Consider the following 66,202-nt stretch of genomic DNA (forward strand, 5'->3'; position numbering starts at 1 on the left):
TCACAAAGGCATCAACAGCACAGAGCCGCCTTCCCCTCCCTCCCCCTCCTTCCTCCCCCTGGGAGAGCCACTTGTTACTTGGCACTCAAGCTCCTGCCAGGGCCGGGGAGGACTGGCGACCAGCTAGAGGCAGGAGGGACAGCGTAGCATAGTGGGACAGACTTGGATCTGGAGACAGTAAGACGCGGGTTCAAATCCTGTTTCTCATAATAGCTGCGCAACCCTGAGCAAGTCATTTAATAAATAGCAGATAGCATTTATACAGCGCTTTCAGCTACATAATAGCCTGAGATGCGCACAACCACCGCAGGCAGGTATCATATCTCCTTTAGAAAAGTGAGGCCGATGGACAACAACCCCAGGAAGGTGGGTGTTGCATTTATCTCCTTTGAGGAAACTGAGGCTGAAAGAGATTGGGTCGGAGATTTGCCCAAGGTCACACAGCCGCCACCTAGTTGCAGTTAACCTCTCTGGGCCTCAGTTTCGGTCCCTGAGGTCCTTTCCAGTTCTAGCCCTCTGATCCTACAATCTTCCACCCTTTCCAAGCAAACTATCTCCCGGGCTGGGATGCAGCAGTAGCCTCACTTCCGACTCTGGCTCGGGGTTCCCTTGTAGTAAGGGGGTTCCCAAGCAGTAACCAGACCTCCTTCCCTGCTGCGTCCAGACCGGCTGTTGTGGAGGGAGGTAGGGGGAGTAGGTTGGTACCAGCTATCTCTCTGGGTATGTTTTTTGGAGCACTTTGGGAGGAGTCACTGATTCCAGCCCTGGGGGCTGCAGAGACGGGGGCCGCAGCCTAGGCAGCAGCAGCCGGTGGGCTGGCTGACAGCTCCTCCTCCTCCTCCCTCCCGCCTCCCCCAGGAGCAGCCCATTACATCACTCTACATTATATAAGACTCTCAGCCTCCCCGCGGTGTTCTTCCGAAGGGAAATGAAGCCAGACTGACGGTGGGTGACCAGCCGCGTGCGCCAAGCTCAGCTTCGTCCACTCTTCAGACTTCTCCATTTTAGGGAGCCTCTTGATCACTGCAATCCTGAATGGGAAAGCAACCAAGAACTAGCTTATCCCTCCCCCCCCCCCCGCCCCGCCCCGCCCCGCCCCCAACCCCCAACAGGGTCTCTCCAGAAAGTGCTCTTGGTTGGTGCCTGTGACATCCCGATCGTCTTCCATTCCAACGAATACAGTGGGCTCTTCATTCATACAGACAGGCAGGAGCCCGAGGCTGGACTTGGAGTCCGGAAGACCCGAGTTCAAAATCCTGACTCTAAAATTAGTAGCTGTGTAACCTTGGGCAAGTCTTTTCACATGGGAGAACCTCAGTTTCCTCATCTGTAAAATGGGAATAATAAAAACCTGTAGTACCCTGCCTCTATGGATTGTGGTGAGGTTCAAACGACATTATTACATATACACAGCTCTAGGTGAATGTCAATTAAACTTAATTTACTGAATGCCAGATGTGTGCCCATATTGAGGTAGGTGCTAGTGTTTAAGGCAAGGAAGATCATGTATATGGACAATTTACGTGTTGAAATTTGTTTGTACTGAAAATTACTGGCACGAGGTTTTAAAAAATATATACAGATATTTTTATGATAATGTTATTTGGGATGGGGAATTTAGCCTTTGTACTTAATAATAAATCATATGAGTGCAGAGGTTCTCAAACCTGGAGAATTCTTAGACAAAGCCACGGGTTAGTGGATAGATTTCAGAATCTGGTAACTTGGATATGAAAAAAAAAGACCTTTATTTTCAGTAATCTTCAGTTTCCTTGATAATCCTATGTATTATATTTTATGCAATTAAAAACATTATTCTGAAAAGGGATCCAGAATCTTCACCAGCCTGCCAAAGAAGTCTCTGACTTAAACAAAGGTAAGGAATGCTGGTATTAGCAACATGTCCTCCTGGCTTCTCACCCAGACACTGATATGAAAACTGAAATGTTCTCATGGGGATCATTTCAGGTCTACAGAGGCTGGCCAATTAAGTTGACTTAGTAGCTAAGCAGTAAGTAAGATGTTCCTTTCTCTCCAGTAGGCTGCTGATGACTTCAGAATAACCTTTGAAATCTGGGTACAAAGCTGTCCATAAAATGACTGCAAAGTTCAGCTGCATTGCTCACATTCTTGACAGGATGCTACATGAAGTTTGGAGCAACAGACGGCATTTTAAAGAATCTCCTAGCACTTTAGGATTGTCTGCATCTGTCTTATTTTGCCAGGAGAACATGTAGGACTTTCCCAGAGGACCTGTATCTCTGACAGTGTCTACCTTACATAATAATGCCTTGCACAAAATCGACTTTCTTTAGAGTCAGGAATACTGGAGTTCAAATCCAGCCTCAGACACTTACTAAACTATGTGTGACCCTGGGTAAGTCACTTAACCCCTGTTTGTCTCAATTTCCTCATCTGTCAAATGGGGATAATAATAGTACCTACCTCCTGGGGTTGTTGTGACAATCAGAAGAAATAATAATTGTAAAGTGCTTATACAGTGCCTAGCACATAGTAAGTGCTGTATAAAACTTATTATCATGATATTTTTAATGAAATGGAACTGAATTAGAGTGCTAGCCTGAGTTGAATGTGCCTGAAGAAGACTTGGGGAGAGGTCTCTGGACCAATCAATATACACCTGTCACATCCCCCTCCCAGCTTCTCATCCTATAGGTGATCAGTACTCCAAAGGGAAATGAGCCCCTGTGCTGAGACCGTCACTATGCTCATTTAAAATGGGAAGAACACTGAATTTGGAGTATGAACACATGCATTTGGAGTCTGACTTTAACACCTCTTAGTTGGATGGTTGTGGCCAAATCAGCTTCAGTTTCTTTATCAGTCAATGGGGTTAATGTTACATAATGATAGCTAACATTTATATAGTGCTTATTGTGTGCTAATAATTAATTTAAATTAATTAATCAAATAGTTTCAATTAATTATTTAAATAATTAATTATCATCTCATTTGATCCTCACAACAACCCTGGGAGGTAGGTATCATTAGTATTCTTATTTTGCAGATGAGGAGACCGAGGCTAACAGAGGTTAAATGACTTGCCCAGGGTCACAGAGCTTAGTGTCTGAGGCCAGATTTGAATTCAGATCTTCCTTACTCCAGATCTGTGCCACCTAGCTGCTTCCTTACATCTATCTAAGGATCGTTGTCAAGAAAGTATATTTAAACTTTAAAAGGTTGTAAGCTCAGATTATTGGTGACTAAGAACCTGCCCTTGCCCCCAATCCTTCCAGAAAACATAGAATTGCTTTACCTGTGGTTAAATGCAAAATAAACAATCTATGGGCTTCATGGGCATCATTGACAACGAAGACTCAGGGGCAAAGGGGAACAGTCTGGAATAAAGTGTAAAGTGTAAATGTTTTGTGGAGTGCTTGGGAAATTAAAAAACCACCTTTTATTTTATTTCATTTATTTATTTTTTTTTAGCATCATCAGCTCAAGGAACATTTATTGAGCTAAGTAGGGCTCAGCAGTGTTAGACTCTGTGGGAGGGATTAAAAAAGAAGAAGAAGGCAACAGCTAGGTGGGGAAATGAATAGAGCTCTGGGCCTTGGAGTCAGGAGGACCTGAGTTCAAATGGGGCCTCAGACACTTGACACTTACTAGCTGTGTGACCTTGGGCAAGTCACTTAACCCCAATTGCAGGAGGAGGAGGAGGAGGAGGAGGAAGAGGAGAAGAAGAAGGAGGAGAAGGAGAAGAAGAAGAAGGAGAAGAAGAAGAAGAAGAAGAAGAAGAAGAAGAAGAAGAAGAGAAGAAGAAGAAGAAGAAGAAGAAGAAGAAGAAGAAGAAGAAGAAGAAGAAGAGAAGAAGAAGAAGAAGAAGAAGAAGAAGAAGAAGAAGAAACCTATGGTACAGAAGTATATGCCCTCAAGGAGCTATTGTCTCACTGGACAGACTAATCACACATAGCCCTGAAACAATTCCAGAGCTAAATAAGATGGTTTTTGAACAAGTACCAGGTATGAGGTCTGGCTTGTAAGTGCTTGAAGGCGGAATAGATACAAGCCCAAATAATGGTATTTCCTATGGATACAAGAGTGATAAAATATCTGTGTCCCCCTTATTCAAGCAAAAAAGTGGGAAAAATGTTTCTGCTCTAAACAGCTTTGTCATTCTCTGTACCCCAGTGCTTAACACGATGTCTGGCCCACAGTAAGCATGTCATGTTGGGTGGCTGATCAATTGTTGATTCCTGATATCAGTTTTCACCAGATTTAACAGGAACATAGAGGGCCTAAAAAAGAAAAGACTCAGCCTTCTGGTCTTCTTAACAATCGAACACATGATGGGAAAAGATGGTTCCCTTTGGTACCCCACAAATGCTTCATTGACGACGTGGAGCACAGCACAATTTTCTCCTGCAAAGTTGTCATGGCAACACCAGCTGTTTGTGAGATCATTGGAGATGGGGTCATAATGGTAATGCTGTTATATGTTTTACTTAGTATAAGCCCCTTATTCAGTCAGTAAGAGAATTAACCATAAAGCACCAGGCATCATTAGTCCTGGGTATTTAGTACACAAAGGGTGTGTAAAAAAGAGGGAAGGGAGCAAAAAAAGAAAAAAAAGGAGGGGAGAAATAGGGAATGAAATAGAAGGAAAACAGAAGAGAAGAGGAGGAGGAAGAGGAAGGGGCTGTGTGTCTTGCCTTGAATAATTCTCTGGGTATAATGTGCAAATAAATTTACAAGTCTTCCCTAGTGACCGAATAGAGTGGCAGGTCTTTTTGGTGTGGACAGGAAGTGTCAGTGATGGTGTCTGCCAAGCTTGATTCAAGAGATATACGAATTGATTGCTTTCTATTATTGGTACTAATGGAAAAGAGAACAGACACAGATAAGACCAGTGATATACTTTTAAAGTCCATTCACTCACTCACATGCACACACACACAGACACACAGAGTGAGTGACTCATACAGTCAGACAGACACACATGGTCAGGAAATTCCAGTCCGCCAAATGTTTTGGGTTGGGTTGTTTTTTCTAGGCGGCCATTTAAATTTCCCTAATGCCCAGCAGTGAACTTGTAAAATGGCTAACTAAGCTGAAGACTTTTCTGTCCAGTTGCCATCTCTAATCAGGCTAAGAAGGAGAGAAATTAAGTGAGCTAAGAGTCTTCCTTCTGTCTGTGATGCTCCTGCTAACAAATGACCGCATGTCAGGCAACAGAAAAAAAGCAGCTGAGTGGAGTTGGAAGAGCACTAGATGATACCAGAAGACAGAGTCAAGTCCTCTTTGGGCCATGCACCAACTGGACAGCCTTGGACCATTGGAATTAAACTGTGCTGAGACCCTGTTTCCACATCCATTAGATGGGAATAATAATACTTGCTTTGCCTACTTTCCTTGGCCATGAAGACCAAGTACAATCATGGATGTAAAAGTGCTTTATAAAATGTTACAAAAATTACATGTTTTTATTAGTTTATTATTATTATTATTATTATTATTATTATTATTATTATTACTCACTGGTTTCTAGATAGTAGAGCTAAGTGACTCAGTGGAGACCTGGGCCTAGAGTCAGGAAGACTCATCTTCCTGAGTTCAAATCCTTCCTCAGACACCTACTAGTTGTGTGACCTTGGACAAGTTACTTCACCCTATTTGCCTCAGTTTTCTCATCTTGTAAAATAGGAGCTGGAGAAGGAAATGGCAAACTACTCCAGTATCTTTGCCAAGAAAACCTCAAATGAAGTCACAAAGAGTCAGATACATCTACAACAAAATTCTATCATCCCCTCAGGTATAACTGTGAAGATATTTCCAGGATTCTGTGAATAGATGGTCATGAAAGGACCCGGAATTTGTGGGTTATTTGAAACCCCAATTTTATTCTACTTAAGACATTATTTCAAGAATTGTCCTAATTTGGTTTTGTTGATTGTCCCAAGAATGTATACACACAGGGCATCCCCAAAGACTAAGTGCAGTTTTAATATTTTTAAAATTAATTTAATTAATTTTGTTAGTTTATTTAATTTAATGTAGTTTAATTTAGAAATTAAATTAATTTATATTAATTTAAATTAATATATAATTAATTTAAATCTTAATTTATTTTTTATTTATTGAATTATTTTAATCATTTATTTACTTATTTAATTTATTCATTTTATTAATTAATTAATTTTTGCTTTCAATAATCACTTCCCTAAGCTTTTGAGGTTTAGATTTTCTCCCCCTCCTTACTTCCCTCCTCAAGATGGTGTGCAATCTGATATAGGCTTTACCTATACTTTCTTATTAAACATTTTCACATTAGTCATGTTGTATGTTTTAATCTTTAGTAAGCTTGGATAAACTGCATGAAAACTTTCGGCACTCCCTGTATATTAACTGTGCTGTCTCTATAGAAGGCTGTTCAAAGTCTGAGAGGCTTGTTCACAGTCACCTTCTCACAATAAAGGTAGGAGTTCAGACCAAAGGATTGAGGGTCATACTTTGATGCGAGTCTTGCCTTTTTTTGTTCTTACCCTCCCCTCTCCTTTCAGCTTTCGTGAGAGATCCAAAGAATCTTGGGATGGTGAAAAAAACGTGAAGCCCGAGGCCCAAAATGCTCTGGGTATTTTGTTGAAAGACAGCCTCTAAAAATGATTGCTAATGGGGTGCAGGTTGGCAGTCTGAAACCGATGGATATTAAAAAGGATTTTTTTTTTTAACCCTTAGAGGTTGGGGACAGTGCTGTTGCCCATGGTGAGCTAGCAAGGATAAAAGACAGATGAAAATGCCTGTAGTCTCAAATTAGCTAGCTGGCTGTTCTGTGTTCCAAAAATGTCTTGCCCCTGGAATTGAAAATTCTCCTTTCAGAGGAAATAAACACACACACAAACAAACATCTACAGCTAAAATACTGGGAACTGACAGATACCTCTCTCTTATGGAGACAAAGCAGCTGAGAGTTTGGGGTTTTTTCCCCCTAATCCTATAGGGATTATGTGTGTGAAGGATCTGCCTCCCTCACTAAAAGAGCTAGAATGTATACCTGTGGGCTCAAAGCTAAAAGAAAATTGGCAGAACCCACTCTTGCTTTTATGGGAAAGAAGCAGCATTTCAGCTGAAGCCTCCACCTGGGCCGGGAGCTCAGAGCAGACCAGTTCCACAACTATGTGCCCAGCAGAGCGATGCTTATTAGCAACAAGGAGACAGACAGGCTGAGAACTGCCCAGAAGAAACTCTATGCCACACAGGACATGCACGGGGAGCGGTGTGATGACACAGAGCTGCTCTGCAACGTTAGATGTGAGCTGCCCTCTCTCGTATGTGCTCTGGCCACAGAGCATCCCTACACATATTCTCCTCCACATGTGTGCCCCCTGCACACATATATTCACTATGTGTGCTCCTTCACGATATTCCCTTAGGAAGCCAACCCTTCCCACTCATGGTGCGTGTATTTGTGGGAGGTTGTGCCCCAGGTCTAGGGTGAGAAATGCGTCTTTGCTACTTTTCTTACTAGGCTGTCAATTACATGCTTAAAAGCCTTGTTTTGAGCTAATTGTATTCTTTGATCGGTTGCTGCTCAACTGTTTCAGTGCTTCCAACTCTTTGTGACCACATTTGGGGTTTGCATGACAAAGAAACCAGAGTGGTTTGCCATTTCCTTCTCCAGATCATTTTACAGACGAAGAAACTGAGGCAAATGGGGTGAAGTGATTTGCCCAGGGTCACACAGCTAGTAAGCGTCTGAGGCCAGATTTGAATTCAGGAAGATGAGTCTTCCTGACTTTAGGCCCAGCATCCTATCCACTGCACCACCTAGCTGCCCCTTGCTAGTTATGGAACCACGAGCAAGTCATGGGATACTAATAGACCCTTTCTCTGAGGGTTATTGTAAGGATCAAATAAGATGATAATTGAAAAGTGACACATAGTAGGAGCTATATAAATGTTAGCTAACTATTAGGGTTATTGTGAGGATAAAGTGAGAAAATATTTGTAAAATGCTTTGCAAACCTTAAAGCAGTACACAAATGCCAGCTATTGTCATCATAGACACACAAAACTAAAATACAAAATGATATGAGTTCATTAGAGCAGTTCAAAGCAAAGCATTATGTGAAGTCCTGGAAAGGAAAGGCCAAGAAGGGTGGGTAGGCTCAGGAAAGGCTTCTGACAGGAGATAGCCTTTGAAGCAGGCTTCAGAGGAACCCAAGAGGTGAAGAGAGAAAGGAGCCCTTGTATAGAACACCTTCAACCCTTAAAATCCCTACCTTCTTTGCAAGGCTTGGCCTCAGCTGCCATCTCCTTTTACAGATGAGAAAACTAAGGCAAACCAGAGCTAGTAAGTGTCTGAGCCTAGAATTGGAAATCAGGTCTTCCAGCAGTCCACCTAGCTCCCCCAGAAGACAGCTCCTAATCTCAAGTAACTCACATTCTAATTGGAGAGACAACACAGGGAAGGTTTCAGTCACAAGTCAGATAGGAAAGTTCCATGGTCCTCAAGGTGCAGTTTGATTGAAAGAGAAAGGAAAACCAGCCAACACATTACAATGTCAGACAACATATCTAGTAATCTACCCTCGCAGTCCCCCATATCTGCACAGAGACAGAAACATTTTTCCAACTATTCTTCTAAGTAAACTTGGTTGTTATAATTATATAGCATCTGACTTTAAACACTAGCTGTGTGACCTTAGGCAAGTCATTTAACCTCTGTTTTGCCTTGGTTTCCTTAAATGTAAACTGGAGATAATAACAGCATCTACCTCTCAGGGTTATTGTGAGGATCAAATGATAGAATATTTATAAAGTGCTTAGTACAGTATATGGCACATAGTAGGTGTTGTATAAATACTACTACTACTACTACTACTTCTTATTATTATTATTATTACACAGCCATTCAGTTTAGTTTTATTGCTTTTTCTATTTACGTTTTAGTAATCATTATGTATAGGACAGCTAGGTGGCACAGTGGATAGAGTGCTGACCCTGCAGGAGGACCTCAGTTCAAATCTGGCCTCAGATACTTACTAAGTGTGTGACCCTGGGCAAGTCACTTAACCCTGTTTGCCTTAGTTCCTCATCTGTAAAATAAGGATCACGATAGCACCTACCATCCAGGGTTGATATGAGAATCAAATGAAATAATATTTGTAAAGTTCTTAGCGTGGTGCCTGACATACAGCAGTCACTTAATAAATGCTTTTTCCCAGTCTATAATCTAGTTTCTCCCAGGCAGCTTTGTTTTCATCCTTTGTATCCACCTTTCAGCTTTCCTACTCCAGTATCTTTGCCAAGAAACCCCAACCAGGGTCACAAAGAGTCAGACACAACTGGTGGACTAAACAATAACAAATCATTGTGCGTATTATTTTCCCCAGTTCTGGTTAATTCAGTTAATCATCAGTTCATATAAGTTTTATCTTCTGAATGCTTGGTATATGTTGTCCCTTATAGCACAGTAACATTCTGCTATATCTCCCTTTTATTGTTAATAAACTTTCCATTAACCTCAAAACTCTCCTTTGTCTTCATACCAGATTACAGAGTCTGAGGAGACAAGTAAGGTCTAAGAAGACTGGAAAGTTTGGAAGGCCCAGAGGACTTTTTAATTTTAATTATAAAATATAAAATGTTATTCTCCCTATAATTATGAAAACTCTAAATATAAAATGGCAAAGCTCTAATAATGTCATGGAGGACTTTGAAATCCAAACAGAAGATTTTATATTTGATCCTGGAAGTAATAGGGAGCGATTTCTATATTTGCATGACTAAATCTTATAATACCCCATCTTTCCTGTTCATCAGCCTCAGCTCCCATGAACTCTAGCTCAACCCTACCTTAGCCATAGAGGCGGTCACACTTTACGCTTCACCTGAAACTAAGAAATCCCACCTCTAAGATCCTGACCACAGTCTCCTGCCCTTCTTGCTTTCACACTGACTTCTGAACCTGCTCTTCACCCTCACTTCAACCAATATCTTGATCCTCCCAGTTTCTCCTGATCCCTCACCCTGGTGATGACCTCAATCCACCATTAATCAATCAACAGTTGTCTATTGTGTTCACATCCTGGTTCAGAGCTAGGCTTTGAAGTACATACAAAGTTTAGATAACATGCAGTCCCTCCCCTCATTTGTTTCAGTCACATCTGACTCTTCATGACCCAATTTGGGGTTTTCTTGGCAAAGATACTGGAGGGATTTGCCTTTTCCTTCTCTAGCTCATTTGATAAATGAGGAAACTGAGGCAAACAGGGTGAAGTGACTTGCCCAGAGTCACACAGCTAGTAAATGTCTGAGGCTGGATTTGAACTCAGGAAGATAGAGGTGTCTTCTTGACTCCAAGTTGGTACTATATAACCTAGCTGTCCCTCAAGAGGTCAGTTTGCTAGAAGGATCAAACTGAAGTTTTCAAAGATGATGTTAGAGGATGAGGTGAGAGGGAAGACCACAATCTAGGTCCTGATCTTATTTAAAAAGCTGGGAAAATCAGTTGGGGAATGGCTGAACAAATTGTGGCATATGAATATAATAGAATACTATTGTGCTATGAGAAACAGTGAGCAGACCAATTTCAGAGAAACCTGGAAAGACTTACATGAACTGATGCTGAGTGAAGTGAGCAGAACCAGGAGAACATTGTACACAGTAACAGCCATATTGTGCGATGATCAACTGTGAATGACAGTTCTACTCAGTAATACAATGATCCAGTACAATTCCAAAAGACTCATGATGGAAAATGCTGTCCACATCCAGAGAAAGAGCTGTGGAGTCTGAATGCAGATCGAAGCATACTGCTTTCACTTTTTTTTGTTTTTTTTTCACAGCTTTTCCCTTTTGTTCTGTTTCTTCTTTCACATGATTAATGTGGAAATATTTTTACGTGATTGTGCATGTATAACCTATATCAGATTGCTTGCTGTCTTGGGGAGGGGAGATGGGGTGGAGAGAGAGAGAAAAATTTTGAAACTCAAAATCTCATAAAAAATGAATGTTGAAAACTATTTTTACATGTAATTGGAAACAAATAGAATACTATTTAGAAAAAAAAAGTTGGGAGAATGACCTGGAAGTTGATAGGTGACAGCAATAAGAATGGAAAAGAGTACTCTAAATAATTGAATAGAACTCAAAGGAGAAATTAAGATTCATTGAAAGTGATGATATTAAATCGCATTTTTTTCAGCTTCCTTCTTTTTATAGGGTTGGGTGCTTTTTTTTTTTGGCAATATGGCTAATATGGAAATGTATTTTGCATCACTTTATCTGTGTAATTGATATCACACTGCTTGTCTTCTCAATGGGTGGAGGGAGAGGACAGAGGAAGGAAAAGAATTTGGAACTCAAAATTTTTTTTAAATTAATGTTAAAAATAAATGGATGAATGAGTAATAATAAAAGGGAAAAAAAGAAAGATGATGGTAGAGGAATAGTTTGAAATAGACAGTCACAAACTGACTCATGATTGTATGGCAATCCTGTTATTGATTTGCTATCGCAACACCCATGGTAATTGTTCTAACCCCCCCCCCATTACCCAACCCTTCAACATGATCTCATCTCTTCTCTCTCAGAAGATGGCCTCTCCATCGGTCATGAATTCCTTATCTCCTCTCCTTCATACCTCAAAGCCTCTCTACATCTTTGCCCATTCTCTTATTTTGAGAATTAGTTTCTTCCCGTTGAGAAGGCTAACTAGTCCCACTGTTTTCTTTGTTCCATCTCTTCCTGTCCTTGCTCCATCAATCATTCCCCTCCCTCTCTCATCTTTCACCTCTCCATTCTTTTTGGCTCCTTCCCCAATCTCTACAAACATGTCCCCAGCCTTAGAAAACCTTCACTTGACTCTATCCGTCCTTTGAGCTATCATCCTACATCTCCCTTTTACTGCCAAGCTTCTAGAAAAAATCGTAACGTACCCTCATGGCCTCTAATTCCTTACTGCCCTCACTCTTCACTCCCCTGTCATCTGGCTCTAATCCTACCACTCTACTGAAACAGCTCTGTTGAAGTTTAATGATAATAATAATAGCATTTACAAATTGCCTTAAGGTTTGCAAAACACTTTACAAATATTGTCTCATTTGATCCTCACTCAACCCTGGGAGGCAAGTGCTATTATGATGCCCATTTTACAGATGAGGAAACTGAGGCAGACAGCACTTAAATGACTTGCTGAGGGTCACATAGCTGGGAGAAGTCTGAGGCTGGGTTTGATCTCCGGTCTTCCTGACTCCAAGTCTTGCATCCTATCCACTGTTCCCTGCTTATCACCTAGCTAGCTCCTCAATGACCATCTAAACAACCAAATCCAATGGCCTTTTCTCTGTCTTCATGCTCCTTGACTTTTTTCTACATCAACCACTTTCAACCATTTCACCCTTCTGAAAGGTCTCTCCTCTCTCGGTTTCTGTAACCCTTCTTTCTCTTGGTTCATCTACTACACGTCTAAATGCTCCTTCTCAGGTTCCTTTGCTGGATCATCATTTGTTTCTTTCCTCCTAAGTGTGGGTTTCCCACATTGTTCTGTCCGCAGCTTTCTTTTCTTTTCCTTCTACACTCTTTCCGTTGGACATCTTGTCTCATCTACTCAGGTAAGTTCAATTATCCTGTCTGTGCAGATGACTCCCAAATCTATGTATCCTGACCCAATATTTCTCCTGACCTCCAGTACTATGTCTCCAGCTGTCCACAGACACCTTAAGCTCAAAACGTCCCCAAACAAATTCATCTTTGCTGCTTCCTTACGTCTGCTGAAGTTGAGTTTCATTGTGGTAGGGGATGATAAATAAGGACAGCATTATTTTCTGCTGGCATCCTTCATGTGCTCTGGGTTCCAATCACACTGGGCTGATTATCTCAAGTGATCAAGTGATCTCCCTTTCCTCACAATTTCCTAGAGAATTTGTTTGGATCTCCCCTTGGCCTCTATCATACACTGATTTTTTGTTGTTTTCACACAGATACATGGCACATCTCTTTATTACATGGTCACATCCTGGCTTTTACCTCTTGCAATCCTGAACCTCCTTCAGAGCTTAACTCAAGTGTGACCTCCTACCTGTGACCTCTCCTGATTCCCCCCAGGTGCTCACCTACCAAATGAAATTTGTATTTTTCAATCAATCAACAAGCATTTATTAAGTGCCTACTACATACTGTGGATACAAGTACAAAGAATGAAATGATCCCTACTCACAATGAGCTCATATTCTAACAGGTGAGGCAAATACATCTCTCTCTCTCTTTCTCTCTCTCTCTCTCTCTCTCTCTCTCTCTCTCACACACACACACACACACACACACACACACACACACACACCCCAATAGATTGTGAGCTCTTTGACTGTAGGGACTGTTTTGTCTTTCTTTGTATACCCAGCTAAGAGTGCCTGGCATATAATAGGTGCTTAATAAATGCTGGGTAACGCGTGGAGGAACAGAAAGAAAGAGTTTGGTTGGATCACAGAAGGCAAGAAGAGAAACGTCTAATGAAGCTGGAAACATAGGCTGGGGCTATGTTACGTAAATGAGGATTAAACATTTATTAAAAATGCCTGCTGTATGCCAGGCACTTTACAAATAGTATCTCATTTGATCCTCACTACAATGTAGGTGCTTTTAGTATCCTCATTTTTGAAGTGAGGAGACTGAAGCAAATAGAAATTAAGTGACTTGTCAAGATTCACACTGCTAGAAAGTGTCTGAGGCTATATTTGAACTCAGGGATTTCTGGTTCTAGGCTTAGCAATCTTTCTACCATGCCATTTAGTTGCTCCATACAGGTATAGAGCTTTATAAACTAAACAGATGAGTTTGTATTTTAACCTAAATACAATAGGAATTGATTGAGTAAAAGTCACAAGGTCAGATATGTGCTTAAGGAAAATAATTTTGGAATCAATGGAATGGAATGGAGAAAGACAAGGCAGGGACACCAATTAGGAGGCATTTGTAAGAATCTAGGCAAGAAGGGTCAAAAGAAAGAATAGAATAAATGGGAGGGCAGGATAGGATTAAGGGAAATAGAGTTAGTTTTTCACAACATGTCTACTATGGACGTGTTTTGCATAACTGCACATGTACAACCTATATTGAGTTGCCTGCCTTTTCAATGAGGGTGGGTGGGGAGGGAGGAAGAGAGAAAATTTGAAACCTAAAGTTTTAAAAACATATGTTTAAAAAAATGTTTTCACATGCTACTGGGAAATAATATAGGAAATGGGGTGCAGAAGTCTATCCTGCCCTACAGGAAAATAGAAGGGGAAGGGGATAAAAGAAGGGGAGAGAGATAGAAGAGAGGACAGAGTAGGGGAAGGGATAGTCAGAATGCATGACATCTTGGGGTGGGGGGAGGGGGGAGATGGGGTGAAAATATGGAACTCAAAAACTTGTGGAAGTGAATGTTGAAGACTAAAAATAAATAAATTTATATTAAGAAAAAAAAAAGAATCTAGGCAAGAAGTGCTGAAGACCTGAATTAAGGCAGTAACTAAGCTTCTATTTTATTAGTACATATTCTGTATCTACTTATATGTGTATATGTTGTTTCCCTTGATAGACTATAACCTCCTTGAGGGCAGGCAGGGACTGGTTTTCCCTTTGTGTACTTAGTATTTTGCACCACCAAGTCTAGCACAGAGGAGGTACTTAAAAAATGCCAATTGATTGATTAGATTATGAGCCTAGACTTAAGCTGCATTAAAGCAATCATACTGTGTTCCCTAATTTATCTACTGAATGTACCTGATGTCTGGAGATTTCACCTCAAACAACTTACTGAGTCATTATCCAAGGGTTACCAGAGTGGAAAACACTGGTTCTTTGGGAAAGAAATTCTCTTCCTCTTTCTAGTAGCAAAAATCCACTTGTGGCAGAAAATCTAGATCACACAGACAGAATACCTCGTGAACTTGGAAGGTGACACCTTTGAGTTAAAATCCTGGGGGATAGGTTCTTTTTTCCTCTCACTTCTGCACACAGAAGGGTCAGAAAAGCTTTCCTGTTCATTCATTCCTCTAGAGATTCCATTACAGCAGTAGCTGCCCATGGGATTCAGTGTCTGACACATAGTAGGTGCTTAATAAATACGTGTGTGCTGACTGATATGGTCGAACAAAGTATTTTCTTCTTGCAAAGCCTTGTTAAAAATATGTTTTTATAATCCATATGTACAAAAATATTTCTAGCAGCTCTTTGTTGTGGTACCAAAGTGGAAACTGCCCACCTACTGGGGAATGGCTAAACAAAGATGAATGTAATGGAATGTTATTGTGCCATAAGAAATGATAGAATGGTCAGTTTAAGAGGAATCCTTTATGAACTGAGGCAGAGGGAAGTGAGCAGAGATAGAACAATTTATATAATGGCACCATTATGGAGAAAAGCAACTTTTGATAGACTTTAGATCTCTTATTAATGCAATGATAAACCATGAGTCCCAAGTATTAAAGATGAATTAGTTCATTCACCTCCTGCTAGAGGAGGGACGGACTTAAAATTGAGAACAAGGCATGCAATATCTGAACATGGTCATTGTCAGGATTTGTTTTGCTAGACTACATACCTTTATTGTGAGGATTTGGGGTTTTTTTTTTTTTTGCTTTTTTCATTGTTCTGTTGAGGAGATAAATATTAAGTGAGAGAGAGAGAGAGAAAAGGAATACTTTCGTTTAAAAAGTATCCTTTTAATGTGTTGATATTGGGACTGTCCCAGAAAATCTGAGACATATGGTAGTATATACATGTGGATTTTGTGGAGGAATTCTTGAGCAGGCTAAATTCCTGATGGCCTTAGGTCTTTAGCATGAGGACTATGATGCCCCATCTGATCCACTGAAGGAATGACCAAGTAACGGAATCTGTGGATGGTGGTGAAATTGCCATTTGGTGTTCAAGGAAGGGTCTGCCAAACAAATTGCTTATGCAAAGTTTATTTCACCAAAGTTAGAAAAACAAAAGGCCTACAAATAAAGCAAAGGTATTTATAACAGTTGCAAAACACAAAAATCAATTCTCATTCTGCATCATCTCATGCTAAAACATAACCCCAATGTCGCACAGTGTAAGCAATATACAGACGTAACATGAAATCATGGGACTTAATGATAAAATCAGGGGCTGACAGCAAATTGTTCTGCTGGCACAATAAGGTCTGCACTGGCCAAGTATAATGGCTCTGCTTCACCTTGCTCTGTGATGACTGCTATAGAAACAGCGGAAACTGCTCCTTCCAGAACACTCATCATTGACGACCACAATGTAGATCTCCAAGGGTTAACTGGAACCAACAAGTCTTCCAGGGGCTCTGGTTCTACCATGTTGCAAATGTGAACAGCGTTGTTTTGACATGACACCCACTGAACTGAGTTTTCCCAGGAAGGAGATGTGCTTTTTTTGCCCATTGGGCAGAAAAACAACAACTACAAATGGTGGAGAGAAGCTCGCAATCCCATAGCAATCACCGCTACATACTCTAGCAAGCAACATCCCTTCATGCATGGGATGAATCCAAAGAAAGGTGAAGACTTTCTTGCCTCTGCCCAGCCAAGAAAGCATTGCTAAACTCCGGCCCTGAAGCAATGAGAACTCTACTCAGGTCTCAGCAGAGCAGAGATTTATGCAATTTCTCATGCTACCTTGTAGACTAGATGGAGAGAGGAGGGCTAGGTGACATAGCACAATTAAGTGCATTTGGAACTAGATGAAGTGCTGGACCAAAAAAAAAAAGCCACTAATTAATGATCGGACATCAATGGCAATTATTGTTTGTTGTTCAGTTGTTTTTTTCAGTCATGTCTGCCTCCTTGTGACTCTGTTTGGGGTTTTCTTGGCAGAGATGCTGGAATGGTTTGCTATTTCCTTCTCCAGCCCATTTTACAGATGAGTAAACTGAGGCAAACAGAGTGAAATGATTTGACCAGGGTAATACAGTATCTGAGTGTCTGAGGCCAGATTTGAACTCCTGAAGATGAGCCATTAATGAATGATTGGATGTCAATTTGCAAGGCCATCTCCAAATTAGCATTCTAGGGTCTCTCTTCATGGCTTTGTGCTGTTGGACATCTATAGAAATGAAATGTGTAAAGGCATAGATAGCAAGCTTATCACATTTACAGAAGACACAAAACTTATATGGATAGCTTACACACTAGAGGACAGTCAGAATCCAAAATAATCTAGAGAGGCTAGAACAGGGGTCAGGAAATTACTGCTCAAGGCCCAAGTCCAGCCCGCCACTTGTTTCTGTATGTCCATGTTTAATTCATGAGCCATATGACACAAGGAAGTGAGCCAGATTTGGCCCAATCCTTGGGCTTGAGCTTGGGTACACTGTAGCGAGATAAAAGTAGGGACAAATATATACTCTTACACTTGGTTTCAAGAAATCAACTTGGCAAGTACAAGCCAGAGGGGGCATGACTAGAGAGCAATTACCTGAAAAAGACTGGGGAAGTTTTTTGTACTGTAATAAAATCAGCCAACAGTGTGATAAAGTAAAAAAAAAAAAGCTGATGCCATCTTAGACCACATGAGAAGAGGCCCAGAACATTTAGCACAAAGGTGATGGTTCCACTAACTTGTCCTAGTCAGATGACACCTGACATCTGACATACTATTTTCAGTTCTAGGTACTACATATTAGAGAGGATATTGATAAACTGGAGAGCATCTAGCACCTTCCCTCTGCTGATTATTTCCATTTAAACCATAAGTATTTGTTTGCATGTTGTCCTCCCTATTAGACTGTGAGCTTCTTGAGGGCAGGGGCTATCTTTGCCTTTTTTTAAAAAAAAATATCTCCAGAGCTTAGGACAGTGTCTGGCACATAGTAGGAGTTTAATAAATGTTTATTGACTGACACTCAAGTCTATGACTCCGTGAAATGCTCTTACTGTCCATATAGACATGTCCTCATCTCCAAAATGAGGGCTGGATTAAATTACCTCTAAGTTGGACTAAATCATCTCCACCTTTCAATCCCATGAATCTAAAGTACAGTATACACGACAATATTAGAAACACTAAAGCATATGCCTCCATGAGAACCATGGATGCTTTTCAATGAGAAAACTGTGGAAGGGAATCTGCTTTTTGAATAACCCAGATGTTTTTGCTGAAAGGCAGTGCTGCAGATTGGCTGCAACTCTGTTGTTGGTTTTGATTAGAAAGCACCAGAAGGAATGTTTTTCAAGATAGGCACCATGAAAACATGCGTATGTACAGCGCATGCACCTGATTGGGGTAGAAGGGGAAAAGTCCAATTATATACCCATAAATATAATTCTGTGTCCCTTTACCTGTGGAGGACTTATTTCTGTAAATCATGGAATTAGCAACTCCCCCACCTTATTCATTAAGAAAACAAATACCCAAAGAAATCTGCATTCTTTAGCTGCTGTCTTGGGTAGGTTAACCCAACCTTGGATACCACAAAAGAATGAAACTGTACTAAACACAATACTCAGTGCCAGGGAGGCTAAGAAGGTGCTTGCTTCATGGTTGACCTTGGGACAGCAGCCTCAGATACAATCAGACTGTCCAGGAGGCCCATTGACTGTCCACAACAGAAGTGTCAGACACGTGGCCCAGGAGCAGCCAATCAGCCTGAACCAGATGGAAATATAATTGGGAAAATAAAGATGCACTAAAACAGACAATATCAATATGTGGTTTTCTAAGTCAATATGCACCCACAGGGATACTCATATATCCATATCCATATCCATAGATATGGATACATGCATATGCATAAATAAATAAATAAATAAATATATATATTTCTAGTTGAGTTTGACACCATCGTCTACATTTCCATCAAATAAATACTGGACAAGGCCTGGAGGACAGGGAGAAGTATAAACTGAAAGCTGAAACAATAGCTTTGCAATATCACATGGCTACTATACTCCAAAAGGGAACCGTTCTATTGGTAATAACCCGCCTCCATTAGAATGTGAGCTTCTTGAGGGCAGGGACCATATTTTTGTTTTTCTTGGTGTCCCAGTGCTTTAAAAAGTTCTTGATACACACTAAGTGTTTAATAAATGTTTATTGGCCAGTTGGCTTTCATCTGTTAGCACCAAGCTAATGTACCCCACGTACATGACATCATCCTGTCCTGGGCTGGAATATCAATATGCTTCCTTTCTAAAAAGGGACCTTTAACATAGACCCTGGCCAGCTTCCATGGGGTCGGATAGTGTCAGAACAAACCTGATGGCTGCTTTTCTCTTCTTCCAAAGGATGGCTGGATTCATTAAGAGAGCAGCCTTTGTATCCCAAAGCACAGATATCAGGTCCACTAGGCATTTTAAAATAGCCTTTCAGGCCTTGGTTCTTGTAACAGTGAGTGGTTACAGTGACTGACATTGAATAGATTTGGTTGCTAATAAGAGTAATAATAAAATATGAGAATGATATAATAATACTAACAAGCATTTCTATGGAATTTTAAAGACTGCAAAGTGCATTATATACATTTTCTCATTTGAACCTCACAGCCAAAGTAAATACTATTTACGAAAAGTCTTTCCCCATTTCCCCTTCTCTCTATCCCTACCTCAAGAAAAAACTAAACAATTCTTTATGGGTAAAATTCTGAATGTAAAAGGTGGCAGGTGAGAGCAAGAAAGCAGGGTTCCCTACCAAAGTATATGAATATCTAGAACAGAGGTTCTAAATTTTTTTTTTAATCATGGGCCCCTTCCAAAATTTAGTAAAGCTTATGGACACCCTTTTGAATAATATTTTTAAATGCATAAAATAAAAGATGTAGGATTGCAAAAGAAACCAATGATATTGACATAGAGATATCAAAATATTTTTAAAAACAGGTTCACAAACCCCAGGTTAAGATCCCCCACTCTGTTGGAAGGTATCCAGGAGGGCATTTTTGTGGTTTCTTCATTGTTTTTCTGAATGAGTGTGGTTATTGCCTTCCTCTTGAAATGGGGTCTGTTTGATGCTAGTCTTCCTCACCAGTATACCTTTGCCTGGAAACAATATATATGCAACAGCTACAGAAGACAAGCAAGAATAGCACTGAGTGACTTATCCCCAGGACACTCACGGCAAAGAGGTACAGGGTTTTATCGCAATAATCCTGAGGCTGGTGGAAAGGAGGAATAAAATTGGGCAGGTAGATGGAAAAGACCCAATAGTTGCCCAGTATGAACCAGATGAAGAGGAAGAGGCTGAGGATGAGGTGGATATAGTATTTATGAGCATTCTGTCTCCAGGGGTATTCATCATCATCGTCATCACCGATCACAACAGACTTGGAGAGCAGCTGCCTCATCTTGGTGGAGTCATAGAGCAGAAGGGAAACCTGTGACATGGATAGAGGGGCCCAGGCAGGCAGAGAAGGGAATGGGGAGGAGGAGGAGAAAGAGAGGAAGAGAATGCCATAGATCATTAGAGATGGAAGGCGGTGGGGTGGGGGGGAAACTTTAGAGTTCACCTAGTTACGAGATCATGGATGAAGAGCTGGACCCAACTCCCTCGTGTTTTTTAAAAATAAATTTGTATCGGGTGGCGAAGTGGACGGAGCACCGACTCTGGAGTCAGGAGGACTTGAGTTCAAATCTGGTAAGGGTCAACTTCCTTCCTATTCCCTTTAGCAGAATGTAAGGTCCTGGAAGGCAGGCGCTATCTCTTTTATTTGCATCCCCAGTGCCCAGTGCACAATGGGAACTTAATGAATCCTTGTTAATTTATTGATTGACTATAGAAATCATTTCACCTCTTTCTTTAAAACATGGATTATAATATCTATTTCCCAAGCTATCGTCTCATAGGAATACTGTCAGAAAAAAAGGTATTTTGCTGGGCTGAAGTCAGCTCAAACTGGGATTACTAAATTTTCCCACTTCAGAAATTAATAAACAATGCAAATCATGGCTTCATTTGTTGTTTTGTTGATTGTGGAGTTTTAAGAAAGTTGGAGAAAATATTAATAATGCAAATTAAACTTAAAAGTGTGCTGAGGCTATTTTTTTTTCCTGGAGGGCTGGTTGTTAAACATTTACCAGCACACCCATGGTATTATGCAAAATGAGAGGCTTTAGCTTATCTTTTGGGCCATCCTTCCTCTTCTCACTCCCTCCTCCATTTGTAGGGCCAGAAGAAGGACGGAGGAGTGGGTTCATTCCCACCCTCACCTTCCCACTCTCCTTGTTACTCTAAACATGCAGCAATCTCCAGTAAGATTCCAAACAGGTAGAAAGCATTCCAGCTGCTCTTAGTGAGGACATCTGAGCGTATCACACCAGGGTTAAGTGTGACAGAAATAGGAGGTCCTGTAATTCCAGCCTGTCATGAAACAGCTACTTTGTTTTCCCTGTAAAGGCTTCCCTTCACAAATATGTGTGTGTGTGTGTGTGTGTGTGTGTGTGTGTGTTACTCAAGTACAGAGCATTCAGAGCAGTTTTAATGAGTCCAGTGTTTCTCCTGCCCCTGCCACACTATTCACACTATAAATAACTAACATTTCTATGGTGCTTTAAGGTTTGCAAAACACTTTATACATGTATTATCTCATCTGCACAGCCTTACCACAACCCTATGAGGTGAGAGCCATTATTATTCCCATTTTACAGATGAGGAAATGAAGGGACTGAGAGAAAAGTAAAGTGATTTGTCCATGGTTACCCTGCCAGGATTAAAACTCGGGTCTTCTTGATTCCAAGTTCAATGTTCTTGCTGTTGTGTTTGTCCTTCATTCTCAAAGAGGACCCTGACATCGGGGAGATAATGACATGAGTTGCAATTGACCTTATTTTGAGTGAGGGAGGGATGAATAAGTAGGGTTAAAAGGCTCGTCTCGGATTTGAAGCTGGGACCTTTCGGATCTTAAGCCGGGATCATATCCCAGATCATACCCCATATCTCTACACCCAAGGGTGTAGAGCCCCTAGCAGCCTATATTATTCCACTGTCCTATCCCACTAATGGAAGCTTTGCTTATCCCTAACAGGAGAATAAGGCTGCTCAGCGGAGAGGGTAGAAAGGGTGAGATTAGGCTAGCAGAGAAGAGGGGAGCAGTAGGGAAGGGAACTGAAAACAGCCAGTTCTAGTTGGGGTACCACCTTGAGGAAAGGTCTGGGAGGGCCATCTCACCCCTTTAAGTGTCTGACATTTTTTGCTTCCATCAAAAATGACCCATCCTCGGTCCATTCCCTTGGGCAGGGGCAGGGATTCTGCAGCAGCCTTGAGGCCACATGTGGCCCTCAGGGTCCTCAAGTGTGGCACTTGAGAACTTAGAGGGCCACATGTGGCCTTGAGGTCACAGATTCCCTACCCCTGCCCTTGGAGTTCTGTTCTCTGCTAATCTGATAAATTAATTCAAGCCAAGGTGCTAATGATAGCCTTCTTTTCCCATAGTAACAAGGGTCCTTGATGCCTTAACTCTCTTCTATTGACAAATAACTAAAATTTCAGATTCAACAAAAGGCAGAAATAAACACTGGGGAGGGGGGCATAAACAGCCTTTTGCGGACATCTCAAATCACATAAAGCCGGCCCTGATGGAAACCATCATTGGCATCTGACTTTCCTCCTGCCTATCATTGTCTTGGTAATTTCCCCTGCTGATGATTTGTACCAAATTGGGAATTGGCTGTTGGAAAGCATATGCCCAGCTTTGCTCCACCTTATACTCAGCAACTAAAGTACGTTTCTTATGAGCCCTTAGGGGCCAGAATTCAGTGCTGCTACTTTCTCCTGAACAAGTGGTTAAAACTAAACTTAGAAGGGAGAGCCAGAAGAATAATGAAAACTACAATGACATGGAACCACCATGCTAGGGCTGGTGGCTTTCCTGAGCTCAGGAGTTCTGAACTTCAGTAGGGCTAATGTTGATCCGGTGTCTGAACTGAGTACAGGACCAATATCAGGACTGCAGAGGCTACCTGGTTGCCTAAGGAGTTTTGGACTGACTCAGCTTCAGATCCAAGCTGTCATGCCAGTGGACAGTGGAATTGCACCTGTGAGGTGCTTATACTTACAGCCTGGGGAAGATAGGGAAACCTAGTCTTAAAAAAAAATAAGTAAATATAAATTGAAAGACATAACTCTTATCAGCACAGTGATCAAAATTCCAGGGGATCTTTAATGAAGAAGAATGTTATCCTCATTCTGACGGACAGATAATGGACTAAATATGCAGAATGAGACTATAGCCCACATGTGAATTCATTTTGTTTAACTGTGCATTGTTGTTGCAAGGGTCAGGAGGTTGGAGGGAGAAAAAAAAAGAATGCTTGGTAACTGGAAAAAATAAAGTATAATTAAAAAAAAAACTAAACCAAACTAAACCCCCCTGATATGGATCCCTTTGGGTGAAGAATTTAGGCCTACCTTCATCTCTGCTCCCACCCTGCCCTAATTTGTCAGACCATCTGCATTCCAGAAGTAGGATGTGTGTGTTTTTAAATATTAAGAACAGGTCATTACACTGTTTAAAGACCTAAATTTGAATGAAGAATCTCCCTCCTAAAATGGCATAGAAAAGATGTTGTACTGGTTGGAATCCAAGAGACTGGAGCACAGCAAACCTTAAGCAGAAGAGAGAGGAATGTCAGAATTCAGGGCTCGTCTCTTCCCAGATGAGTGAGGTGCTGTTCAGTCATGCCAGATGGAACCACAGAGTTTGATGGCTAGCTGTTGTTTAGTTTTTAAATGAGGAATGTCCCTGAGGGTAGGGAGAGGAGAGGGGATGAGGGACAAAGAGGATAATTTAATATGGAATGATGGCTGAGGAATGTGTAGCATTTCACTAAGAAATGTGCAGCATTTCCATTGTGAATGAGTCAGAGTACGGACAGTACTCTATTAACTGGCCCTTATCCAACCAGAAAGCTTTGGAAGCTAGCACTTCCATATCCTCAATACAAATCCTCCTTCTAAGAAGTTAGCCAGAATAGGATCATAGGCCAGAGATGGAAGGAATCCTAGAGGTCATCTACTCCTACTCTTTTATTTTACAAAATAGGAAATTGAGGCCAAGAAAAGTGACCTGATTTGAATTCATCTTTCCTTTGGCTATAATCCAGCATTCTTCCTGCAACCAAGCAGACTATAAAAATGGATTTATATAATTGGGATGGCAGGGGCCAACGGTGTGCTGTCTCAGACGTTTTGGTAAAGAAACTTAGCACCTACTGTGTGCTAAGTGCTTTGTACAAATATCATCTCATTTGATTCCTAAAACAACCCTGGGTGGTACATCTTATTATTATCCCCATATTACAGTTGAAGAGACTGAGATTAAGTGATCTACCCAGAGTCAGATTAGCAAGTGTCCAAGTCACATTTGAACTCAGGTCTTCCCAACTCTAGGCCCAGTGCTCTATTTACTGTGCCACCAGCTGATAATGGTGGTTTACCTCTTGACTTTCCTAAGAGGAGTCCCTGTGCCTTACTGCTGACACTTTCCTAGGCTGTTTTTAAAAGTATTAGAAAAAAAATTATGGGAACTAATGCTCTGCAGGCTGCCAGCTGTAGGAAAATCCAGGAAGGGAGGGGACAGGAGGAGAGGGAGAAGGAGAGAAGGGAGATGGGAGGGTTTTCTTTCCTCTGCAATTCAAGGAGGCAGCTTGCTGTTTGGCTCAGAGCTGGAAAATTCAGGATGAATATGGGATTAAGTAGAAAAAATAGGATAAACCTGGACTTCTAAGCATGACTCTAACCTAGAGGATGTCCTTGCTAGAGATTTCTCTTAAAACCAGGTTTTGTTCCTTAGTTTCCTTATTTGTACATTTCTCACATTTCACAGGTCCTGCTCTTGGGAGAGTTTGCTAAAAATGTACCGTAAGGGTCAGAGCAGGAAGGGATTAATGTGCTCATGTGCTACTTGTGACATCAGCTGTCTTCTCCAAGGCAGAATCCTGTTGCCCCCCAGTGGCTGCACCATGTCCTGGCTATTGGCTGAGCCCCGCAGCTGGAGTGGCCGGAGAAAACATGGCTGGTCAGAGAAAGCACTGCCCGCCATCCTGAATACGCCTGGATTTCCTTTCAGGGCTGTCAGATAACAAGCCAAGGCTCTAAGTGCTTCTCTCTCTTTTCAACACAGAAGCATTTTCTCTGGCTTTGCTAAGCCACCCCAAGGGCAGGCACAAGCAATTTACAAGGTCCTGCCATTTTTCCATTCAGAATATTCAAGGAGTGATGCCTATCAAGGAGACAGTCACTGCCATGATAGAACAGCCGGGATCCCTTTGAGATGTTTTCTTATCCTTAGCATTTCACAGTCTGCCTCTTTGTGAATGCCTCAACTTATTTTTTTACTTACTAACCTTGGGGTTTTTTGGGGGTTTTGGGTTTTTGGGGTTTTTTTTTGCAATTGGGGTTAAGTGACTAGCCCAGAGTCACACAGCTAGTAAGTATCAAGTGTTTGGTCTGAGGCTGGATTTGAACTCAGGTCCTCCTGACTTCAGGGCCAGTGCTCTATCCACGGTGCCACCTAGCCGCCCCCTAACCTTTGATTTCTTACCAAGTAATTTTCTTTCTCTAAAAAATCATTTAAGCAATATTGTGTCTCATGGATATAGAATGTATTGATTTTGAGGATATGAGCTAATCAATTTATCAATCTATTGGGAAGAGGAGTTAGGAGACTCAGGTTCCTGATCCAGGCCGGCTACAAATGGGCTATTTCCCCACCTGTAAGGTAACAATAATAATAAAAAATAACAATAAAAATAATAATGTTAGCTATAATACTAATAATAGTTAACTTTACATAGCAGCCCCAAGAGATTGGGGTTATTTTTAACATTATCACTCTCAAGCCCTTATCTGATATGCCCTGATATCAATTAACCAGCTGATATCTCCCATTATCAATTAGCCAGTTGATATTGACTTCATAATTGAGAGCTAGGTGGCTCAGTGAATAGTGTTCAACTTAAAGTCAAGAAGATTTGAATTCAAATTCTGTTCCAAATACTTATTAGTTGTGTGATCCTGGGCAGTTCACTTGACCTCTCAATCTCAGTTTCTTCATCTACAAAACAGGAATAATAGCATTTACTTCACAGGGTCATTGGGAGGATCAAAAGAGATAACTCCTGAAAAGCACTTTTTCATACCTTAAAAGCACTATATATAAATGCTGGTGTTGCCTAAAATGGAAATGTCCTTGAGGGGCCTTGGGACCATGTCTAGGATGCTGAATATGGAGGCGTCTGTGTCCACCTTACCCACCCTCTCCAAAGAGTGGGAGTGGCCTCCTTTGAGTGGCTGCCTAAATCTTCCCAAATACTGAATAGGTGAGAAGAGAAGACATTCTTTGCCCTGATCTCTCTCTTTTACTCTCTCTCTTTTACCCCCTCTCTGAGAAATGGGTTTGTTTCTGTTTCTGGTCTGTGTTGTTTGTCCTCCTCAGTTTCAGGTACTGGAGGTTAGGGCCTTCGTGACCTTAGAGCCAGGCTTGTAGGTAGGTTGGCACAGACAGCCAGCCTGGCACGGAAGCCCTGAGAAGCCCGGGTGCTGGGACTTAAGTCCCGGGCTGGTTTTGAACTTTGAACTAGGACTGTGCTCTATGGGAACTGAGCTAGACTGTGAAGAGTGACGGAAAAAAAGAGATCCCCTCAATCAATAGTTCTAAAGATGCGGGCAGCCAATAAAACGCGAATCCCATCTGTGTGGCGGGGGATGCAGAGACTTCCAGCTTAGGTAATTTGGACATACTCCAAAGGCCCCTCAAGGGCATGCCCCGGTTACACTATATCGTTGCTGTTGTTATCATTTTATAAAAGGACATTTACCAAGAAGGTATGGCAAGGAACAAAGGACAAAAACATGACCCCAGACTAGGGGCATATTCTCTCCTCTGCAATGAACCATCCCTGAGAAGAGTGGGCATATTCTTAAAGTCATGGGTACAAAACATCCTCCCCACCCCCCAAATTCTGGGATGTAGTCTCCCACAAGGAGATACAGAATCCAGGGCTCAAACTTGCAGGTCATATGTGGCAAAGGCTCACAGCTCTCAATTGAAGAAAAAAGTCGACAGATAAGAGTGTTGGGCCTGGAGTCAGGAAGATCTAAATTCAAATTCAGCCTTAGACATTTATTAGCTGTGTGGCTCTGGGTAAGCCACTTAACCTCTGTCTGCCTTCTTCAACTGTAAAATGAGGATAATAATAGCACCTACCACCCAGGATTGTTGTGAGGATCAAATGGGATAATATTTCTACAGCACTTAGCACAGAGCGTGGTGTATAGTAGGCACTTAATAAATGCTTGCTGCTTTCACTTCCTTGCCCCACCTTCCAGGAGTCCTCCTGAAGCCCTCCAAGGTATGGGTAGCTCTCCACCAGGCCCTGAGGGTAGGGGTAGGGGCCCTTGGAAAATCCTGAAGCTGCCTTTTCTTGGTGTGTCTAATTTATCCTTAAACCTCTGCCATGATGTTTGTTGTTACAGGACATTGCTACAACCACCCATAGCTTTTTGAGGGTTATAAGGTTTTCTCTAGTTGAGGAGGCATGGATTTTCCACCTATTTTCCCCATTCCCAAACAATTCTCTTTCTAGGACTGAGGAAATTCCCTCCACCCATGCAGGTCGGTCCATTCTCTGCAATTTAAACTTGGAACCCTCTGAAGTTACACAGCTTGGCTCTGGGTCACACGGCCAGTATGTATCAGGGCCAGGACTCAAATCCAAGTCTTGGACGGCTTTGCCAGCCAATTCTCTAGCCACTTTACCTCTTAAAAACCCTGCAAAACTCCATTAAGCCACCATGTCAAAGAAGAAGCCAATTGAGGCCTTAGTTTTAGTCCTTTCTCTAAAACACCCCTAAAATGTTAAATGGAGCATACCTTCTTCCACCTTTTGCAACCACTAGGAAAAAAACAAAACAAAACTTTGTTTACCTTTCACATTTTTTTGTACCAATCTTACATCTCTAAGTCCTCTAAGAGGCGAACTCTAAGAGGAGGTAGAACAGAGTCCATGAGAGCATATCTTTTATTACCAGTGCCTAATGCAGTGCCTGGCACAATAGTAGGCCCCTGATAGATGCTCACTGATGATTTATTGCTTGATATGCTGATATGATATGATATGCTGATAATAACAAGGTCCAAGCAATATTTTATTCCGTGACTCTAGACTAAGCAAATTCATCCTTCCTCCATTTTCCCATCAATAAAATGGCATGATGGGATTAATACCCCACTTCACAGAGATACTGGGAATACAAATGCATTCTTTTGATGGTACTTAATATTAAATGTTATTATTGCTAATAGAATTCTATATTTGGTGCATCTTAAAATTTTACTCCTTATTGGAGCTAATGATTATTGGCTTCTTCTGAATTACCTTGTGGTGATGAGGATCAAAATTTAATTTGCTATTGCATGGTTTTAGCTAGGCAGGAAAACATCACTATTGTTTATTAGGGTCCCAGGCTGTTCATTAAAGGAAATGACTCCAGTTTCTCTGGTTTCTTTCCTAGAGGAAAAGTTTTCTGTTATTAAAAAAGAATAGACTGCCCAGATTCTAACATCTCTGAAGGAAAAAGTTCAACTCAGCAGTCAGGTGGCTTAGCACCAAAGTTAATGACTTCCTCTGTGCTCATTATCCTCTTTATGGAATGCTTTTCAGGACTTCTGGCCATAGGACTCTGTTTTAGGTAAGGCTGCATTCTAATAAGGGCCTTAGGGGCACCTGGGCACCACCAGCATTCAAGATAGAACTGGAGAATAATAAATATTTTGATAATAAATTGTGTCTCATAGTGGGCAGTGAAGCAACAGGGTCTTTGTAATATAATATTAACATGGAGGCCTCTGGACCCTGCAGAAGCCTATCTACAGACAAAAGGGATAGCTTCTGAAGGGCCCCCCTCAGCCTTAAGCAAAGGTAATGAAGAACTAGACTTCGGGCATTTCCAACACAAGCAAAAGCTATGTATCCATGTTTCTGTCTATCTAGATCTCTCGATACACACACATAGAGAAAGAGATGTGTGTATATATAAAGATATGTAGGTATCGATATAAAGATGTAACATAGCCATAGATGAAGAATTCAGAGAACATGCAAAAACTTCTATGAAGTGATAGAAGGAAAAAAGTATAACCGAAGGGATAATATGCATGTTGACTATTAATGATATAAATGGAGACAGCTTCAAATGGTGTAATGTGTGGTTATTTCATATATATGTATATACATATGTCTTCTAAATAAATGTTTTCCTAACTAAAATCATAACACAGTAAAGAACAGAAGCATACAAGACTTTAAGTGAAATAGAGAAAACAGAATCAATGCATCAAATATAAAGGGTAACTCAACTGGGGGGGAAATCTTTGGCATCTCATATTTCTAATGAAGGTCTGATGTCTAAATAAATGGGAAATCACACAAATATGTGACTGAGATCCACTCCTTACTAGATAAGTGGTCAAAGAATATGGAGAAACAGAACTCAAAACTCAAAAGAACTGCAAACTATTATAAAGCATGTAAAAATTGTTCCATATCACTAATAATAAGAGAAATACAAGTCAAAACAAATCTGAGGTTTCACCTTACACTCAGCAAATTGGCAAAGATGACTAAAGATCGAAGTCAGTGTTGGAGAGACTGAAAAGACAGGCACAATAATACGTTTGTGGAGTTATGGTTCCAACTATTCTGTAAAACAATTTTGAATTATGTAAAAAGCTGACTTTTAAATGTTCATACCCTTTTACCAAGAGATGTTACTGTTAGGCTTATGCTAAAGAGATCAAGGATAGAAAGAAAGAATCATATATACCAAGATATTCATAGCACTACTCTTCGTGGGTAGCAAAGAAGTAGATAAAAAGTACATGTCCGTTGAATGAGGATGGCTAAGTAATTGTGGCACATAAATGTAATGGAATATTATTGCCTTGTAAAAATGATGATTAGGAATGCAAAGAAACATTGGAATATTTGTCTGAACAAATGCAGAATGGGGTAAGTAGAACCAAGAAAACAGAACAACAACAATGACAAAAACAATTGAAAATTTAATGCTTTGTGTAATTACAACAACCAATCTTTTCCCCTGGAGAAGAGATGAGGAGATAAATATTCCTCCTTTCATTGGGGAGATGGATAATGGGCATGGGATATTGAATATGCTATTAGATGTAGTCAATGTATTGAGAGGTTTTGTTAAATGGGTAGAGGAGGAGAAAGGTGAATTATTAAGAAATGACTTGTGATACAAAAACAAAAGGCATCAATGACATTTTCTTTAAAAGTAGAACAAAAAACAAACAAACAAAAAAACATGGAGGCCTCTGCAACCATCCCCCCCCCAAGTATGGGTGGGAGTGGCCTCTTTCAATTGGCTGCCTGAGTCTTCTCAAGAACTGAACGAGTGAGCAGGAAAATTATCACTCATCAGGGAAAGTGTCATTCAATCAAGAAGTACTTATTAAAGACCTGCTATGTTCTAGGCACTGGGGATACCAAGCAAAAAAAGACACAATCCCTACTCTCAAGGAGTTTACATTCTATCTAAGGAGATGATATGGATAGATAGATTGACAGACAGACAGATAGATAGAGATAGATGGATAGATAGGTATGATAGATAGATATAGTTGTATAGATAGAAAGATGGATAGATAGATATCGATAGATATGGCCATATAAGTATAGCTATAGACATGGAAACATATATATCATGTATATAGACATAACTATAGAAACATAGAATAAGTGTAAACAAGATAAATACAAGATGGTGTGCGGGAAGGGTACCAGCAATTTGTGGGGAACAGAAAGACTATGTGTAGAAGGTAGCGCCTGAGCTGCATCTTGATGGAAATGAAGCATTCTGTGGGGGTAGAGGTAAGGAGGCAGTGCATTCCTGGCATGGAGGCTATCAAGGCAAAGACATTGAGACAGGAGAGCTCTATGGGTAAGGAACAGAGATCAGGCCTGTTTGGCTGAACCATGGAGTGTGGGAAGGGGAGTGATATATAAATGAGGCTGGAAGGATATGTTGGGACAAGATTGTGAAGGGCTTAAGAGTAGAGGGGAAGGGAATAAGCATTTATATAGAACCTGTTACGTGCCAGGCACTGTGCTAAGCACTTTACAAATATGATCTCATTTGACCGCTGCAACAACCTTGAGAGGTAGGTGCTGTTATTATCCCCATTTTACAGTTGAGAAAACTGAGACAAATAAAGGTAAGTGACTTGCCCAGGGTCACACAGCTCATAAGTGTCTGAAACTGGATTTGAACTCAAGTCTTCCTGACTCCAGGCCCAGGGCTCTCTATCCACTGGGGTACCTAAATGTCTTTAAAAATTAAGCAGAGGAGTTTATATTTAGTCCTAGAGGCAATAAAACACCACTAGAATTTCTTGAGTAGGGGAGTGACATGGTGGCATCTTCACTGAAGGAAAATCACTTTGGCAGCAGTGGGGAGAATGAATTGAAGCAGGGAGGGGCTTGAGGTAGTGAGATCAACTATACCTTTGATGTTTTTGTTGTTGAGTCATTTCAGTTGTGTTCAACTCTTCATGACCCCATGTGAGGTTTTCTTGGCAGAGATAATGGAGTAGTTTGGCATTTCTTTCTCCACATCATTTTACAGATGAGGAAACTGAGGCAAACAGGATTGAGTGACTGGCCCAGAGTCACATAGCTAATAAGTGTCTGAGGCCAGATTTGAACTCAGGAACATGAGTCTTCCTGACTACAGGCCCAGCACTCTATGCGTCTATGCACTCTATCCTCTGAGCCACCTAGCTGTCCAGCAGCAGTGACAGCAGCAGCAGCAGGAACAACAAAGTAGAGGGACATTGCGATAGTCTAGATGAGAGGCAATTAGAGCCTGAACTAAGATGGCAGCTATATGAGTAAAGAGGTCAGAAGAAAGGTTGCAGAGCTGGAAACAGTGAGATTTGACAACTCAACCAGACAAGTATGGTGAGGTAGAATGAGGCATCAAGGATAGTATAGGAGGTGATGAGATGGTATAGTAGAGAGACTATTGGACCTGGAGGCAGCAAGCACCTGAGTTCAAATCCTGCCTCGAGTGCTTACTTGCTGTGCTATATTGTCTACATCTGTAAAATGTGGGGGTTGAATTTGAACCTGTAAATCCCCTTTCACCTCTAAATGTATCCTCCTGCGATCTTACAATAACACCAAGGGTACAAAATTGGAAGACTGGAAGATAGGGGCACCTTTGACAGAAATCTGGAAATCTGGCAGAAGAGTGGGTTTGGAAAGAAAGATAATGAATTATGTTTTCCTTATGGTAGGCTTGACCTGTGTCCTTGGTATATACAACCTGAAATGTTGAATAGACAATGGGGTGGAACTGAAGCACATGAGAGAAACTGAGGCTGGATATATAGCTCTGTGAGTAATCTGCATAGATGACAGTTACACTCCTGAGAATTGATGAAGTTACTGAGGAAGCATGCAACTTGGGCTGAAGCATGCTACCCATCTGAAAGAGAGGTGATTGATGTAGAGTCATACTGAAACAGAGAAACAGACACACAGAGAGACACAGAGAGACAAAAAGACAGAGAAACAGAGAGAGACATTGACACAGAAACAGGGAGACAGAGATAGAAAGATAGAGGCAGAAAGAGATGCACAGAGACAGAAAGACAGAGAGAGACAGAGAAACAGAGAGAAACCACAGAGACAATGATAGTCACTTTCTCCTTGTCTGTAAAATGAAGGGGTTGGACTGTATCAGGGATTCTTAATCTGGGGTCCATGGACTTTTAAAAAATATTCTGATAACTGTATTTCAATATAATTGATTTCCTGACTTTTTAATATATTCTGTATTTCAACATAATTGGTTTCCTAACTTTTTAAACATTCTGATAGCTACGTTTCCATTTTTAAAAACTTTCTTAATATTCTGATGACTATTACAATGTAATTGGTTTCCTAACTTTTTAAAAATTCTGATAACTATATTTCAATATAATTGGATTCCTTTGTAACTGTATTTCAATATAATTGGATTCCTTTGTAATCCTATGTATATTGCTTTATGCACTCAAATAAATTATTCTTAAGAAAAGAAGGTCCATGGGCATAGAAAGAGTCAGAGAACTAGACACAGAGAGAAAAGAACAAGTCGCCATCTGCTAGAGAGGATGCCAAGGGATGGGTTCAAGCATGCACATAGCAGGGTCACCCTTGGCAAGGAGAAGCGCTGCCTTTTTGTTATAGACTTGGAAAAAAGAGAGAAAAAGGAATTCTGAGATGAAGATATGGAGATGAGAAAGTTCATGTTAAATGGCCTCCATTTTCTCAGTAAAGAATGCACGTTTTTCAATGGAGAAAAAGTGGGTAGGGGGTACCCTCAATGTACCAGATGGTCAAAGGGTTCGATGACACAAAAAGGGTAAGACCCCCTAATCTCTAAGTTCTCTATAGCTCTAAATTTGTGTTCTTGTATTTCACTGCAAACAATCAGAGCTTCCTTCCCTGTACATTTATAACTGGAGCATCTGAATGAGTTTCTAAAATTTCTTACAATTTTATGTTTTTGACATTATCATTTTCAACTTCTTTCTGTTTCTCTGTAATAATTAAAAGTAAAACATCATCTTTTTGAAAAAATCCCTAAAAATAAAACAAAAGCCCCCAAAACAGAAGGTTTCTGTGCTGATTTTAGAGGAAGCAGGGAAGGGCAAAACTGGAAGCTGAGAGGGGTGGTAACAGTGATGACCAGCAGGGGGAACCAGAGAGCCAAACCCTGGCATGGAAGTAAATGGAAGTAAAAACTCAAGAGTACCCTTTGGTACCCAAAGACTGAATCCTCCTATACTTTGCTGGGTTCCTCGAGCACATAAAATGTGCAGTCAGGCAGAATTTAGGATTTAGCTGATAGCTACAGCTTGTGAGACCTGTGCTGGTCCATGAGATAGAGTAGACCCAGCTAGAGTAAACTGTAAACTCTCTCATCCACAAAAATGAAGATTATTTTCCCTTAAGAAGAGGGGGGGAAAAGATCAGCTCTAGATATATGTGAATAACATGTACCTCTATTGGCTGCCTTCCATCCTCTCAAGGCCTAATCAGCTCTCAGTATCTCTAGCAGCCATCAGACCAAGAGGGTGACATCATCTGCTGCGTGGGAGAATCGGTTTAGCGAAGCCCTGATAGCAGATTCCAGCTCCTGCCTGGAAAAATCAGTATCTCCACTCCATCCTGGTATTCAGACCGCAGTGATTACAACTGCTGTTTTAATGACATTTCTCTGCTAACCGAAGGCTTTCCAGTAAAAAAAAAAAAGTTGTTCACACTCCTCTGTGAGCAGCAAACACTTAAAAGAGATTTTAGGGGGTCTCCTCAGTTTAGGTTTTTTTCAAGCAAAGGTTAATATACAAAAATAGACGTTACCTTCAGACTGCCGATGATTCCGCCCACTAACAAGTATAAGGGAATGAGTGGCTCGATGGGGCAGTCCTCCAAAAACTTCATTCCTAGACATGGGAAAGGATACAGAAAATGTGCAAGGATAGAGAGTAGCATCATAAAGCAGGAAGCCTTGTTACAAGAAGAATTAGGGATGTGTATACCAGTCAGGTGCCAGGCAAGGGTCACATCCTTCACCAAACAGACCATCTGCTTTATACCTTCAATGTATAAACTGAATGGGATAGGGAGTGGGGGGGGTAGGGGGATGGGGGGAAAGATGCTGCTAGTAGAGCCTCTCCCACAAAAAATACACCTTATATATTTTGTACAATGTGTATATATGTGTATATGTATGGAAGAGTGGAAGCTCCTTGAGGGCAGGCAGTTTCATTTTTGTCTTTGAATGTCTAGCACCTAGCACAATGACTAGCTCATATAATGCTTAATAAATGCTTCATAGTAGGTGCTTAATAAAAGCACATAGTAGGTGCTTAAGAAATGCTAATTGCTTGATTGAATGTGGATCTTTTCTTCTTCAACTAGTCATTCTACAACAAGCCATGGGTGCCAAGGATAGTGCTGTAGCCCGAGTGTGAATCGTCCATAGATTGAGGGGACAGTTCACTTGGACAGAACAGCTTAATTAGTCCTGCAGAGTGTTTTACCTGGCTGTTAGTTAAAAAGGATGAAGAACTGCTTTAAGCAAATCCAACGTATGGAGGTCATCATTAGAACTATTGACTTTATGAAAGGATTCGCCGTAGGATTTCTTTAAATAGCCCAAGGAAACTGAAAGATATGGAGGTAACACAGTATGATGTAGTGAGAACTGACCTTGAGACTAGAAGTCCTGAGTTCAAGTCAAACCTCTGAGACAGAACTGCCTTGGGACGCCTGTAGATTACCCCTTAGTATTCCAGGCAACTCTCCTAAGCTTCTGAGTCACAAAGAAGGTGCAGACCGGTACTGGTAGAAGGAATCCTTCACCAGACACCCCCTATGCCAATGAAATAACAAGCCTGGTTCCTCTTAACATTTGACAATACTAAATAAGGTAACCTGGAGTAGTGGATAGAGTGAGAATGGTCTTGGGGTCAAGAATACTTGATTTTAATCCTACTTTTGATGCTTAAGTGACCCTAAACAAGTCATCTATCCTCTGTCTGCTTCAGGTAACTTCCCTAGGACTCATCTTCAAGGTCCTAGGACGGTCCAAACCTGCATGGGTGGAGGAGATTAAATTCCTGAGAACTAACACTGACAAAATCAAAGATCCTGCAGGTATTACCATCACATGGTTTCCTTAGGATGGGATTTCATTGATAAAATATGTACTTACGTATCATTTGTCCAGAATACACACATAGCATAAAACCATCGTGTTATGAAAAGTAAATTGTTAGCATGTGAGCACCCTGAGGACAGGGACTGTTTTTGCTTTTTCTGAGTGTCCCCAGGGCTAAGCACAGCAACAGTGTTTGTCGTATAGTGTTTTATAAATGATTATTGATTGATTGTTGATTGATTTTTGCTTCTTGGCACATCATTAATGGGGGGAGGGAATAAAAGGGAGTATGGATGATGAACAGCTAATCCCCACCTGCAATGACAATGGTGCCAGCATTTCATCTATGACCATCTACCCAGGTCATGCTGCTGGTGAGCAGGAGGTCTCATGGTACAATGAAAGGAGCCCTGACTCTAGAATTGGAGGACTCAGGTTCAAAACACACCTCTGGCGCTTATGATCTGTGTGACCCTGGACAAATTACTTATCTTCCTGGAGCCTCAGTTTCCCCATCTGTAGATGGCCTCCAAATTTCCTTGCAATTCTAGATCCTTGATCCCATGGATCCTAATTCATTCTGACCATAAACCAAAGTGTACCCAAAGGCTTTCACCCCTTTCCTTAGGGTAACCTGTCTTGTCATTATTTTTAAATTTCCTTCAGCTTAATACAAGGGATGGGGACTAGACCTTTGATATCATTGATATAAGGCAGAGGTGTCAAACTGGTAGGCTCCATGTGGCCCACAATACTTCCATTACAACCCAAACCAGATTAAAATGTAATTGGAAAATAGTTAACAAAATAAACAAAAATACAATAAAACATAGTTAATATTTATTTTTTGTGTCAATGTGAGGCCCACAGGGATCATGGTTTGGTGGCCTTGCAAGTGGTATTGGAAACACTAGGATGAGGAAACTCTTACCAATGCACATTGGCACCTTCTCTGCCACTAACAGTCTTAGATAATTGTCGAGGTAAGTGGTTCATCCAGGGTCACACATGGAGGTAGTTTCAGACTTGGGTCTTGTGCCCACCCGGCTTTGAGGCCAGGTCTTTATCTACAACACACTTATAAGGCCCAATGACAGGACCCAGAAAGAAGAATTACTGAAGGCTCAAAGTCTCCAGCTTGGGAGCTAATGTTTCAGCATCTCGATGATATTTCATTTCTCATTTATGCCTTGGTGGTTAAGGAGACACAGCAAACCATTATCTAGAGACAACACTATATTCTGCTGACACTCTAGGTGTGATGTGTGCAAAGATTCATAACTCAAATCCAAAGGCACAGGCTCCCAGGGAGAAATCAAACATATGTGGTCTTCAAGGTATCTGATTACTTTAATTTCTGGAAATCTGTGATGGATTCCCCCAGAAGAAGCTATTAAGGAAAATGATACTGAAATTCAGTATGACTTTTTTTTTAAAAAGGCTAAATTCAAGTACCTTAAAGGTCCATGAAATTGACTGTTTATGTCAATTTCACTGTATGTATGAATTTTTTCAAACTCAAAATCCAGCTGTGAGATTACCGCTAAGTGATGTCTCTGATACCTGTTCATTTCTAATGAAGAAAGGCAGGCGTGTTCACTGGAGGTTCAGATCCGTTCTGGAGGGTTTAAAAGGTTCTAATAAATGTATATGTCTGTGAGCCTCATTTACCTGGCAAAATTGGAGGTAATGATCTTGTCCATGTAACTGAATTTTTTGCATAACTGAGAGTTTGTTCTTTTCAGGAACCAAAGTTATCACCATCATCATTATAATCGTTGTCATTGTTATTTCATTTTGGATAAAAACCTTTCAAAAATGCATCATGCATTTCTGGCCACCAAATGCTCTAATGACTCAGTTATCAAGATTGATGAAAATGATGCAGCATCATGATTGGAGCTATCAATTATCATGCTGTGCTGTAAGGAAGCAACAATCTCAGGGGCTGGTGAGGCAAGGTCTATTTGCCCTAAACTAAATGGCCTCAGACTCATGGGGGCTGTTGTTCTAGGTTGGTGTCTGCTTCTTCATTTTCTCTTCTCTCCTCCCCTGTCTCTCATCATCTATCCCTCTTTTCATCTGTTAGAATGCCTGCCCAGTAGCATTCCTTCACATGCCCCCTTTTTTTTTTTTAATTTTTAGGCAATTGGGGTTAAGTGATTTACCCAGGGTCACACAGCTAGTAAGTGTCAAGTGTTTGGTCTGAGGCCGGATTTGAACTCAAGTCCTCCTGACTTCAGGGCTGGTGCTCTATCCACTGAGCCACCTAGCTGCCTCCACATAGGCTTTTTTTTTTTTTGCAAGACAATGGAGTGACTTGCCCAGGGTCACACAGCTAGTTACATACTTTTAAAAATAGATTTTTGTTCATCATTTGTTTTTATGTTGCCTAGATTTCTCCCAGTAACCACCCTCCTCACTCACAGTTACCCATTATAATTTTTTCTTAAAAGAAAAGAAAAAAAGAGAAAGAAAAAAAACTCAGATAAGCCAATTACCAATCACTGAAAAATATCTGCCATTGTAAGGAATGTTCACACCTGCGGACCCACCACCTCTTCGAAGGAACAAGGGGAGACCCTGTACACTTCTACATGTTCCTTCTAATCATGCTGTAAGCTAGAAAATGAGTTGACCAAGCCTGTTGTTAAACTTGTACGTAAATTAAGAGTACATGGCTTCTGAGAGAAAGCCTAAGGGTTTTTCCTGTAAAGAAAGTTTTAGTGCATAGGTGCAGAAGCACATATCTCTTCGTCTATTTTTTCCATTTATTTTTGCTTTGCAGGGGGCAGGTGGTGCCTATTTCCTTGTTGGTTTCGGCTACGTTCTAGATCTGGTGTTCCGAACGTTTCTCAGTCCCTGCACCTCTTGTCCTTTTGTAAGCCTTACCGTTCTTCCTATTAAATAATTTCTGGAGTTTACTATATATATGCAAATAAATAAAATAAAGAGATTAATTAAGGCATTATAATTGGAATCAAAGGCTTATGAGTATACTTTGTAAGAATGGGATATGGAAATCTATTCTTAAAAATATTCCCTGACATCTCTAACAAGCTTCTCATAGCTACCAGGGATATGATTGGGAACTTCTGTTCTAGACAATTGAGTTTGTTAAGTAAATAACTTCTGGATTCAGCTTATCCACTCATTCAAAAACATTTACTGAGTGAGTACTTATGTGTTGGAGCATCAGAGGACTTTTTTTTCCCTTCTATACAGATCAAGTTTCCATATAGAAATATAGGGCTTGGAAAGAACCCTCTGAGGCAAACTCCCCTTATCCCTTAGCATCCTAGTTTTAAAGTTTGGAGGACAAAAAGTTGCCTCAGGCTGCTAAACTAGTGTGCTGCCTCCAGGGGTCGGCCCAGAAATTCAGTTAGCAAGCTTACCTGTGAAAGCCATGGACAAGGGCAGTGCCAGAAAAGCTAGGAGGGCAAAAATGAAGCAGGCTGTTGGAAGAGAAAGCATGATAGGTTAATGAGTTAGTCACAAAACCACTGCATTCTGTTTAAAATCATTAACTTTTCAATGTATTTCATTGAAATTTGGCTTCTTTCCCTTCATGATAGTGATGGCTAGAATGGCACTGTGGCTAAGCTTTGGACTTGAAGTCAAGAAGATCTGAGTTCAAATCCTGCCTCAGATACATACCAACTATATGACTCCGGGCAAGTCACTTTACCTCTGTTTGAGTCAGCTTCATCTGTAAAATGGGGATAATAATGAACCAGCCTCACAGGGTTGTTGTGAGGATCACACGAGATAATATTTGTAAAAATGCTTAACACAATGCCTGGCACCTACTACAGTAGGCGCTATGTAAATGTTATTATTAAAGTATTATTCCTTTCCCCTCCCCCTGTGACCTAGGGATGTATGAGCCAGCTCAGATCAACTGCCTCCTACTTGTGTGAGAGCTAAAATGGTGTTGTGATATTGTGGCTAATTCCATTGGTCCCAATATAAATACTCCTTTCTTCTGCCAAAGAAACCCCATGGGAGCAGATCCTGTACCTCTCACAGTTAAAGGCAGGGTATGTATTCTTAACCAAACAAGGGAAAGAGGCAATTACACGTACACACACACACACACACACACACACACACACACACACACAGAGTTATTATTCAATAGATAAGTGATCATAGGATAGGAACAGTTATCAAAAAGAGAATTGCAGAGTATTCACAGCCACATGGAAGAACGATCCAAATCACTGATAACAATGAGAGTAACAACAAAGATAATGATCAGCTCAGTGGATAGATGCCAGGCCTGGGGTCAGGACGACTCATCTTCCTGAATTCAAATATGGCCTCAGACACTTACCAGCTGTGTGACCCTGGGCAAGTCACTTAACTCTGTTTGCCTCAGTTTCCTCATATATCAAATGAACTGGAGAAGGAAATGGCAAACCAGTCCAGTATCTTTGCCAAGAAAACCCCAAATGGGGTCACAAATAGTCAGACACAAATGAACAACAACAAAAACATTTATATAGTGCTTACTATGTGCCAGGCACTGTACTAAACATTTTATTACCTCATTTGAGATAAGGCTCATCCTCACAACACGCCTAAGAGGTAAGCGCTAGCTTTATCTCCATCTTACAGTTGGGGAAATTGAGGTAAAAAGAAGTTAGGTAACTTGCCCAGGGTCACATAGCTAGTAAGTGTCTGAGGCTGGATTTGAACTCAGGTCTTCCTGACTCCAGGTCTAGCACTCTGGTCACTGTGCCACCCAGCTGCCAAAAGTACTAACAAATCGTACAAGCCATAGAAATAAGTGGGTGGGATTAAGTCCCCAGGGTTGCACGAAGTGGCAGGACTTGGCTTCGAACCCAGGTCCTCTGGGAGGAGAGTAAAGGATGAATTCAAGGGGAGAAAGTCTGGGAACAGGCTGAGTTAGAAGGCTCCTTGCCAAAGTCCAGAAGAAAAGCAATGGGGTATCAGCAGGAGTGGAAAGAAGGGGATGGATTGGGGCAGCTAGGTGGCACAGTGGATAGAGCACTGGCCCTGGATTCAGGAGGACCTGGGTTCAAATCCAGCCTCAGACACATAATACTTACTAGCTGTGTGACCCTGGGCAAGTCACTTAATCCTATTGCCTAGCCCAAAAAAAAAAAAAGGAGGATGAATTTAAGAGACACTACAGAGGATGCATAGACAGGACTTGGGAACCAATTGAATAGGAGAGGCCAAGGCACAGGAAGGTGTCGAAGAACATAGATTGTGGTTTGTCCTTCATTCTCAAAGAGGACCATGATATTAAAGAATGTAGAACTCTTTTCCTGAGGCCCCTCTCAGTCAGTGGTCACCAGTCACTTGAGATGCCAAATTCATAAAGAACCTTGGACATCATCTATTTCCAGATAAGGGAACTGAGGTCCAAAGCGGTTAGTAATTTGCCCAAGGTCACTCTGTGGTTTAAGACTAAGGTAATTGGGAGAATAGCTTTGCCATTAGCAGAAACAGGGAAGTCAAGAGGAGAAAATTGGTTTTTCAGTGGAGGAGCTGGGGAATTTCCTAGGAAAGAGCTTAATTCTGACCATTTAGAGTTTGGAATGCCAACAGGCCATATTATACTCACAGATTCCAGGGCCTCAGGATTTTCTTGCCTATCTCTCTTATCCACTCTTTTGACCACTCAAGGATACAATTTCCTTAGCTGCTCAGTATTGCCAGGTGCTTCATTCTCCTATCTTACAGGTTTATTGCAAATCCTGTTGAATGCTATGGGGCAGTTTCAGGTGAAACGTGGACTCTGCCACCCTTAGTCATTCACAGATCCCCTAGCCCTCCCCGTCTATCCAAACTTAAGAAAAGGTTTCTCAGGACCTCACTGACAACTTCAAAATGTATCTTTCCCCTACCTGAACATGTGGTTTTGGCCATGTGCATTTATCAAATTTAATTGAGACATCCCAAGAGGCTGGGGGAGGGAGCACATATCACACAGATGCCTTTACCAATATTTCATTGCTTCCCAGATATTAAAGAAACCCCAGAGGGTTTGGAAAACACATAGAATGCAGCTGTTCATGCTTGGCAGAAGGCGAATGAGAGAGATGGGGAAGTGGAAGACTTAGGGGGGCTCTGAATTGCTGTCCCAAGAACCATAACACCGTTTCAATCTGGGCTGCCAGTGACCAGGAAATTCTGCGGTCTGAGCACCAAGCTGGACCTTAGCTTCAAACCTGTGGCTGACTTCCAGAAATGGCGGCCGCAGCTCCTCTCCGCATTGAATTTCCCACATAAAGGGTGGGTTTATGGTTTATGGGTTTAAAGAGATTTTTGACACCTGTTCAAAATTACAAAAATCTCTTAGTGACAGGCAGAGGAGTCCCACCTATACTATAGAGAAATAAAGGGTAGAGAGTAGTAGGAGTGCTCAGCAGCTTCAAATCCCTTTCTTAACAGCCCTTGCTGAGTGAAAGGCACTGATCTAGGCACTCTCTCTCCTCTCAAAAAGCTTGGGAAAGGGAGAAGGTCACATAATATACACATATGTACATACACAAAAATACAAAGGATTTTAATCAGTCAACCAGCATCTATTAATCACCTACAATGTGCCAAGCTAAATGCTGGAAATGCAAAGAAAGGCAAATACCAGTCCCTGCTGTCAAGGAGCTCACAGTCTAATGGGGGGAGGGGAGGGAGAGACAATGTGCAAATAACTATTTACAAATAGGATATCTACAGAATAATCTGGAGAGTGGCAATCTAAGAGGGAAGGCACGAAGATTAAGGAGAATAGGGAAAGAAGGTAGGATTCCGGCTGAAACTAGAAGGAAGTCAGAAGACAGATGAGGAGAGGGAGTAAATTCCAGGCATGGGGGACAGCCAGTGGAAATGTTCCAGAGTTAACAGATGAGTGCCTTGTTGGAAGATTAGCAAGGAAGTCAGTGTGACTGGATTGCAGAGAACTTGGAGAGGAGTAAGATGTAAGAAGACTAGAAAGGTAGGAAGGGGCAAGGTTATAAAGGGCCTTTGAAAGACAAGCAGGATTTTATATTTGATCCTGAACATAATAGGGAACCATTTGGAGTTTATTGAATAGGGGAGTGACGTAGTCAGGCTTGCTTTTTACATTTTTTTTTTTTGGAGGCAATCAGGGTTAAGTGACTTGCCCAGGGTCACACAGCTAATAAGTGTCTGATTCTAGGGCTGGTGGTCTCTCCCCCACTACCATTGATTTAAGAAAATCAGTTTGTCAAGGGCAGCTAGGTGGCACAGTGGATAAAGCCCTGGCCTTGGAGTCAGGAGGACCTGAGTTCAAATCTGGCCTCAGATACTTGACACTTTCTGTGTGACCCTGGGCAAGTCACTTAACCCCAATTGCCTCACCAAAAAACAAATTTGTCAGATGGATGAAGGATGCATTGGAGCAGGAAAAGACTTGAGGCAGGCAGACCCACCAGCAGGCTATTCAGTAGTCCAGGTGTGAGAGGAGGAGAGAAGGGGTTTAGACAAGAGACATTATGATGTGACTCAGCCCCTGATCAGCTATGAAGAGTGGTGAGGGGGTGAAGAGTCAAGGATGACACCTCGGTTTTGATCCTGGGTGACAGGAGGGGGTGATGCCGTCCTCCTACAGAGAGATGGGACAGTCAAGCCATCAATAAGCAGGTCTTAAGTACTCAGTAAGTTCCAGGCACTGCGTCAGGTCCTAGGGTCACAAAGACGCAAGTGAGACAGTCCCTGCCCTCAAGAAGCTTATATTGTCCTGGGGATAGAGGAGGGTAGATAACATGTTTGAAGGTCATAGGTCATAAGATTTGAAGCTGGAAAGGTTTTTAGAGATGATCTAGTCAAACCTTTTCATATTATAGATGAAGAAACTGGGGCTCAGAAAGGTAGCCTAACAGTGATAATAGCTAGCATTTCCACAGTGATTTACACTTTCCAAAGAGCTTTACTGTTAATTCATTTGCTCTTCACAAGAACTCTGGGAAGTGGGTGCTATTGTGGTTATTTCATCGTTTCAGTCATGTCTGACCCTTTGTGACCCCATTTGGGGTTTTCTTGGCCAACATACTTAAGTGGCTTGCCATTTCCTTCTCTAGCTCATTTTACAGATGAGGAAACGGTGGTAGACAGGGTAAAATGACTTGCCCAGGGTCACACAGCCAGTAAGTATCTGAGGTCAGATTTGAACCAGGTCTTCCTGACTCCAGGCCTGGCACTTTATCCACTGTGCCACCTAGCTGCCCTATAGGTGCTATTATTATACCCACTTTATAGAAGAAAAACTGAGGCTGAGAGAGGTTAAATGACTTGCCCAGGGTTTGTGTCTAAGGCAGATCCAAGTTCAGCATTTTATCTACTACACTGCATAGTTGCCTCTACCTGACTCACCTCAGGTCCCACAGACTTACTGTCTATGTAGCAGTCAGATGTCAAACCCTGTCCTCCTGACTCCGGATCCAATATTACTTTCCATTATACTGTTCCCTTGGATATTCACGTGGACTATTTGTGCCTGACCTGCGGCAGAGCCTTCCAAGCTCCTACTGGTCTGATCAGCCACAGTTGGACACGCTGTACCTTGACCCCAACACAGTGATGTCATTTTGGTCCTCTTTGAGATCCACAATTTCACCCATCAACCCTCCCCCCAATCACCTATAGTCTCTATAGGCTCATCTTTTCAAATGCCTATTGTGCAGGCATTGTGAAGCTGTGAACTACTGGTAGAGCTGGTAATCAACTCTGGTGGTTTAACCTGGTAGATGAGAAGATGAAAGCCATCCAAAGGATGAGAGTCAGAAAAGAGAGGATGAAGGCTGGAAGAGATTCCAGAGAAGAGGGTACAAGTAGAGCTTCAGTAGCTAGACATTTTATCTTGATTTATCAGGCAGATTAAAAATTATTTAGCTGTGTGACCCTATGCAAATCACTTAACCCCAATTGCCTCACCCAAAAAAAAATTATTGTGAAGTTTTGAGCAAGAGAGTGACATGGCAAAGCCAAACAGATATAGATATTAATTACTGCTCGTCATGAGTCATTAATATGGCAATAGGACCATCTTCCCCTTTCTGTTGACACATACAGGAAGAAGTTCCATAAGTTAGACAAGATTCTTCACTAACCAGTGGAGTATATCAATGGAAAACAATCACAGTCATTGGCCCTGTTTTCTTATACATGGGAAAACTTTGCTCTGATATTCTTAGCCCTTTACATTTAGTGGACAATTCATAATTTCAGTTAGATTCTGTCAATACATGAAAAGTTATAGTCTTAATTTGACATTGGAAGTGGTTTGTATAAAAAAGCTTTTTTTAAAAAAAGGAGAAATTGAGTTGGCTGCATGCAAAATTCATTGAAGTTGAAATAATGCTTAGGTCCTTATTAAAAGAAAAAATAATCTTGAAAAATGAAAATAGAAGAATAATTGCAGTTACCTTGAAATCCAAGAGTGGTGAAAAATCAAATTCTTTCGACTTTTAAAAAGTTAAAATTCTCTGATCCATTTTAGAAGCTTTTCTACTCTCTACTTAGAGCAAATGACCCTGGACAAGTCATCTAAACTCTGAGCTTTAGTGTTTTAAGCTCTTTGAATCTCAATATCTTCATCTGTAAAATGGAGATAATAATAGCAACTATTCTACAGGATTATTAAAAGAACAAATGAGGTAAAGCACATAAGGAGCTATACAAACATGAGTTATTCTTATTCTGATTATTAGGTTGGGTGACTCCTTAGATATGTCTCCATTTTATTTTGCCTTCTTTTCTACTAGGTTCAGGGTTTGGGGGCAAGTCACAAGTTCTTTTGATCTCTAGACCAGTATTAATATGGCAACCTCTGGTTTGAAGTTTATATTCCCGGTTCATCTCTGCCCATTAAGGGTACTGCCATCCTGGTACAGACCCTTGCCTCAAGTCTCTCCTCCATCCAATCTATTCTCCATTTAGCTGCCGATGTGATTTTCCTAAAGCACTAGTCTGATCATGTCACACACACACACACACACACACACACACACACACACACACTCAATAAACTCTAGTGGCTCCCTATTACCTCCAGGATCAAACACAAAATGTCCTTTAAAGTTGTCATTTAAAGCCCTTCATAGCCTAAACCCCTCCTATCTTTTCAGTCTTCTTACACATTATTCCTTGACACGTACTCTTCAGTCCAGTGACACTAGCCTCCTGGCTGTTCATGAACGAGAGACTCCATCCCTTGGCTCTGGACATCTTCTACAACTGTACCTCATGCCTAGAGTCTTCTCCTTCTTCATCCTCACCTCCTTGTCTCCCTTTAAATCCCAACTAAAATCCCACATTCTCTTAGGAAACCTTGCCCAGCCTCTCTTAATTCTAGTGCCTTCTTTCAGTTAATCATTTCCTATTTATCCTGTATTTCACTTGCTTTCTGTATATTTGTTTGCATGTTGTCTCCCTGATTAGATTATAAGCTCCTTGAGGTTCCTTTTGTATCCTTAGAGCTTAGCACAGAGTAGATGGCACAGAGTAGATGCTTAATAAATGTTGATTGATTGATTGATTGATTGATTCCAGTAACACATAAGACAACATCACAAAACAAATACCATGTATCACATATAGTAAATTTTCTAGTATTCAGAATATGTGTACTTATAAAATAAAATATGTGTATTTACAGAATGAGCATGGCACTGTATATAGAGGTCAGAACTTGGACCCAGGAGAACTGGATCTGAATTCTATCCTAACCTCATCCTATTCCTTATCTTATTCTGGCAATTGTCAGCCTTGAATTATTCCCACCATCCCCTGCCTCTGCTCGCCAGAAGTACTGCTAAGCAAAGCTGGAAAAAAAACCTCAAAAACCATTCTGCCTGGGTCCACTACAGATTCATGTTGTGTAATCTGGCTCTACCAGGCTCTCACTACAGCAAGGCAATCTTTCTACACCTCCACTTCCCTATTCCATTTGCTTACTATCCCATTCACCCCAGTGCCTTTTCCAAATCTTTTCATCCCTCATCAAACATCCCAAGAATCCCCCTCCCTACTGCCTCAGGCACTTGAGACGACAGAAAATAATCTAACCTCTCAGAGTCTCAGTTTCTTCGTCTGTAAAATGAGAATAAAAATGCTTACCCTTCCTACCTCCCTGGGTGTTGTGAAGAAAGCACTTCGCAAATCTTAAAGGCTACACAAGCCTGACAAGTGTTTCTTGTTGCCTTCCTCTAGTCCAGGCTCTGTTTGGGTAATATTTGTTTGGGTCCAATCTTTGTGATTTCATAAGAATAGGGCAGTTCTACGCAAAAGACTCTCTGTTGATTCAGGTTGGCGGTTTCTCTGTAAATGACCATCCCAGAGAGATTCCTGGGGCAAGGAGAAGCTAAGTAATAATAATGATAGCTAACATTTATACAGTGCCGACTATGTACAAGTGCTCTCTCTGACACGTACTGTCTGTGACCTTAGGCAAATAGGTGGCAGAGTGGGTAGAGCTCTGGGCTTGGAGTCAGGAGGACCTGAGTTTGAATCCAGCCTCAGATACTTACTAGCTGTGTGACCCTGGGCAAGTCACTTAACCCCGGTTGCCTCAGTTTCCTCATCTGCTAAATGAGCTGAAGAAGGAAAAAGCAAACCACTCAAGTATCTTTGCCAAGAAAACCTCAAATGGGGTCACAAAGAATTGGATGTGACTGAACAATAAAAACAAAATGTGCCAGGTACTGACCTAAGCACTTTACGGTAATTATCTCCTTTGGTTTTGATCCTCACACATAGTAAGTGCTTAATAACTACTTGCTGACTGACCTCTGGAAGCTTGCTGTCCCCATAATAGCTACCATTTGTATATCACTTACTACATACCGGGCGCTGTGCTAAGTACCTTACAGCTATTATCTCATTTGATCCTCACGACAACCCTGAGAGGTAGGTGCTATTATTATCCTCATTTTACAGATAAGGAAACTGAGGCAAACTGAGGTGAAGTGACTTGCCCAGGGTCACACAACCAGTAAGTGTCTGAGGCCAGATTTGAACCCAGGTCTTCTTCACTCCCACGTTAACTAACACTACAGGATGCTATCTTTTAATAAATCAATTTAGAGATGGGAGAAACCTTAGAGATCATCTAGTATACCCTAATCATTTTATAGATAAAGGGACTGAGGCTCAGAAAGGCTAAGTGATTTACTGGATTTACTTTTGATGCAGCTTGTGTCCCTGTCACTAACTTCCTGGGTGACACAGAATCCCCCCAGTAGCAGGATGGCCACTCTTCCATCTGTTCTAGTGAGGATGCAGGGTGAGGGTGCTCCAAGTGGTGGCTCCAGAGTCTAGGTCTATATATTTACGTACGTCCCTAGATTTTTTTTTTATAACTGTTTCAATATAACCAGTTTCCTTTAAAATGCTTTATATTTTATTTTATATTTTAAAAAACATTTCAAACCATCATTCTGAAAATGGGTCCATTTTGCACCACTTTTGGATAATGGCCTTTTTTTTTTTAAATTATGGGTACGTTTATCTATACCATATGAACAGGTATTAAAATTTGGGACAATAAAATAAACCCAACCTTTCAAAAAAATTGCCACAGGGATCTATGCCATAAACGAGGCAAAGAACCCCTGATTTAGGATTCAGACCCTCAATGTCAACTCTAAACCCATTCTTCTTTCCTGGAAAAGAAGCTTGATCCCTAGAGTACAAACTTACCATTACTTGCAATTGTGGATATGCATTGATGACACGCCTTCTCCAAACCACCAGGCATTGTTAAGCGTTCTCTAAAGTAGATCTAAGGATTAGAAAAAAAAATCCATTAAAATAAGGTGGAGAATATTTTATGTGAATTAATTAACCACCTCTGATACATATATGTGTATGTGTGTATACATATATGCATATATATCTGAGAGCAGCAGTGAAGACTGATAGTGACTCTGTAACCTAAAACTTAGGAGTTCATCTTTACTCTTCCAGTTGCTTACTATACGACTTATTGTTGTTCAGTTGTTTCAATTCTTTGTCCAACTCTTTGTGACCCCATTTGGGGTTTTCTTGACAAATAGGGTCACGGAGAGTCAGGCACAACTGAAATGACTGAACAGCATGGCAAAGATACTGGAGTGATTTGCCATTTCTTTCTCGAGCTCATTTTACAGATGAGGAAACTGAGGAAAACAAGGTTAAGTGACTTGCTCATAATCACATAGCTACTAAGTATCTGAGGCCAGATTTGAACTCAGGAAGAGAAGTCTTCCTGACTCTAGATTGAGTAACTCTATCTACTGTATCCTATAGCTGCCAACATGACTTATATTGTCATTAAGAATATAATCAAGGCTTGGAATGGGGTCTGCCACTGAGAATCAGATCTCGGTCCCTGATCCATGTTGGACTCATGAAACTCTGGAAAAACTGTTTAACTTTTCTTGCCTCTCAATCTTTCCATTGACTGACCAGGAGAAATATGAACCTTTCTTTTACTTCCTAGAGATATTATACTATATTGATCTTCATGTGTCGTGAACTCTAGGCCTTTCTCTTCACCATTTTGTGCCCGTGGTGCCAGAGGAGTGCTTTCTTCTAAACACTCTCCAGCTTATCAAAGCTCTTCCCAAAGTGGGGTGCCCAGAACCAAACACAATACTTCAGCAGGACTGTCATCCCCTCATTTCTAGACTTAACCTAAGGTTGCATTTCTTTTCTTTATTTTAGAATCAGTTCTGTGCCATGTCAAACTATGACTAAAGCCCATGTTTCCTAACCTCCTGGAGTAAAATTTTAAATCCCTAAATTGGAGCTTCTAAAGACATTTACAATAAAATAGGTTTCCCTTTGGTGGTGCTGGGTAGGTCACAACTGGATAGAGAAACAAATGGGAGCAACTGGAGAAAAAAAGAGGGAGTGCAGTGATTGGAACCGATCCATTCATCTCTGGCTCACTCTACTGCCTTTTTGCCACCACGGAATAGGAATAACCCATCACCTTGTCACTGCAAACAGGAGTAAAGTCACTCACTGGTAAGAATTTCTTTCTCTGGTCTTTCACTCTGATAACTGAACAACAAAGACAGATGACGTTTGTATATAAATATTGTACAAATGAGAATAATACAGGTGCAAAGACCTTCAAAGACGTGCTATGAGAGAGGAGAGCTTACTGCTGGTTGAGAAAATCAAAGAAGTCTACAGGGAGGAGGTGGTACTTTTGTTGTACCCTGAAGGACAGGAGGGAGGAAACTAGGAGTGAGGGAACACGCTTACATGTACAAGAGGGTTAAGACTACCAACAATATGATATTATTATTGATCTCATCATTGTTAAAGTAAGGGCTGGTAATGTTTTTGGAAACCTTGACCATCTAGAACACAGCTTGGTAAGGACCTGGGAGAAAGTGAAACGATTTTCTAGGGAGTCTATGAAAAGTTTAGATGGTATAAAGCACACAAATGTTACCAGGAGAACCCCTCAGTCCTCTCATAGCTTTTTGAGTCTTACTTTATGCACAATTTCAACAAGTTGTCGTTGTTGAGTCATTCAGTCGTGTCCGACTCTTTGTGACCCCATAGACCACACACGCCAGGTCCTTCTATCCTCTACTATCTCTCGACATCTGTCCAAGCTCATGTTCATTCAATTTCAACAAGCCTGAAGTCTAATTTGTCAGTAGTTCACATTTAAATAGTGCCTGCATATTTACATATTGCTTTCTCAAAAATGACCTTTTGAAGTAGGTATATTATTAGCCCCATTTTTAAATGGGGAGACAGAGGGCCCAGAAAGGGCAAGTAAACTGCTACTGAGGTCACACAAGTAGCAAGTGTCAAAGCAAAACTTTAAGCCCAGTTATTCTGACTCCAAGTACACCAGGCTCCTGCCTCGCCTCCTGACTCACAGAACACTAGAAGAGGAATGGAAAGTCCACAGGGCTTCATAATGAGAGCAGTGATACCTGGCAGCCTGGCCATAAGGAAGAAAACAGGAAAACTGAAACATAAGAAGGGGGGAAAGCACCCATATAGGGTATAGACAAACAGTCCTTAAGCAGGCAAAGAAGTTGGTAAGGGATTTAATAAAGATTTCTACATTGTTTTACATTGTTCTACATTGTCTGACTCTCCATGATGAGGTTTCCTTGGCAAAGATATTGGAGTGGTTTGCCGTTTCTTTCTCCAATTAATTTTATAGATGAGGCAACTGAGGCAAACAGGGTTAAGTGACTTGTTCAGGGTCACACAGCTAGTGAAGGTCTGAATTCAGTTCGTCCTGAGATAGAGTTCTACTCTATTCACTGTGCCACCTAGTTGCTCCTAAAGATTTCTATACTAAACGGTTAGAATAACAAAGGCACGGGTTCTTAAAGGAGTCAACTGAATTTATCTAGAAAAATTCATTTTTCTGAATGATGCTGAATCAATGAAAATTTCCTTTATTATTCTTATATGAGAATAGTAAGCATTTAGTAAGAACTTTGGCAGCTGGGTGGGGCAGTGGATAGAGTGCCTGGAGTCAGGAAGACCCTGGGCAAGTCACTTAGCCCTGTTTGCCTCTGTTTCCTCATCTGTAAAATGAGCTAGAGGAGAAAATGGCAAACCACATCAGTATCTCTGCCAAGAAAATCCCGAATGGGGTCACAACGAGTAGGATATACCTGAAGAATGACTGAGCAACAGTAACCAGCTGTCGGTCTCCCACTGCTCAGAGGATAACAGGAGCCAGACTTCTGGGGTGCAGTAATGAGGTCAGCAGGTGACCGCATTTGTGTGAAAAGAAAAGAAGCCAGCTGGGAGGTATAGGTGCTATTGTAACACACACTTAATGAGGTGGATTACTACAGACTGCCTTCTAAACAAAGCCTTCCAGAACAGAAAGTTCATCTGGAAAATGGAGTCCCATGGAAAATCACCTTTGGTTAAAAGAATGAGGAGAATGGAGTCCTTTCTCTTGGGCTTTGGGTCAGTAGGAGATTGCTTTGGTCTCCTGAGGAGACTGATTTACTTCTGGATGTTTTTTATGATTCTTTTGGAGGAAAAAATGGCTGCTTGGACAAGCATTACACTCTGCCACCACTCTACCTTTGCTAAGAGTGTTCCCTCGGCCTACAATGTCCGTGCCCATTACTTACAGCTCAAATTTAAATACCATGTTGTTTCAATAGCTTTTGTTTGTCCTTCCTCTCCTATCTACCTTTCTGCTTAGATTCCCCACTACATTTTGCTCTTAAATTCTACGCTTCATTGGTCATATAATATTTTGCATTATCTATATCTGTACTGGAACTAATTTCCATGAGACTGCAGGGACTGGCTCTTATCAAAACTCCTTTTTTCTCTAGCACCAAGTATAAAGCTGTACACAGCAGTAGGCACCTAGAGGTGGTAAAGACACATATTCCTCAGGGTAGCTAGGTGGCACAGTGGATAGAGCACCAGCCCTGGAATCAGGAGGACCTGAGTTCAAATCTCAGCCTCTGGCACATGACACTCACTAGCTGTGTGACTCTGGGCAAGTTATTTAACCCCAATTGCCACACACACACACACACACACACACACACACACACACACACAAAAAGGTACCTATTCCTTTCCTTTTGCTTTGTTGTGAGCAAGTCTCTAATTTACAAAGGAATGAACTGTTTCAGGTAACCTTGGCCTGGAGACCTTTGTTGACTGGGCAGTGGCAATCCACAGCAGCACCACTCACAAGAGAAGTCTGGTTTCTTGGATCTTTCAATTTTCTGCCATCTTGGAAATCCCATATGTTATGGGAATTTTTAATTTCCCTTTGTTCTTCTTGCAACTTTTGGTTAACACTAACCTCATCTGACCAAAACTTGTCCTGTGGGATATAAAATTTTACTCAAGAGCCTTAAACATTCTTTATATAAGAAGCCAAGAGGAAGAATCTCAATTGTTCCTGACTCCCTGGCAACATGAAATTCTTCTCAATCAGCCTATTGTGAATCCTCTAAATGCAGTTTAATCTGACTTAGTTTACCTATTAGTGAAGTTTGTTTCCTTAGACATATGAGATTGTGACTCTGTTTAACTAAGTTTGTTTGACTTTTATGATATTGAAAGAAGTATGGGATTACAGATTGAATCAGATGACCTATAAAGTACCTTCAGCTCCAACACTTTTTTTTTAACTAGGTAAGAGAGGCCATTCTCTGCCTCATTTGTTACCCAGCCTTAATCACTGAATGAGTGTTGCCTCAGTCAAACTGAGACCTGTTCAAGACCTTAGCTTAAAAAGGCCAAGGTCTCCCACTGCATTGGGGGCCATTTCCAGTCATTTTGATCTGTATCTCAACACTGGACCCAGACAACTCCAAAGGAGAAATTGAGGCTGGTGACTTTGCATAGTCCTTCCTCACTTAAATCCAATTCCGTTGCATGTCATGGCATCGTCTTCCTGAGGTCATGGTCCTCTTTGAGAACGAAGGACAGGCAATAATAACATCTTGTCTAAGTTTTATGGCCTAAGAAGACTGTACAAGATCACAATATGTAAATGAATTATTTCCGTGTCACTCAGACATAATTTTGCCTATAAAAAGCCCTGTCAAAATACTCATAACTGTTCGTGTTTTCTCTGAGGTCTGTACCTATGTTTGAGCATAATAATAAAACCTAGATTTCTTTTTACCTCCATAACTTCTGCTTTGTGGTAAAAATATATGTGGCAGCATTTACCCACCACACAAACTCAAAGAGGAGGTATTTCTCCCTTAACACATGTAATGTAACAGTTTAGGACCATGGAGGTAATACAGCCTCAGGAGGAAGCACATACGTGGATCTGTGTACGTGAAATCTTCATAAAGTCTTTACAGACATTTTCAACTTTAAAATTCTCCGAACTTTTGTTGTGGCCATGATCAATAATATTTATGTCACCCCCGTTAGAATGTCTGTTCCTTCAGGGCAGGGTTGCCTTTCCCTGTATCCCCAGCATTGAACTGGGAGCCTATATTCTAATGGGGCACAGCGTATAGAGTTCTGAGTCAGGAAGACTTGAGTTCAAATCTGTCCTCAGACCCTTACTAGCTGTGTGACTCAGGGCAAGTCTCAGTTTCCTCATCTGTAAAATGAGTTGGAGAAGGAAATGGCCAACTACTCAAGTATCTTTACCAAGAAAACCCCAAATGGTGTCATGAAGAGTTAGATACTGAAAAACAACTGAACTGATGTCCTAATGGGAGAGACATAAATGATCAATGAGTCACTCAACACGCACTTACCATATGTCATGCTAGAATATTAAAGGGAAGAGAATGAGTATTTATGTAGTGCCTACTGCATACCAGACACTGTACTAAGTGCTTTTACAAATATTATCACATTTGATCCCCACAAAGACCCTGAGAGGGAGGTGCTGTTTTTATCCCCATTTTACAGTTCAGGAAACTTTGAGGCAGGCCGTGGTTAAGTGACTTGCCCAGGGTCACAGAGCTAAGAAATCATCTAAAGCTGAATTTGAACTCAGTTCTTCCTAACTCCAGGCCCATAGCTCTACCTACTGTACCACCTGGCTTCCCCAAATTAAAACAATTCAATTTGTTCTTTTTTTTTTTTTGGCTAGGCAATGGGGTTAAGTGACTTGCCCAGGGTCACACAGTTAGTAAGTGTTATGTGTCTGAGGCTGGATTTGAACTCAGGTTCTCCTGAATTCAGGGCCAGTGCTCTAACCACTGTACCACCTAGCTGCCCCCATTTTGTTCTTGTTGTTGTTGTTGTTCCGTCATTTCAATCATGTCCCCCTCTCCATGACCCCATTGGGGTTTTCTTGGCAGATACCAAAGTGATTTGTCCTTTCCTTCTCCAGCTCATTTTACAGATGGGGAAACTGAGGCAAACAATTTATAGGCAGACTTTAAAAGATAAATGGAATGTTCTTTTTGCAGTGTATACAAACTTCCATTCTGCTACCTATGGGAAAGTTAGTTCTTTTCTCTGCGGTTACCATTTTCTATCTGACCCTGGGATAACATTGCACTGTACAAATTGTACAAGGTAACTCGTGAATGAAAAGGCACCTGTTAACATTTGGTTTGTGCCAGGAACTGTGCTCAGTTTTGAAGATGCTACTGCATTTCTGAAACTCAAATCAAATTTGCTTTTAAGCACTGCTTTCATATTGTTTCTATCATTTCTACAACCTAAATTATTAAAGGGCGTGCTGGGACTTAATTGCACTAGGTGTGGGCCCAACTCAACAGCATAATCAGTTTGGACCTTGAATGCATGCGCATTTGGCTAGTGGAGAACAGAATTATAACCTAATTTCTCACACATGAGAGCACCCTTCACCCAGCCGCCCGCATAAAAGAGTGCCAAACAGGATTTTACTTTAAATCTCCTGCCTTTGCCAAATCCCTCCACCCACCCCACCCCCATCTCCAACCTCAGCATGAGAAAATATTCATTCATTCAACTGCCAAGCATTTACTAAGCACCCAATTACCAGCCAGGCACCAGTGTTAGATGCTGGGGGTATTCAGCTGGAAACAAAATAGCCCCAGCCCTCAAGGACCTTATACTCTATTGGTTGATGATGATGATGATGACAATCAAGACAGGGGTCAGGACCTGCAGCCTCGAGACCATGTTCGGCCCTCTAGGTCCTCAAGTGTGGCCCAATGTAGAGGGCCACATGTGGCCTCGAGGTGGAAGGTTCCCCCTCTCCTGATCGAAACAATCCGAGTTAATCAATCAAATGTTTTATGCTTATTTTAGTGCCTCAGAGAGCTCTGACTTCACTGGTAGGGGCTGTCTTCCTACTGAGGCAGATGGCACCTTTGAAGACTATCTTCATAAATTGCTGTTTTGGAAAATTCCCTGGGCTGGTTGGTGGCCAGTCTTTCTGTGATGAGCCTATTCAGTCCAGCGAGACTGGTATTTGGGCAGCAGACATAACAGCGCATACACAAAGCCCTTCCAAGTGAGTCCAACCTGCAGGTTTAGCCTAATGTGGCTTCCGTGCCATGAGAAAGACTCAGAAGAGGGCTTCTGTGGAGGGAAATGCTTTTGTAAAACAGTACAAAATAAAATGGTGGATGATGCATCCAGCTGGTAACAGCTAGCAAAAAAAAAAAAATGAATTCAGGACACAGCATTGTCTTCATTTTTTAAATGGGACAATTTCTGCTTCTTCAAGTACTTCATTTTTCTTTAACGCCCAAGGCAACTGAGAACCAAAACATGAGGAGGGCTGCTGACTGTTGTGCCACAAGGGGTATTGCTTAAAGCTTACTACTGTCATCGGAGCTGGGATGTGAGGCACTGTCGGGATTTAGAGCTGTCGGAACTCCCCGTGAAAGTGTCATTTATAGGCAAAAGTGTTTTCGGTTTGGTTTGGTGTTGTTCTCATCTATGTTTCCACCCTGATGACACATTTCTCCCCGTCAACGCTTTATGTTCCAATAGAACTGGCCTCTTAACACTCCCCCCCACATACACACGTGACATTCCAACTCCTCGCTGGGCCTTTGCCCAGTCCATTCTCCATGCCTGCAATGGTCCGTCCCTCATCTCTGTCTTTAAGAATCCCTAATTCCCTTCAAAGTTCATCTCGAGCGCCTCCTCTGGCCAACATGAGGACTTTTCTTGCTTTCCACAGGTAATAGTGGCCCCTTCTATCACTTTGCATCTATTCTGTGTGTATCTTTTATTTACGTATTGGTGAATGTGTTGTATCACCCCAGTAGACAGTAAGCTCCTTGAGGGCAAGGCTTATCTTGCTTTTGTTTCTGTACTCCCATAGTACCTGGCACATATTAGACATTTAAGAAAGATTTAGATTATACTGGGAGAAGGAGAAGGGGAGAGGTAGAATGGGGTAAATTATCTCACATAAAACAGACAAAAAAACTTTTACAATGGAGGAGAAGTGAGGGAAGGTGAGAGGGAATGAGTGAATCTTGTCATTGGATTTGGCTTAAGGAGGGAATAACATACATACTCAGTTGGGTATGGAAATCTATCTTACCCTACAGGAAAATAGAAGCGAAGAGGATAAGAGAGTAGGGGATGATAGAAGGGAGGGTAGATTGGGGGAGGGGGTAACCAGAAGCAAACATTTCTGAGGGGGACAGGGTCAAAAGACAGAATAGAATAAACAGGGGGTAGAATAGGATGAAAGGAAACACAGTTAGTTTTTCACAACATGACTGCTATGGAAGTGTTTTGCATGACTACACATATATAACCTGTATCGAGTTGCTTGCCTTCTCAATGAGGGTGGGTGGGGGGAGAGGAAGGGAGAGAATTTGGAACCCAAAACTTTAAAAAAAATGTTAAAAATTGTTTTTACATGCAACTGGGAAATAAGATATACAGGCAATGGGGTATAGAAATCTATCCTGTCCTATAGGAAAATAGAAGGAAAAGGGGATAAGAGAAGGGGAGGGGGTGATAGAAGGGAGGGCAGATTGGGGAAAGGAGTATTTAGAATGCATGCTGTCTTGGGGTGGGGGGAGAGGCAAGATGTGGAGAAAATTTGGAACTCAAAATCTTGTGGAAATGAATGTTGAAAACTAAAATAAAGAAATAATAAAGAAAAAAAAAGAAAGACTTGTTGATTTTCTTTTCTTTTCCAAAATTTCTTAAGGGAAAAGTAGCTAGTGCCCACTACCCCTCAAAGGAGTACACAATTAAAATCTCTGAGGTCCCTGACCTCAATTCAGCAGTGGTACCGCCCAGGTACTATCCAAGGAGAGGTGATGTGAAGTGGGCAGAAGTGTTTCCTTCCCCTCCGTGTGCTTCATTCCAAATCCTCAAAACAGTTATTACATACCACAGAGCTATAAACTGCAATGCCAGAAAGAGACCAGGAATGACAACTTTCTTTAACATTGTCTGGACTGATTAGCAGCAATTTCACTTTCAAGGTGGTGGCCCATCAAACTCCACAGCACAGCACTCAGCGCATTTTACTAAAGAAACCTCCCCAAGAGCCAGGAAGACACTCCCTCCATCCTCCTCACGCATTGTAGGTGCTCTATGTAAAATCACTCAGTCAACACACATTTATTGGGGTCTTACTAAGTGCCAGGAACTGTGCTAAATTCTGGGGATACCAAGAAGGACCTCAGAGTCAAATAGGGGTGATATAAATACCTAGGGACATACCAGATATATAGAGAATAGAATCAATACATATATTGATGGTGTTTAGTGAGTGGTAATTGATAGCTAGCTATGTGACCCTGGGCAAGTCACTTAATGCTATTTGCCTCAGTTTCCTCAACTGTAAAATGAGCTGCAGAAAGAAATAGCAAACCACTCCAGCACCTCTGCCAAGAAAATCCCAAATGGGGTCACAAAGAGTCAGACATGACTGAAAATGACTGACCGGCAATAAGATGGTGGTGGTGATGGTGGCGGTGATGGTGGCGGTAAAAAGCCATGGCATAACTTCTGACCTTTTAAAGCTTCAAGAAGATGAAAACATTAGGTTTCTTCCTTTTGTCTGTGAGGATGGGGCAGGAACAGAGCAATGAGTTTCTAAGGGTAGAAAACTACTGGTATGGAAACTCCACCCCCTCCCCATGTAGATCAGCAACTCATCTGTGACTTACATTCTTAGTTGCCTGAGCACACTGAGATGAAATGATTTACATCCAACATCACACAGCTAGTATGCTGTGCCTAAGGCAAGATTTAAACCCTGATCTTTCACCCTGAAGGCAAGAACTATTTAATTTTGGTCTTTGTTTACTCAATACTGAGAACAGTATGCCTGGTATACAGTAGAAGCTTAAGAAATGCTTGTTGGTTGACTGCATTATAATGTATCTCCTTCCTTTTGTACTGTTGTGAAATATGGAGACAGTAGCAGCAGCACATGAAGGACCATTGCCACATCCAGACACACAAATATACACTCCCTCAGTGGGAGCTGCTCTCTCCCCTTAGCCCAGGGACTTTGTGAATGCAGCCCTCAAGCATGAAAGCATTGTTGTGATTGATGCCTTCTCAAAATGAATGAAATAATCCTCATTGCCCCTCTACCTCCCAACTCTATTGGGCTAACCAAAGCACATGAAGGGACTTATCCTAAGTACTATAAAATGATAGGAAATAAGCAAACAAGCTTGCCAAAGCACTCTTCATTTTAACCCCATGCAATGCTTTGTAACATCACAAACCTGAATGTTTCACTTACTTTGCAAGATATCTGCTGTACTCTAAGGCCACCAGTGTTATTTATTTTGCCACTAATATTTAACCATAAGCTAATGTCCAACAGTAGTCTGAGCCACGTTCAATGTTCAAGGTAAGCTGGATACCCTTAAATACCCACCTGAACTGTGAATATGTCTTCTCTTTCGCAGATTTATATTGTATGATTGACTTGGAAAATTTAACAGTTCACATGGGAAAGGGAGAGAGAAAGGGAGATGGTGTTTGGAGTTATAGTGAACATAGAATATCAGTCACTTCGTAGACCAATGCTGGCCATTAGTCAGCCTTGAACATTACCTGTCACACACATGCCCATAAGCATACCGCCCCCCTCCCAAAAGCACCCTCATTGTCCCCAGGAGTTCTCTGCTTATTCTCCATTCTCTGCCCTCTCTAACCACCCCCCCCGACTCCTCCACCCCGCTAAACATGCATTTCCCCTCTTCTTCCTTCTATTGTCTCATTTCTATCAAATGTACTTTCTTTGCGTAGGCTCAGGAACTTTTAAAATTACCAAGTCTAAGGTGCCTCTTCAGCTTCTCAACAGGCAAGACCCTTGGATAATTTCTCCAATTCCAATTCACCACCTTTGGTATCACAGGCAGATTCTGCCAGCCCAACGTGACCCCCTTTGACCCTATGCTCCATTGTGTCTATGGACTGATACCATTTTCCCAGCAAGAAAACTACTTTGCTCAGACTGAAAGAAGGTTAAGGTTTTCCTTTCTCTCCCTGCTATTCAAAAAAACACTTTGACAATACAGTCATTTTCTCCCCGAGTAGTATAAACCAGTACATTATCATCCCTCCTCTTAAGAATTCTGAGAAATCATCTTCCAGGTGCTTGTTTTGACCTGAAGGACTGTGAAAGGATGTCCTCACTCACCTCTGGAGTCAGTGGAAGAGTTGGACAGAAACACCGCTGGGTGAGAGGGTATTGCCTTCAACAAGAGAAAGTCACACAAGTGAGGTTCTGGGAGGCGTTACTGCCAGCCCTCTGCAGCCAGGGGGCTGCTGATCTGTGTGTCTTCTTTTCCCTCAGCCTCCCTTTCCTTGGTCATACACTTTCTTTCTCTGTTCGGTTTCTTCTGTTCTCTTCTCTGCTAACAGACAGCAACTCTGCCGCTTCTAGTCCCGAGGAGAGAAGATAATCTGCATTCCCCACTCCCACTTTTCAGGCTGTGGTACAACCCTCCAGTTTTAATACCCCCAGCAGTGCTCCACAGGGCCAGGAGGGGGCAGCAGAGGAGGTTGGGAATTGCATTGGGAAAATTAACACCTTGGAAATAGAACAGAGAGAAGCTTTTGGTTAGATCCTTTCATCTTGGCCAGTGGTCTTAAGTCATGGTGGCAATGGATTTGGAGTCCAAGGACCAGGTTTCATCTCCAGGCTCTGATGCTTACTATTTATATGTCCCGGGGCCTTCACCTTCCTAGACCTCAGTTTCTTCATCTGTAAAATGGGGACTAAATGATCTCTAGGCTCTCTTTGGACTCAACATTCCCTGATACTGTTCCATCCTCTTAATACAGGTTAATATCCCTGCAGTATCTTTGCATAAAGACAAGGGGATATTTAATTCTTGTTTCTGCTTCCCATGTGACTAAATGCTTAATAAATGCTTGTTGACTTTAATTAAATAATGCTTCTAAGAATATCACTATAGCAACATGGCATTCATGGTCCTCTCCATGGTATAAATTGAGGTGTCCAAGGAAAATCCTCTACTCCTGTCAGTCTGTTTATATAGTATCAAATACCCTAAAGACAAGTTCTTTTGAATTACCTCATTAGCACCAGGTATCCTTTTTAAAAGGAAGTCTTCCAGATAAACTGATATGAGTCATTCACACATTGGTATAAAGTAGTCAACTAGATCTTCCTCTGAGAAAGCTCAGTGAGGGAAGAACACTGGGGAAGTGTGAGTTTGGGCAGGGAAAAATTGATCATTTTATTTTATTTATTTTTTTAATTTTGCTTTGTTTTTAGGCAATTGGGGTTAAGTGACTTGCCCAGGGTCACACAGCTAGTGAGTGTCAAGTGTTTGGTCTGAGGCCAGATATGAACTCAGGTCCTCCTGATTTCAAGGCCGGTGCTCTATCCGCTGAGCCACCTAGATGCCCCAAAAATGATCATTTTAAAGTATGGGTCACTGCTCAGGGAGGGGGACTTGGGTGAAATGCCATCCTGTGGTTCTAACAGCTAAAGTAAATCGTGAAAACACTCTGACTCTGAGAGAAAAAAGTCAAGAAAGAAGCAAAGGAGGAGTAGGAGAAGAGTTGAGGACAAACTTCTTTTGTGGCATCTTCCTAAAGGATGATCCCTCATTGTCTAGGGCAGCACTCTTCTTCCTGTTACCCAGACTTGCACCCTCTGGGTCATCCTCAACAACTCAATGCCTCTTGTTCCCCTAAGTAATCAGCTGTAGTGTACACTTACACTGCATCTTTGCTCTACATTCCCTTCTCTTTGTTCACTCATCCACCACCCTAATTAAGACTCTTGTCACCTTTTACCTAGAATCTAGGACTCTAGGGCTATTGAGTCCTAAACAGTCTCTCTGCCCCCAGCTTCTTCCCATTTCTACCCATCCTCTATTTAGCTGCTGAAGCTGACAAGGTGATCTCCTGAAAACACAAGCCTAACCATGTTATCCCTCACTCTATATACTCTAGTGGCTCACTAGTACCTCTAGGATCAAATTCCAAATCCTCTGTTTGGCGTTTAAAGTTCTTCACAATGTAGTCCCTTTCTACTTTTCCAGTCATCTTACATTTTACTCCTTTCCCCACACCCACACAGACCTACTTGTATTTCCTCAAATTTGACCCTCTATCCCCTTAGTTGAGCCTTGACACTGTCTGTCCCCATGCCTAGAATGCTTTTCTTTCTCCCCTTGCTCTCCTGGCTTCTCTAGGTTTCTTTAAAACCCAATTCAAGGGACAGCTAGGTAGAGGCACAGTGGATAGAGTACCACCTACGGAGTCAGGAGGACCTGAGTTCAAATACAGCTTCAGACACTCACTAGTTGTATGACCCTGAGTAAATAACTTTTTAAAAAAAATTTATTTATTTGTTTTTAGTTTTCAACATTCACTTCTATAAGCTTTTGAGTTCTAAATTTTCTCCCCCTCCCTCTGCACCCCCTTCCCAAGGTGGCATGCAATCTGATATAGGCTATACATGTACAATTATATTAAACATGTTTCCACATTAGTCAGGTTGTAAAGAAGAATTAGAACTAAAGTGGAAAACCACGAGAAAAAAGAAACAAAATGAAAAAAAGCAAAGAGCAAATAGTATGCTTCGATCTGCATTCAGACTCCATAGTTCTCTCTCTGGATGTGGATAGCATTTTCCATCATGAGTCTTTTGGAATTGTCTTGTGTTAGGGATCTATAGGGATGTAGAGGGCCACAGGCTGTTCAAGAGGTCTCACTGATGGGCGGAGGCCCCTCTCGGGTGCTGATCTTTGAGCAAAGGTCGTCTGGTTCGGTGCTCCATTGTATGGATCTGTAACAATCTTTAACTCTCCTAGTTATTGTATGGTCATTAGCAGTCTGTTCTGGGATTGGAGTCAGATAAGTGCACAGGACGTGCATGCACTGTCCTTGAGCACAGCATGGGCTATACGTCATTGTATCTTGAGAAAGAGTTTCTGTTATTTTACTATATAAGTAAGTGCTTTGCTAAAAATAAACGGAGTTGCTTCCATCTTGTCTCCCGCCTTATTAATGCGCATTCGAGATAGAAGGTTAAACTGGTCTTATCCCTTCAAAGTTAGGATCCTGGCTCTAGTGGCGAGCTGAATTAGTTGTGCACAGCAGTCTTGGATCATTGTATTGCTGAGAAGAGCTAGGTCTATCATAGTTGATCATTGCACAGTGTTGTTACTATGTACAATGTTCTCCTGATTCTGCTCACTTCACTCAGCATCAGTTCATGTTAAGTCTTTCCAGGTTTTTCTGAAGTCTGCCTGCTCATCATTTCTTATGCAACAATAGTATTCCATTACATCCATATACCACAATTTGTTCAGCCATTCCCCAATTGATGGGCATCCCCTCAATTTGCAATTCTTGGCCATCACACAAGAGTTGCTATAAATATTTTTTGTACATGTGGGTTCTTTTCCCATTTTTATGATCTCTTTGGGATACAGCCCTAGAAATGGTATTGCTAAGTCAAAGGATATGCACAGTTTTATAGCCCTTTGGGCATAGTCTGGGCAAATCACTTAACCCCTATTACCTCAAAAAAAAATCAATTCAAACCCCAGCTTCTTCAGGAGGCCTCTCCCAGTTTCTTCAGCAACTAATGCCTTCCTTTCTAAGGTGATCTTCAATCCACTCTATTATTTTGTCTGTTCCCCATTATTTACATGTTGCCTCCTCCATTAGAATATGAACTTCTTAGGGGCAGGGATTGGTTTTCCTTTTTCTTTGTTTCTCAAGCACTTTGCACAGTGCCAGGCACATATTGTTGTGGAGTCATTTCAGTTGTGTACAACTCTTGGTGACCCCATTTGGGGTTTTCTTGGCAAAGATACAAGAGTGGTTTGCCATTTGTTTCTCCAGCTCATTTTACAGATGAGGAAACTGAGGCAAACAGGGTTAAGCAACTTGTCCAGAGTCACACAACTGGTAAGTGTCTGAAGCTGGATTTGAACCCCTGTTATTCTGACTCCAGGACAGGTGCTCTATTCACTTTACCACACAGTAAATACTTAATAAATGCTTGTTGACTGATTTATCCTGTTTGCTATCCACTATCTTCATGCCTATGGGCAAAAAATGGACTCTAGGTTTTTTCAGGTTTACTATGAACACAACACTCTGCAATCAGAATGTTTCTATAGAAACTAATCAGTTAAGGTCTTTGGAGAAGGACCTGGAGGGTAGAACATAGGATCTGTCTGCTATTCACTTCATCACCTTAAGCCTGAACTATTGCCTAGCCCTGCCTCAAGTCTCTCCCCACTCCAGTCCTGCCTCCATTCAGCTGTCATATTGATCTTGCTGAAGCACAGTTTTGAGCAGGTCATCCCCACCTACTTAATCATTCCCAATGGCTCCCTCTTGCCTCCAGAATCAAATATAAAGTCCTCTGTTTGGCTTATGAAGCCCTTCATAGGCTACTCCTACACACACCTTTCTGGTCTTCTTACATCTTTCTCCTCTCCATATTCTCTGTCATCCAGTGACACTCACCTGCTCACTGTTTCTTGAACGTGATATTCATCACTGTGCTCCCAGCATTTTCACTGGCTGTCTACCATGCTGGGAATTCTCTCCCTCTTCATCTCTGCCTCCTGGCTTTTCTAACTTCCTTTGAGTCTCCGCTAAAGTCCTACCTTCTGCAAGAAGTCTTTAGCCATCCACCTTAGTACTACAGTTATCCCTCCCACATCGAAGGGGTAGAGGCAACTGACCCCTCCCCCCCCCCCGCTGTGATCTGGAAAATCTACATAAAATGTTTTGGCCCTCCCTTCGTACCAGAGAAGAAGTCTGAATTATTATGGTATTAAAAGATAAAATATGTTGATATTATACAATACTATACATAGGTTTTATGCATTTCTGAATTTCTAAACTTTTTCTGCATCATCTGCTGGCCCTCGTCTGTTGTCTGTGGCTTCCACAAAACTCTCCTAAAATTCCCATTCTTATGCCGACCTGTGGTATATCAAAACTACAATGGGGTAAGTCCATTATGGAAGGGATAACTGCGTTGTCTTCCTTCATAATTATTTGCATATTGTCTCCTCCATTAGACTATAAGCTTCTTGAGGGCAGGGACTGTCTTTTGCCTTTCTTTATATTCCCATTGCTTAGCACAGTGTCTGGCACATAGTAGGTGCTTAATAAATGCTTGTTAACTTTGTGGGTCCTTTTCCTGATTCCTATGATCTTAAATGAAAGAATAAATTCCAAAGGAGACAGCAAGGGCTCTAGAATGGATTCCTGAGTTAGTCTTGTCTTCTAGTTTGCTGACTGCCTTGTAGGACCTCAGTGAATATTAGTTAATTAGCCGATTAGGTAATTCCAAACTCTTCACATTCACTGCTCACATAATTTTTCAATAACTCAGCCTATCTCACTGTCCCACACATAAACATACCTCAAGAAGTTCTAAAAAGCATGCATACCTTTAAAATATGTAAGTGAATTAAAACTAATTTTGTAATGAAATTTTTTAACATTCCTTGAGAGAATTGAAGACACCTCGATATATTATTAAAAACAAGCAAGCAAGGTTAGAAATCATAAGATTGTGAATTAGAAGGATGACGCTGGCCAGCTAGACCAGGTTGAGGGGTGGGTTGGGGTGCAGAACACAGAGAGCGACCACTCCATATCTATGAGCACAGCCTCTGACTCCAGAGGAATTCTGCCAACCCTGTGTTTTTGCCCTTTCTGCTTAACCCTAAGATCAATTCATTCATTCATTAAAAGGCTCCAGTTTCCATTGTCTGGTCCAGTATAAAACCTTATATCCCCCAACATTTTTAGGCCATCCACAACCAGATAGCTGCCAGGGCTGGGCTGATTGCCCAGGGCACAGCCATCTGTGAGCTTCACTTAGCCAAAGCTGGCCCAGTGGGGACCCAGGGATGGCAATGAAGCAGAGAGGATACACATTTTACATACCTTTTGCATGACTCAGTTGGATCAGTCCATTTGTAAATTCTCAAGAAATCCTGGAGTTTAATCCCTGCAGTCTGAGGCTCCGTCTACATTCCTGAAAGTCCTTTAAACTGACTACACAACCAAGATTATTTTATCCAGCCCCCTCATTTTCTTCAAGGAGGCCCCAATTAAGTAGCTTGCTCAAAGCCACATAGGTGATAGGTGGTCAAGTATTAATTATTATTATAACTCAGGCAAAGGTGTCCTGGAGCCAGCTTTAACCAGCTTGGGAGAGTTGATTGTTAAATTTCCAATGTGAGGATTTATACTTTAGAAATCAGGCAAAGCTACAAATCAGTCACCCTTTTGACTGAGTCCAAGTTTTACAGAACAAATCCTTTTATTAAGGGGATTTGTTCTGTGAACTTTGGATTCAGTCAAATGGCAGTACTTGAGGACCTAGAGGGCCACATATGGCCTCGAGGCTGCAGTTCCCCACCCCTGGTGGACTTAAGAAATTGCACATTAAACTTAAAAGTGTATCTCAATTAATCAATTAATAAACATTTATTAACACCTCCTATGTGTCAGGCACTATGCTAAATGCTAGCGATGTGTAAGAAAAAAAAAAGGTAAAGGATAGTCCCTGCCCTCAAGGAACTTACAGTCTAATGTGGGAGACAACATGCAAACAAATATATACAAAGAAAGCTGATCAACTCTT

At 41.4% G+C, this 66,202-nt stretch overlaps 1 protein-coding gene across 1 annotated transcript; it reads right to left on the minus strand.

Annotated features, from left to right (window-relative positions):
• Window positions 1–19,017: 19,017 nt before the first annotated feature.
• TMEM272 (transmembrane protein 272) lies at window positions 19,018–59,853 on the minus strand. The gene is made up of 5 exons (XM_078156973.1): window positions 59,735–59,853; window positions 48,367–48,448; window positions 39,069–39,128; window positions 34,371–34,453; window positions 19,018–20,314 (listed from the first exon to the last, which is right to left on the minus strand). The coding sequence occupies exons 2-5, from the start codon at window positions 48,422–48,424 to the stop codon at window positions 19,952–19,954; spliced, it is 564 nt and encodes a 187-aa protein (XP_078013099.1). The 5' UTR covers window positions 48,425–48,448; window positions 59,735–59,853; the 3' UTR covers window positions 19,018–19,951.
• Window positions 59,854–66,202: the final 6,349 nt, after the last annotated feature.

The sequence above is a fragment of the Phascolarctos cinereus genome, unplaced genomic scaffold (genome assembly GCF_003287225.1).
Source record: "Phascolarctos cinereus isolate Bilbo 61053 unplaced genomic scaffold, phaCin_HiC Scaffold_726;HRSCAF=1367, whole genome shotgun sequence".
NCBI classification, from domain to species: domain Eukaryota; kingdom Metazoa; phylum Chordata; class Mammalia; order Diprotodontia; family Phascolarctidae; genus Phascolarctos; species Phascolarctos cinereus.

What these genes read in the sequence shown, in the direction of transcription:
- TMEM272 (XM_078156973.1), bottom strand. Translation starts at nt 48,424, where the DNA reads ATGCCTGGTGGTTTGGAGAAGGCGTGTCATCAATGCATATCCACAATT. An exon ending in ATCCACAATTGCAAGTAATG is followed by an intron (nt 39,129 to 48,366) that starts GTAAGTTTGTAC and finishes CTCTTCCAACAG; the next exon opens with CCTGCTTCATTTTTGCCCTC. An exon ending in CTTGTCCATGGCTTTCACAG is followed by an intron (nt 34,454 to 39,068) that starts GTAAGCTTGCTA and finishes TCCCATGTCTAG; the next exon opens with GAATGAAGTTTTTGGAGGAC.